This window comes from Rutidosis leptorrhynchoides, unplaced genomic scaffold, assembly GCF_046630445.1.
Source record: "Rutidosis leptorrhynchoides isolate AG116_Rl617_1_P2 unplaced genomic scaffold, CSIRO_AGI_Rlap_v1 contig413, whole genome shotgun sequence".
Classification (NCBI taxonomy): domain Eukaryota; kingdom Viridiplantae; phylum Streptophyta; class Magnoliopsida; order Asterales; family Asteraceae; genus Rutidosis; species Rutidosis leptorrhynchoides.
Genome location: NW_027266646.1, coordinates 1 through 70,472, shown reverse-complemented (window position 1 = coordinate 70,472; position 70,472 = coordinate 1). Strand labels below are relative to the sequence as shown.

Below are 70,472 nucleotides of genomic sequence, written 5' to 3'. Positions count from 1 at the left end.
CAATCGAGTCTAACTTTGAATTCACAATCAAAATGTATATAGTCAAACTTTGACCATTCAGTAATACGATCCGAAATTGGTTAGAATTGATTTTGAACCGCTCTAAAATATCTCTGTTGTACTGTACCTAATAATTCGAACCGAAATCCTTTCAGCTAAAAAAGGTTCACTAATTGTTGAAATGGGCCAGACCTTGACATTTTTTAAAACAATAGCTAATGGGCCCAGTAATCGTGTTTCAAGCCCATATCGTTCATCATGGGCCTCATCTGAGAGATACTCAGTAAGTCGGATGATACGAAAATGGATTAATTAACTTGTGAAAAAAAAAAAAAAAAAACTTGTGACATATATACAAACTCTTTGACGATGTTAAAATAGAAAGTTCAAATTAATTTTAGATAAATATTTTGCTCCTCAGCAAAATGCTATTTCTATCAATAAAAAATAGTCAAAAAGGAAAAATAAAAAAAAGTTGTACTATTTTATTTTTTTGTTTGAAATATATTTTTTAAGTACATACCCAAAATTAAAGACATAATTTTGTTATTTTTCCCTCGAGGATTCACTATTCCTATGTAAGGTATAATAATATACATTTATTTTTATGAATCTCAAAAATCAAAAGATATTAATATGAAAAAAATACATCAAACAAACATGATCTTATACAAATATTTTATCTCTCTCAAATGACTAAATATAATTTGTGGATATAGCAAAATGTTGGTCTCAAGAGAGGAGCGAAATATCTTTTTTAATTTTAAGGTTCATAAAATGTAATGAAAAATTGATATTATGAAACCTAAAATTGATTTGAACTCCATAAAAACTCTTTTCATTTTCTTTGAAGCACGCTTTTTTAAGACCAAATATTTATTCCCTTTGAATAATTTGGGTCACATAAATAGGAGTTTTTTCTTCTTCATGACTTGAAGAATTGTGACATTTTTCTAGTGCAACAACAATAATAAAAAGCAACAAATCCTTAAAACTCCTCATTTTGAGGTATGGGAGGATGAAATGTTACAAAATGTTATAATAATAATAATAATAATAATAATAATAATAATAATAATAATCTGGAATGTTCTTTTATAGTTCTTGTCATCACATCTTCAACTGTTGATGCTCTCGTTACAAAATGCTATAATCACTGGATAAGGTTGTGTTAATTGTGTAGCAGCGTATGAAATGTTACAAAATGTTATACATCACTCGAGTCGAAAGGATGAACATTTTTAATTTTGAGGCACACATCCAGTCCCGAACTCATTTTGAATTTAATCGATACATAGAAATCCAATTCAAGGAGAAGTATGCATGCCTAATTTCCTGCAATTTCGAGGAGCTCGCCAAGACAATGAAGCTCGAACCTCATCATCATGACCAGGAGGCAATACTGAAAATTTCTTCCAATCTTCAAGCACAAGTTTGAGATCGGCTATTTTGTTGTGTAGACCCAAACAACAATTCGCATGCATAGTACAAACATTCCTAAAATCAATTATATGCTCACAAAATCCTGCAAAATTCGCGGTGTCTAGGAAAACAATCTTGAGTCCTGTTGAGATTGTTGATCGGAAGGGAGATTGAGATTGAGAGAAACACTTTGTTGTATGATAACTTGAATTAATTTGTTATTGAAAAATCACTTCTATTTATATTACAAGTCCTATTCTAATAAGAATTAAATTATATATAAACAATCTAATCTATCACCATCCTTCTCCATACTTGGTATGGGTTAGCCATGCCTTAAGTTGGTAATTGAGAGGTCTAATCAAGACCATGCTTGAATTGAGAGAAGGAGAAGACAGTGGCTTGCAGTGCAAGCAACTGACTGACTGAGTGGGAGACAAGCTGGGCTTCCGATTTCCGAATGGGCCGTATGATCCTGCTGGCCCATTTCTTCTTCAACGCTGCTTGCGGCCCAGAGAGGAGACGGAGATGACGGAGGGAGACAGAAGGATGACGGAGAACGACGTGGAGAGAGCCGTTAGGCTTGCAACGGTCAAAAGCAATTCCCAATTATGAAAAAGCGACGAACCCTAATTTGCAATTGATCTTTCTTCTGCTCACAGCACTCAATTTCAACACCCCCCCGCAAGCTCGACTTGTCTGGAACTAAGAAGTCCGAGCTTGGAGAGAAATAAGTGAAATGTGGGTGCTCTCTGAGATTTGGTGAAGAAGTCCGCAAGCTGTTGCGACGAAGGAATGGAAAAAAGTCGAATCAACCCATCTTTCACTTGATTCCTTATAATGTGGCAATCAATTTCGATATGCTTGGTTCTTTCATGGAATACAGCATTCCGAGCAATGTGGATGGCGGATTGATTGTCACAGTATAATGAAACAGCTTGAGGATGATTGATTCGAAGATCCTTCAGAATGCAGCGAATCCAAATTAATTCACAGGCAACCATCGCTAGGGCTCGGTATTCAGCTTCGGCCGATGATCGAGAAACTGTTGACTGTTTCTTCGATTTCCAAGAAATAAGGCCATCACCAAGCAAGACGCAGAATCCGGTGACCGACTTTCTGGTCAGCGAGCATTTTGCCCAATCAGCATCGGAATAGGATTTCAGCTGCAGCGAATTATCAGATGCAAAATACAATCCTTGTCCTGGTGAGTTCTTCAAATATCTCAACACTCTATGTGCTGCTTGTAGATGACTTGTGGTTGGCTCATTTAAAAACTGAGATAGGAATTGAGTAGACTGAGAAATGTCCGGCCTTGTGTGAGTGAGGTAGAGAAGTTTCCCTATTAGTGTCCTATAGACAGATGCATCTTCCAATTTGGGAGATGTAGTGGGAAAGTCCATTGAATAGAGCATGGGAGTTCTCGCAGGTTTGCATCCCAAAAAACCTGATTCTGCGAGCATCTCTAGGACATATTTCCTTTGGCACATATGTATTCCTTGCTTAGATCTAGCAATTTCAAAACCTAGGAAATATTTGAGAGTTCCTAGATCCTTGATGCTGAATTTGTTATGCAGAAAAACTTTGATTTGTGCTATTTGATTCATGTCATTCCCTGCAATGATCAAATCATCCACATAGACTAGGATGGCTGTGAATGATGTATCAGATGCATAAGTGAATAAAGAGTGATCTGAGGGAGACTGTGTGTAACCAAAGACAATGAGTGCCTCTGTGAGTTTGAAATTCCACTGCCTGCTAGCTTGTTTAAGGCCATACAGTGATTTAGTGAGTCTGCATACCTTGTTTTGAGGAATGTTTGAACCCGGGGGAGGTTTCATGTAGACTTCCTCATCCAGGTCACCATGTAGGAAGGCATTATTGATGTCTAGCTGAGCTAGGTGCCAGTTCTTTGCTGCTGCAACACTAAGTAGAAGCCTGATTGTAGTAAATTTAGCAACTGGCGAGAATGTCTCTGAGTAGTCAATTCCTTCTCTCTGGGTGTATCCTTTTGCTACCAACCTTGCCTTATACCTTTCTATAGAGCCATCTGCTTTGTGTTTCAATTTGAACACCCATTTGCAGCCTATTGCTTTCTTTCCTTTAGGTAAGTCAGAGATCACCCAGGTCTGGTTGTCTGACAAAGCTCTCAATTCAGTCTGTATGGCTGTCTGCCAATTCTCATTTTCAATGGCTTGTTGGAAATTGTTTGGCTCATTTTGACAACAGATTTTCAGAGTGAATGCAAGGTGATTATGAGAAAGATTAGGAAATGAGTAATGATTTTTGATTGAGTGAGGGGTACCTGGAATGTGAATGCTGCCTGAACTCTTGAGGAATGATTCATGATCCTGCTGAGATAAGGCTAGGACTAGATTGCAGTGATAGTCTTCTAAATGCTTAGGAGTAAATCTAATCCTATTTGATTTCCTGACTGCAGGTTGGTTAACCATTTCAGGTTCTGTAATGCCAACTGATTCACCTAAGTCTAGATCAGTGGGACTCTCAACTGGCTCATTATGATCACCATCAGTACCTTCATCAGGATGATGATGATCCTCGGCCATTTCATCTAATGCAGGTAAATTTTTATTCCTTATTGAAAGCATTATGCATAGATCATCAAAATTGACATGAGGGCCATTGTAGGGGAAGATGTTTTCATGAAATATGACATGATGTCCTAGTTGAATGCTGTGATTGCTGAGATGTAACACTTTATATCCCTTTGTCCCTTGTTGGTATCCCAGCATGATGCATTTGGATGACCTAGGCATGAATTTAGTCTTGTTTCTGTCTAATGTGGATATGAAACATAATGATCCAAAAACCCTTAAATGAGATAGGTCAGAAATTCTGTTATACAGAACTTCATATGGAGTTTTATTCTTTAGAAGAGGTGTTGGTGTCCTATTTATTAAATGCACTGCATGAGTAATGGCATAGTTCCAGAATTTAAGAGGAAGTTTACTTTGGAAAAGTAAAGCTCTTCCTATATTCAGGATATGTTGGTGTTTTCTTTCAACTCTCCCATTCTGTTCAGGACATTCAACACAAGAAGTCTCATGCAAAACTCCATTAGAAGCATAAAATTCAGTATTATTGAATTCTTGACCATTGTCAGTTCTAATCACCTTTATTTTCCTTTCAAACTGAGTTTCTATCATTTTGTAGAACTGTGTTATCAGGTTTCTGGTTTCTGACTTATGTTTCATTAAGTAAATCCATGTATGCCTAGAATGATCATCAATCACAGTTAGAAAGTATCTGTGCCCATGTATTGATGGTGCAACAGGCCCCCATATGTCCATATGAATCAAATCAAAATTTTCTATGGCAATAGAATGGCTGGTTTTGAAAGGCAGCTTTCTTTGTTTAGACAAATGACAGATTTCACAAACATGATTTTCATTAAATTTGATGCTTTCATTGATGAGTTTAAAGCTTGATAATCTGGCACTAGACGGATGACCAAGTCTAAAATGCCATATATCAAAATCATTCCTAGGTAAATCTATTACATTAGCAGACAAGGCATTGTTTCTACTGAGATTCCTAGGACATTCAAAACTGTCTGCTAGATTCACAAAATAGAGTCCTTTCCTTTGTTCAGCTGTACCAATCATCCTCATAGTTTTCAAGTCCTGCATTAGACACTTAGATGAATAGACCATGAGCACACAGTTGGAATCAATAGTAAGTTTGTTTGCAGAAATGAGATTGAATGCAAATTCAGGGGTGTATAACACATTTAACAAGGTAATTGTGTTGGTTAGCTCTACTGTCCCTATGTGTGTGGCTGCTATGAAAACTTTGTTTGGCAACTGTATTCTATGGTTAGCAATAGGTCTTAGATTTTTGAAAAACAGCTTAGAGCAACAAATATGATCTGATGCACCAGTATCTAGTAACCATGGAAAAATTATGTTTTGAGAATGTTTTTCAGGATTACCATTGAAAATTTGTGAGGTGTTGGCCATGTTGCTGACAGAAGTCTGTGGTTGAGAGTTTGCCTTTGCCTGTCTCTTGAGTGATTCATATTCTTCCTGTGAAATTGACACTGTGGACACATCTTGCTGCTTTGTTTCAGTTTCCACTGCTGCTATGTTGGCAGATGCTCCTTTGGTGAATTTGAAGTTGGGAGGAAAACCAACTAATCTGTAGCACTTTGCAGCAATGTGGCCTATCTTTCCACAGTGGCTACAGATTGGTTTTCCATCAGGAGTTTTCTTATGAGCAGCATGTTGCTGAGTTTGCTTCTGAGGTTTTGTAGAGGAAGAAGCAGCCACAATTGGTTCATCAGTCTCTGGAGGTAAGACATTCTGACTTTCAAACTGAGCAATGGTTGCAAAAACTTTCTGTAGAGAAGGAATGGGGTCAAGCATCATGATAGTTGACCTGATCTGAGCATATGCAGAATTAAGTCCTTTTAGGAACCTGATGATTTTGTCACTCTCATAGTATTCAGCTATGATCTTGAGTGCCTTACATTCACATTTGATTGCACATTGACATTCAGGGATGGGCCTTAAGTCATCAAACTCATCCCATAGAGTTCTGATTTTGGTATAGTAGTCTGATATGTTGAGGTCACCTTGTTTGAGCAAATAGATCTCTTCTTGAATGTCAGAGATCCTTGAGAAATCAGTTTTGGAAAACCTGTCTTGCAGGTCTTTCCACATCTCAAGTGCAGTATTGAATCTAGAGATGGATGGACGGATTGAAAGAGAGACTGAGTTCATCAGCCAACAGGAGACAGTGATGTTGCATCTGTCCCAATCAGAGAAGGTTGGATCATCTTCTTGTGGTTTTTGAATCTTTCCATTCACAAATTTGAATTTTGCCTTAGACCTGAGAGCCATTACCATGGATCTCGACCAGCTGTGATAATTGTTGTTATTGAGAAGAGGAGAAACCAGAATTTGTGTTGGATTTTCATTAGGGTGAAGATAAAAATCTGATGAGGGTGACATTGATGAATTTTGGTTTGAAGAGGTGATATCAGACATGTTGTTGAAGTGAAGATTGTTTGGTTATGATTTCGATTTTGATTTGTGGATGAGGGTTGATTTGAGTTCAAGTTATGTAAGAACAAAGCTCTCTCAATTGGCTCTAGATACCATGTTGAGATTGTTGATCGGAAGGGAGATTGAGATTGAGAGAAACACTTTGTTGTATGATAACTTGAATTAATTTGTTATTGAAAAATCACTTCTATTTATATTACAAGTCCTATTCTAATAAGAATTAAATTATATATAAACAATCTAATCTATCACCATCCTTCTCCATACTTGGTATGGGTTAGCCATGCCTTAAGTTGGTAATTGAGAGGTCTAATCAAGACCATGCTTGAATTGAGAGAAGGAGAAGACAGTGGCTTGCAGTGCAAGCAACTGACTGACTGAGTGGGAGACAAGCTGGGCTTCCGATTTCCGAATGGGCCGTATGATCCTGCTGGCCCATTTCTTCTTCAACGCTGCTTGCGGCCCAGAGAGGAGACGGAGATGACGGAGGGAGACAGAAGGATGACGGAGAACGACGTGGAGAGAGCCGTTAGGCTTGCAACGGTCAAAAGCAATTCCCAATTATGAAAAAGCGACGAACCCTAAATTGCAATTGATCTTTCTTCTGCTCACAGCACTCAATTTCAACAAGTCCAATCTTAGAAATGAACAAACTTTTCTTGATCCTGTTAAGCACGTCTTGATCATGTTGTCCGGGATAGCTCAATCTAGATGCGTACCAATATTTGTAGAAATTAATAGTACGTTTATTCGATTTTACGAAAATAAATCCTCCGTTTGAATCGTTGTTTCTGTCCTGAGGGTTGCCGTGGTAACGATCGCAAGCTATTTGGAAATCTGCGTTGGGGAAGAATCGAGGGAATGGATCTTGAAGCCACATTGTCCGTGTCCTGGTAATTCATAAATAGCAAAGGAATTCATACAATTTTTCATGCAGACAAGTTTTAAATTTTCAAAAGAGTATGACTAATGATTTAGCTGGCACGTGCAAATAAACATGCCCCTAGAGATTCTCGAAAGATTATTGACAGTGTGTGTATAGATAGATAGATAAGAATTGGATGGAAAGAGGTTAAAATGATTTAACGTTGACTTAATTGGAAATCAGATTAAAATTTTTACTACATGGGGGGTTTGTTTTACGAAGATTTAATGTTTATTATAAATTTTAAGAACTAAACTCTCAATTATATATTTTAGGTGAGTTAATCTATGTTTATACCGAATATAGATTCAAAATATAATTAATTTAAAATCATATGGCTATTTCAATTAGTTATATATAACTAACTAAAATTAATATATCTTTTGAATTAGTTATATATAAATTTCAAAAAGAAAAAATAGTAATATATAAATTAATTTGAAAAAAAAAAAGTTATATAAAATTGAATAATAGTTCAAGGAAAGGAGAACTCACAGTTGAAACAAAATTGTAACCCAACTTCAAGACAATGGTCAAGAACTCGATTTTTTTCCACATCATCTCGAGGTAACTCGGAGTCATAAAGTAAGCTTCACCAGAAACATTATTACCGACATCGAGCTTGTAACAATTATGGTGCACATTCAAGCAACGATCATGAGCCTTTCGATCCAAAGATATAATCACCAAGTGATTTAGAAGCTTCATTGTTCCTTTCCCAATCTTAAAGCTCTCCAAGGATGGATCCAATAGCGAACCAGGTTCAACCCAGGCTTCATTCAAAATGGTTATAATTACAGTTTTATCCTCCATCGATGCATTCTTAAGAACACTCTCTAACTTGAGATCATAAACTCCCTATTAATGATGTATTAGATTAGTAATAATAGAAAGAAGGAAATTTGAAAATTCTTAATTTTTTGATTATTTTTAAATTAATAATCAAACTAAACCTAATGCACAAACACAAGGCAAGGTAGTATATCATTGCAAAGGGAATAGGAGTATTCTCCAACGAGACTACAAGTGAAAAAGTCCAATTCATAATGGACCCTCTTTTATATGCATTATAAACAAAAGTAAATAAGAAAATTAATTTATTTTATTCAATTCATGATCATGTGTGCCTTGTAACACTATGTAATTAAATCAATATACTAATATATTTAATTCTTTTTTTAAAAAAAAAACAGAGAACAAGTAGGTTAAAGAAAAAAGAAAGAAAGAAGAGTAATTGATTTAGTTACCATGGCGGAGCCTGGGAGAAACTGAAGAGGATAAGGAGAGTCATAGAGAGTCCAAACAGAAACAGAAACACCCAAAAACAGCATAATAATAATGACCCTAGATCTTCTAAATATAAGGTTTTGATGATCGCCAAGAAAATCAACTTCCGATCGAGTCATTGATGAAAGATCCTCTCACTCGAACCGGGTTAATTTGGGAATCGAGTTGGAGAGCTCTCTGCAACACCACCAACTCCAAGCCTAGAGAGTTATATGGCACTATCACTATGTCAGGCTCCAAGACTTTGTGAAAACTGGAACGAATGGTGTATATATTTCAATTTTAATAATAATAATAAGCACCATCTGTTTGTAAAATAAACAATTTCTATACAAGTTGACAAATAAACCTTCCCCAGCAATTACGAACAATCGTAATGTAGCTTGAATAAACTTATCTTTTTGATTCAACCTTCCCCAGCATCGTATGGATGCTTTTACATAATATTCAGACCAACTGAAATTGTGTTTTTATCCCGACTGTTTCATAATGACGGAAATTTATACATATTTTGTGTATGAAATTTATATTTCTACTTGTTTCAAAATATTAAAAGATTTATCTTTATATAATTAATTCATTTTAGCCTCTTAGGTGGCAACCTATCATAATTAACAACGGCTTGTTTGCTTCTAATATGCTCTCTCTCCCCCTATGATCAATTTTCTCATTTTCTCTTATTATTAAATTGATTTGTGCAAAAATAAGATAAAAAATCTAGTGCTTAAAATAAAAATTAGTAAAAAAAAGTACAGATTACCCTTTTTAATTCTGATGTGTAGAAATTACTTTTCCATACACATTATCATTTTTTTAATTCGATATAAGGTATATGCGGAATTACTTTTTTTTTTGAATATTCTATGCGGAATTACTATTAACTGTCATGATAACTACTTGACTAGCTAACTAATATAGGGAAAACAATATTAGTTTGCTAAAGTTTTTTTTTTTTTTTTTAAAAAAGAAAGAACTATACTGTAGTTAAGGACTAAAAGGTGCTAATTGAATGAGGGTCTATGCTTTTTTACTGTTATAGATTAAAAATAAATAAGTATGACGTAAACGTGAGGTCAATAATAATACACCAACTATAATCGAGACATGTCGACCTAATGGCTATCCGGATGGACTTTCATCCCAAAAATCGAAAGGTCAATTTTCAGTGGACAAAATTTTTTAGAATTGTATAAGTTGGGATGAGTCGGATGACTATCCTTTATGGAATCAACTTCCTAATACATCATCTAAACATCATCAAGGATTCACGCATATTGAGTCTAATTTTGATACGTAGATGTTTATGGCATTTAGATTTACAGATTAAATAAACTTTTTTGATATATAATATTATATTGATCTTGAGATTCATCATCAAGATATTAATATTTAGATATATATACATATATTGTTGGGAAAATCATAAATCTTTAGGAAAAGACAATATTCGGAAAAAGATATACAGTTGTTTTTTTAATCTCAAAGATTATATAATTAATCCTTAAAAACTTCACATAAATTATATCTTCTATATATTTCATCTTGAAGAGGAGAAATAAGAGATCCTCATTTTAGATACGATGAGCAGTGTTTTATCGATTTTTATGCTTTAAGCTTTAAGTATCATTTTTATCCTAGTTTGTGATGGGGGTACGTAGTACTTAAATTCGACCCTACCAAATCGAAGTTAAAATGGACGAGTCAAGATCGATTATATTTAACCATCCGACTACATTCCTTCATAGAACAATGGCAATTGCGTGGAATTCAAGTTCCAACCAAAAAAAAGTGGAATTCAAATGTTCGTTAAGATTGTGTTAATATTTGGATTCATACACATTCTGTGAAAAATCATGAGTGATTTTTTAATTTGAAAAAAATGTTGGCCTTTTCTTTTCAATCATTTTTTTCAATTCTTTTAGTAGGTTATAGGTAATCCCGTAGATGCATTTGTATAAACAATATTATGCAAGAAAATTTTAGTGTTAGGAAAAAAAAAATTTAATCAAATCAAATCAAATGAATAATTTGACTTTGTAGAATTAATTTCTTAATTACTTTGTTTGGTAACTGGCCTTATTAGGCTAAAATTAATGTTAAACAAAGGAAATGATAATAAAACACACGTGATGATAATAATAATTAAAAAAGGAATTGAAAAACCCTACGTGGACGACTTCGAAACCTTTATAACAAACTGTACCTCTGAAGTTTGTTTGACAAGGATCAAGAATATGATAAATGAATACTGGAGAGGAGTGTCTTTAGCTTGTAGAAGTTAGGCAAAGTATATTATTTGTGTATTAGTATGTTCTAGTATATCTCACGTAATTATTATCAAAAGAAAAGTATATCTCACGTAATTATTATCAAAAGAAAAGTAGATCTCACGTAATTATTCCCTTATTTTAGATATCTCTTGCAAACGTATGGTCTCTTAAGGTCTATATATATACATATAAATGTTAATCTGACTTTTTTTTGATTAAATGTCTAATCTGACTTTAGATGGAGTTCATCCAAACTTATTAGATGGGACTAGATTTGTCACGACCCAAATCCACGTCGTGACCGGCGGCGTAATCCATATATCCACGAGACTACGACCAGCCTCAAAAATGCAAAATTTCATCCAAGCATAACCAATAACAAGGTTTTATACAATAATTACATAACGACTTCCGACTTAAAACAAAAATCGGCATTAAAACATCTATGCCCACAACAATCCCACAAGCCAAAGATCGCAAGTCATTCTACTAAGTTCTACCAACACGGAGTTACACTAGATACAAAAGTTTAAATCGATCATTTTACAAACTAAATGATTAATGTACATGGAGGTATACCAAAAAGGAAGATCCTAAGCTCCTGGAGAAAGTGCTCGAGTAGACGAAGCTAGAGTATGAAACCTAGTCCTGCAAAATCTGAAAAGAAATATATATTTTGGGTGAGTGGGGGCCACTTAGTAAGTACCGAATATAACATACTAAGAAATATAACCATAGTCTAATACATTATAATCCTAAGTAATCTCCAAAACAGTTATAAAAACCGTTTTGAAACCATATGTGAAATCACAAATCGATTTATCATATAATCAAAAGAATATTGAATACTCCCAGAATATCAATTTCACAAAGTTTAGTTCGTCAAAACACGATCCCATGATAAGTTAATTAAATCACGATATAAATTCGATTTCAAATCCCAATAAAATCTCAACCGCTTATCATGGGTTAATCTTCATGGCACGTGCTCCCTAGAACATGTCTAGGTAGAAGTAACGACACGCCACCACGTCTTTTGGCTTAGGTGCGCAACCTTTGGCCTTACTGTGGGCCCGTCATCGTTACGAATCGGTCACTCTATCCTCAATGATAGCAAGTGACAGAACCCAAAATTAGATAGTCCTATACTCGGTATACGGCCGTATCCTACACATATGCCAATCCAATCAAGTCTCGAATTTCTCAAAGTAACCATTTTTAAGTCCAATCACGGTTCAAAAATCAATGTGAACTTAAATCAAGTTTCCAACATATCTTGATATTATACATATAGAATATCACAAATCATGGTGAATCAAATCAGATTTCCAAATATATGTCGACAATAACATAGAGAAATAACGCATTTCCTCAAATAACAATAAAAATCAAGTTTTCCAAATCAAACCATATAATATAGTATTACCATTAAGGAAACACTTAAGACAACGGTTTATTAGAAAACCGTTATATTACCTAGTATCATATATACGGTACTTACCTCCCCAAAATACACTATAATCTGGGACCACTCAAGTCTGGTCACCCGCTCGATCTCTGTCACCTAAAATGTTAATATTATTATAACAATCTCGATAATTAATATCGATCAATAATTCTATATGAAATGCCATGAATGCATGAAATGCGTCCTAATGTCGATTTTAATGCACACAAATCAATATATCAAGAATGTCATAATTAAGTTTCGAGTTGTCATAACACACTTTTAAAGCAATAGCAATTCAATTAACTTTCTTTTAACATAATCTAAGCCTTAAATCATCAAGATGCATACGTATTGGTTACCCATAGTTAGATCAATTTAATATCTACGAAATCTCTACATGAAACCTTTAATCCAAATTAATCAAACAATTAAACAAGAAAATCATGACATGATTCACCATATATAAAAATATTTATCTTACATGAATAATTAACTTAATTCTAAATAATAAAAAAAAAATAAAGATACTTATCAAATTTATAAATAAAATCAACTTAATTAGTTTAAACTTTTGTATTTCCTCTTCTTCTTTTCGATCTATCTTTCTTTTTCTTTCTTTTTCCGTTTCTTTCTTTCTCTTCTTTCTTTCTCTCGCTGTTCTCTCTCGTTGTCTCTGTCTATCTGATTTTTTTTTCTCTTTTTTTTTTAAATTCCTGATGGAACATATATATAATATATATATATATTATTATTTTAAAATAGAAGCTAGTAGTTTCCGGAAGATATTTTTATTTTCTTCTTTATTATTATTTCATCCTCATATTTTAATTATTTAATCAATCTTACTTTCAAGTTTGATAAATTTATAATTCAATCTTTATATCTATATAATTTTTATAATTCACGCAATATCACAATATAATTTTAATCATAATCGTGCGTCTTATTATATAACGAATGCATGTATGTATGATATTAATTAAAAATTTTATGGCTAACGAATTAATATTTGGGGTGTAACAAGATTTGCTTCGAATTTGATATTAATTCCTATACATTATGACAAAATGTTTAATATAAAGATGAATTAGCTAGTCTTATTTTTCAACTTTTATTATTTCATAAAAGGTTAGTATTATTAACCTAGTCTTAATATGACTTGCGAAAAAACATTCAAAACCTCAATGACAGCAACAGAAATAATAATTTTTCATTATAAGATGTTCGCGACGGCTATAGACCAATCGAGTCAACTTTGAATTCACAACTAAAATGTCTATAGTCAAACTTAGACCAATCTCCGAAATTGGTTAGAATTGATTTTGAGCCGTTCTAAAATATCTCTGTTGTTCTGTAGCTAATATCCTTTGAGCTAAAAAAGGTTCACTAATTTCTTAACTGTTGAAATGGGCCAGACCTTGACAACTTTTTTTTTTAATAACAATGGCTAATGGGCCCATTAAATTTACTGTGTCCAATAATAATTTCCTAATTCATTGTAAAAACATCACACATTTAAGTTTCCATTCCTGTTTTTGAAACTGATAGTCAAAAAAATTTAATTTAATTCTCTGGATTGTTTAAAGAGTACCCTAAAATAAAACGTGACCTGTCACCTTTTTTGCAAATTGAAATTCCTATATTGTTCCTTTTCCCTATTTTGATTTCACCAAAGAGCTACTATATAAATAAATTACATGCATCCCCACCCCACTACACATTCACGTACATACTCTCTTCAAGCAATGGCTAACTATTGGAATCCTTTTGGTGAAGAACAAAATTACCAACATGTACCTGCATCTCCAGGTTCCTCCACGGGATCAAATTACCCTGAACCCGGATTATAAGGTTTTGGTAATAGTCAAGAACAACGCCTTACTGTTCCCCCTCCAACGCGAGCCTCGACAAACCTACGTCTCAATTCTCAACCCGACACGTTCACCAAGACTCTAACGGCCGTCGACATCGACAAACACTCGTACGGCCTCATGCTCGATAGCGATTATTTCGAGAACCATGTTTATCCGACATGGAGTATTGCTGACCGAGCTAATATTTGCAATGGCGTTTCGATCGGCCTTTGGGATTCTGATACGGATAAGATTTAATTTCCACATTAATTATAATTTTTACAATCGAATTTTTATTTGATGAATTAATACATGTATATATATTTTAATTAATTACAGGATGCACGTATAGATCGGAAGTGATACGACTTAATAGGGACTCAAATTATTACTTGAGAAAGAATTGGTACAAGGAAGCCGTGAAGAAAAGGGGCTTGAGACAAGGGAGCACTATTGGATTATCTTAGGATAGGCAGAATGCTAGATTCACTTTTATACTTCTCGACCCATAATTTATCAAAAAATTATAAATTTAATATCCAATCCTAATATCTAAACATTAAAATAATTTTTTTTTTTAACAAATGTACTATTTCCGGATACAGTGTATACGGGACAAGCTAATTGCGTAATCTTAATTACGCGATTAGCTTGTCCCGTATACACTGTACCCGAGACAAGTTTTCATTCATTAAAGTCATTAATTAGGGGTTGAGCTAATTAATTAGCCGGTCCTGTATTCATTGTATACGAGACAATTTTTTTTTAATTAGTTTGTCCCAGAAACGTTGTTTCCGAAAGTAATTTTTGATGTTTATCCCATAAGATTCAGTCGTAAAAAATAGCGCATCCATAATTTACTTCAATTACTTAATTAACCTAAAGTCATGAGTAGCCAGTAATTTTTTTTATTATCTCTATTCCTTCTTTTCTTTTCTTTTTTTAAGGTTAAGAATAAGTGTTTCTGACACCAATCGATGAGACAATATTGCTTAAGATTGAATATTCATCCATGTTCCTGGTTTTCTTTCTACTAGGGTTAAAGATTCATTACAGGTTTATTGATAAATTTTATTACTAGTTTTTACCTCCTTTTATGACGTTAAAGGTGATCGAATACGCTTTAACGAACTAAAATCGAACCATATAAAATTCGGGTCAAATTGATAAGCAACTTATGAGTCATTGACTGGTTTCGATTTTAAATTTTTGTTGTAAATTTTAAGTTTTGGGACGTATAATATATATATGTACAGAATCCCGAGTCCAAAAATCATGTCTGCAGCAAGTGAATTTTGATATTGGAGATCCTCTCAATTTCATTTCGCAAATACTATACTCTCCTTCCGTCCCATTTGATATTGTGTTCTACTTCTATGTATGTTGTAGATCAATGTTGTATACATTAATTCTAGTCCGAAACTCATTTCGAATTCAATCGATACATAGAAAGCCAATTAACTATGAGAAGTATGCATGCCTAATTTCGTGCAATTTCGAGGAGCTCGCCAAGACAATGAAGCTTGAACCTCGTCATCACCAGGAGGCAATACTGAAAATTTTCTCCAATCTTCAAGAACAAGTTTGAGATCGACTATTTTGTTGTGTAGACCGAGACAACAATTCGCATGCATAGTACAGACATTCCTAAAATCATTGCTACGTTCGCAAAATCCTGCAAAATTCGCGGTGTCTAGGAAAACCATCTTGAGTCCAATCTCAGCAATGAACAAACTTCTCTTGATCCTGTTAAGCACGTCTTGGTCATGTTGTCCGGGATAGCTCGATCTAGAGGCATACCAATAATTGTAGAAACTTATTGTATGTTTATTCGATTTTACAAATGTAAATCCTCCGTTTGGATCGTTGTTTCTGTCGTGAGGGTTCCCGTGGTAATGGTCGCAAGCTATTTGGAAATCTGCGTTAGGGAAGAATCGAGGGAATGGATCTTGAAGCCACATTATGTCTGTGTCCTAATAAATTAACAAAGAGCATAATATATATTCCATACATATATCATATGTGAAACTTCCAAAAAAAAAAATTATCATGTCAAGAGAGTATTGCCTAATGATTTAGCATGGGCAAATAACACATGCCCATTGTGATTCTCGAAAGATTCGTGATAGTATATAGATAAGAATATTTGGATAGGAAGTGATTGACATCGACATAATTTGGAAATTAGATTGAAATTTTTCTACCTGGGAGTTTGTTTTACTAAGATTCGAAGTTTATAAATTTTAAGAACTTAAACCCTCAGTTAAATATTTTAGCCGAGTTAATTCATGTTAATATGGAATATAGATTCAAAATATAATTTTAAATCACATGGATTATTCAAGATATATAAAATTGAATAATACAAGAGTTCAAGGAAAAGAATGATCAGTACCGTAGCAACGAAATTGTAGCCCAATTTCAAGACAACGGTCAAGAACTCTATTCTCTTCCACATCATCTCGAGGTAGCTCGGAGTCATAAAGTAAGCTTCACCAGAAACATTATTACCGACATCGAGCTTGTAACAATTATGGTGCACATTCAAGCAACGATCATGAGCCTTTCGATCCAAAGACACAATCACCAAGTGATTTAGAAGCTTCATTGTTCCTTTCCCAATCTTAAAGCTCTCCAAGAATAGATCCAATAGCGAACCGGGTTCAGCCCAGGCTTCGTTCAGAGTGGTTATAATTACGGTTTTATCCGCCATCGATGTATTCTTAAGAACTCTCTCTAGCTCGTGATCATAATCTCCCTAATGATAATAGAGAAAATTAAATTCGAAAATTTGAAAATTCTTATTTTTGAATTAATCTTAAATTAGTAAATTCAAAACATAATGCACAAACACAAGGGAATGCAGAAAGTATATCATTGCATAGGGAATGGGGAATGGGAATATTCTCCAACGTGACTACAAGTGAGAAAGTCCAATTCATAATGGACCCTCTTTTATGCATAAACATAAATAATAAGAAAAATAATTTATTTTATTCAATTCATTATCATTGTGTCTTGTCACACTATATAATTAAATTAATACTAGTATATTTTAATATTAAAAAAAAAAAAACAGAGAACAAGTAGCTAAAAGAAAAGGAAAGAAAGAAGAGTAATTGATTTAGTTACCATGGTGGAGCCTGGGAGAAGCTGAAGAGGATAAGGAGAGTCATAGAGAGTCCAAACAGAAACAGAAACACCTAAAAATAGCAGAATAATAATGACCCTAGATCTTCTAAATATAGGTTTTTGATGATCGCCGAGAAAATCAACTTCCGATCGAGTCTTTGATGATCCTCTCACTTGAACCGGGTTTGGTAATCGAGTTGGAGTATTGGAGACGGCCTCACCGGAACACCAAAGTCAAACTCCAAGCCCAGAGAGTTATATGGCACTACTATCATGACTATGGCAGGCTCCAACACTTTATGAAAACTGCAAACAAATGAAATGGCCTATATTATGATTTTAATAAATATTATCTCCGTCTCAAAACAGATACAAATTTTTATATATAAATTATGTTAAAAAATTTACATCTATTTTAAGACGGAGAGAATAATAGACACCATTAAACAATTACAAGTTGACAAAAAAAACCTTCCCCACCAATTACTAACAATTTTTTTTATGTTAATTACTAACTATTCTAATGCGTGCCTTGGAAAATATTTTTTTTCCTTATAATTTTTTTTATTAAAATTAAATTAAGGTGATCGAGTTAAAATGCATATACTCTTACAATTTTTATTATGAATCTGTTCGTCCGTCATCGATCCAAAATTCCTATTGTAAGAAAATCCATCTGGGAAAAAATTTCCCTGGTCCTTTGGCTGTTGAGTTCCGGTCGATGGCTCTGTTGAGGTTCTAACGTATAAATTGTCTATTCGACGCGTCAGATTAACTAACGGCAATTATAAAAAAAAGTATTAACTAACGGCGTTGAGGAGTTTGACCCGATTAGACTACACTTATGTACCGAGGGACCATTTACGTCAAAAACATTCTTAAGGGGTGGAAGGGACAAAGATTTATATCCAAAAGGTACCTAAAGTATATTTTGCAGCTCGTTACAAATTTATGATTTATTATTAAACAAAACACATTTAGTTTAATTAATTAATTCAGCTAAACAAAATACATAAACAAGAAAACAGAGAATCATATCTATAAAATTCGATACGAATACTCGCCGGAGCTAAACCTGAATCCCATTAAAACTCGACGCCGTCAGCCTGGCGCCCGTTAAAGTCGGTGGCAAGTCGCGACGCAATTGCCGAATGATACATGACATCGTGGAAAGAAGCCGAGCCATGAGTCATCAGCCGGAGTTGTTTCGCTTTCTCCGCCGTGAAGCAGCCCGGACTGAACCGATTCCTCTTCAATTTCAGATCGATTTCCGGTCCAGCTCCTCTTTTGGCATCCTCGTCTCCAATGTAGTCAGGTTCGTTGGACCAACCGAAGATCGGCGACAACCAATTAACCGATCCGGCGTTCTTCGACTCCGATTTACGGTGATCGGAGCTCGCGCAAGCTCTGATCATTGTCGGTCTGAATGAGATTACGTTAGCTGCCATTTTTTGTTTTTCGTGAAGAAGACGGGAGACTTGGTGTTGGTTTATATATTGTAAACACTATTGTAGAAATGGATAAGATTGTACACGTGTCAGTCGCAGTATGAGAATTAGGTGGGGTACATTATGGCCTTTTAAAATGACTTTATTACCGGTTGTCCCGGTAATCTAGCTTGTCAATGTCATCGTCGTTGATACGCTTTTTTAAAGATAGTGATGATGACGTCTAAGGATGTGATTTGTCGTTAGCGGGGTTAATCAGTATTTATTTTATGACTAAAAGGCCCTCAATTGATTTAAAGGCTCTAATTTCTGGTCAGATAACCGTTTTCGGTTTGATAACGCGTATTGGTTTTCTTTCTTTTATGTTTCTATACGCGTATAATATTTATTTTGGGCATATACGAGCATAATTTTGGTCAGAAAATTATTTGTGGATCAGAAAATGTACGTGTTGTATATTTTTAAAAGTTAAATTTGAGCCAACTATGTTCAATTTTAAGTGCGGCTAAAAATAGGGATGAAGGGTCGCTCGTATATATTCGAATCGAATACAACTTGATTTCAACCCGGTTCAATTAGGCTTACGGTTTTTCGTTGTTCCCCACCAAAGAAAATTACAATGACAAATCTTTCTTTCCTGGATTATTGTTCACCAAAGTCAACTTGGTGTAGTGGTCGAACGTGCATGCGGCACTAAACCCTCTGCCCAAAGTTCCATCCATGGTGTGTTGACCCCAGAATAATGGTAAAGCACTAAGCCCGATCAACTAAAATCCCATAATCAAAAGCCCACCATAAAAAAATGTCCGGTTTGAAACTTCTGTTAAATGAATGTGATTGGGACGTGGCGTTTTCCAATTTGTTAAATACGCCACATATGCGAGAAATGATAACGGCGAGGGTATAAGGAACACAAAATATAACGATGTAGGTAGTTAAAACAAGTAATCCAAACCGTAGGGACGAAGTTATAGTTTTAGTACTCCGATAGTTAACTCAACCTCCACGAGTTCATCGAAAATCCTAGAAACCCTAGTTTGTATTTTACAAGAATGAAGTCTGGAGATTTTGTAAAGAGAAAGATAAAGAAGGAGGATGGAGAATTGGTTCATCGATCTTGTAAGAAAAGGAATAATGTTTCTGGTGTTAGAAAAAGAACAGAGTTTGGCGATTTGGGAACAGATCTTATACAAGACATTCTCTCTCGTATAATTCCCTTGAAAGCTAGGACAAGGTTGAAGCTTATGTCGAAACAATGGCGGAATTCGATTACAGAATTACGTGCTTTTACTTCGCAGACGACGTCGTACGGTTTAGTAATTGCTTCATCAGATGAAGAAGAAGAAGAAACAAATTTTATATGTTTCCATGATGATCTTGCGAAACAGGAGAGGATTCCATCAGAGTCTCTTTTAGATCATCTGAATTTTGTTGGCCTCACATTGATTGCTTCGAGCAATGGATTGCTTCTTTATGGTGAGAAACTTGATCCTTTTACTTATTCAGGATTCATGGTGTACAGCCATTTGACGAACCAATGTAGGTGGGCCCCTTTTGCGGTACATGTTCGGAAGCATCAATTTCTAGGGTTTGTCTATCATGAGGAGTTGAAAGGCTTTCAGATTCTATGGTCTCAATACACAAACACAACTCGTTTAGATACTATGATGATATCATTAAATAACAATACATTTAGTTACGGACTTGCATCATCTTCTTTCATAGATGAAACAATGGAAGAGGTTTTTCGATCATTTCCTAATCCTAATAATAACAATAAAGATCATAATACTTGCTTCGTTTCGGACGAATGGAAGATATATTTCCTAAGCAGAGGTTTTTTAATGGTTTATGACATAAAGAGGAAAAAGTTCCATACTTTGGCTAGGCTGCATATGAATAATGATGATGATGGTGTATTAGCTTTCTTGTGGGGCACGTCTCAGGGAAAGATTTGGAGCTGTTATTCCTTGAAAAGACAAGTTACTATATGTGTTCTTCAGGATGACCTCACTACCTGGAAAGTTACTGATTATTTCATACGAGCCGAAGATTGGGCTATAGCTATTGATGATAAAAGTATACTCCTTGCAGAGGAGTTTGAGCCAAAGCCTATCAGCTTCAATGAAGATTTGCAGACACTGTATTTTGAAACTTGTGGTTTAGTCTTTGGGTATAGCTTTGAATTCAAGAGGCTGACAATGGTGTACGCCAGGCAAGTTCAACTAAAACCAAAACGATGGCGCTATTATCCTTTTCTCTTCAAACCAGTTGAGCTGTATTGATTTATTTATGGACGGAGGGTGTAATATTTAAGGAGTCATCTTCTTTTTACTACTCCTTCCAGTCCCATAATTTCAAGTATCTCGTAATGAAAATTGTGAATCTTAAGAAAACAATTAATGATAGAAAAAATTATTTGTCTGTCCATAATTTAATATTCAAAAATCATAAATATTTATTTAAAAGAGTATATTAATTGAAATAAATGCAGGGATAATAGTAAAAAAAATAGTTCAAATATACACGAAATTCATAAAGAGACACTTGAAGTGGACAAAAACAAATTTCATTACGAGACACTCGAAAATAGACCGAAAAGAGTACCATTTATTTATTTTTTGCAATTAACTACTTTTAATAACTAAATTTGTTTTCTGTTTTCGCATTATTTCTTTCACTGGTTTCATATTTTGCGTACTCCTAAATTAGGAATTTAGTGGGACAATATGTATGTAGATTCTTTCCGAAGAAACTGTACGGAAAAGAAGGAACCTAAAGTGAAAAAAGGGTGGGTCTAAGTTCACAACTCATTCGTCTAAATATACTCTATTTAATGTTAAGTGTCATGTTTACCCTCCTTCCATTTCACTCTCACGTTTAAAAACGTACCCAAACAGCTAATTCAAACCCAGATATAAACTCATACAGTGTTATGAAAAGATGGATTCCGGATGAACGATTAGACAGTTATTACGAAACAAGAAATCGCGTTCACACTCAACACTTCTACTTCAAAAGATGAAAGCTATGGTGAACCCAAACCTGGAATCAAGAAATCGTGTCTAAACAAGATGTTTGTTGCATAAACCTATGTCAATAGGAAAAATATGAAAATTAATCGATGCTGGACGAAGATGACGCTTTGGGTATTAAAAGGAGAAGTAACTGCAATTTGCTCGGATAACGTGAGATTTAATAGGAGGGTAAACATGACCCTTAACATTAAATATAGTGTATTTAGACTAATGAAGAGTGGATTTAGACCCACCCGAAAAGCAGACAAAAAAGAAACTAACATGCTTGAAATCTAAGCAACAACTACAAATTCTCATTCTCCATGAAACTTGGGATGCAAGTCTCTTATGTTGCAATGTCGCTAATGAAAGTAAGATGATCGCCATCTCTAATCACTTCGATCTCGTCAATCTCAGCTCCGCACTGCTTAGAAATTTAACGTTGGATATGCTGGGAAGAAAAAGAGTGATGATGATTTGGAGTAGCGAGACTTAAATCGTTGTAAACTGAAAACCCTAGGCCATCATAATTATAGAATTCTCAATCGTACAGTTAATTCAATTGTTCAAACTTCGATTGTTGTAGTATGGTGTACTCTAATACATGCTACTTAATCATCGACTACTTTAACAACCACTACTTTAATAATGGGCAAAAATAATTAACTACAGAGCAAGTAAAGAAAGCAAACGACACGCGATATTTTTACGTGGTTTGAAGTCAGAATAACTCCTACATCCACGAGACCTTGTCCCAAAACTGTTTTACTATTCCCGAGGTTATACATATAGCCTGTACTTTCCCTTAGCCAGTCCTCAACTGACTACACCACCTACACTGCTTTCCCAACCTCTAGTAAAACAAACTATACTCTTTCGACCGATAGTAATAGGAATTTCCCTAGCTAGCCCGCAACTAACTACACCTACATCCAAAGCCTAAGTAGAGTCTATTATAACCAAATCCCGACTGTAGGATATTTTTTTAAAGAAGATTAACTCTCTGCTTATCGATGCTCTAGTAGTAGGTACTATTACCAATCCCCAGATTATAGTAGCGGTTTACACTTTTATATGAGTTTTTATAGAATAGAAAGATAAGTGTAGATTTGACAGCCCTATGAAACTCTAAGCAAGAAGATTTAAGAATATCTCGAATCAACTCTGAATATTAACTGCGTGAACAGTATTTTCGTGAATAGTAGATCGCTCGCGTGAACAGTGTTTGGGTGAACAGTGTTAAGAAGTTTTTCCAGCCAAGTACTTTTTTATATAGACACAGAGATAGAGTTTCACTCGTGATGGAGTTCTTCAATTGAATCAAATCTCTATCACAAAGATATCTCTACTTCCAAATTAGTTTCAAATACTTAAGAAGATATAATAGATATCTTACTTGTATTTGGATAGATTTAATCAGGGCAAAGTTGATAACAATTCGGGTAGGAGTAGACTTCTAGCAAACCGAATTGATCTTCTAATTGCTGTAATAAATCGAGTCAAGAATGACAAACCGAACGAACCGAATCGAACCACGACTGAACCGATTCTTGTCGTTACATAAACAAATCGAGAAATTATCAACTCCGAAAAAGATTGAAATCGTCAGAAAACAACCTCGACTTTGGACGACGATCACGGGCTCAGTTTGGATCGGAATTGAGTGAAACCCAAAAGAAAACTATACCTTAAGATGTATAGTTTATTTTGGTTGTTGAATCACTCCAATCAGAATTAAAATGAATGAATTATAGAGGATTTAATGAGAAGAGGTCAAACCGGAGAAATTAGTTTTCCGTCAGGAAAATAGCTTCCTTTGCAACAGCAATTCCGATCGATATATAAATCGGAAAATAATCAATTTTGTGCTCTAATTGAAGCTCGTCGACTCTTATTTCCATTGAGACAAACTTGAGAATTTTTTGATGAACGAAACTCTAACTATTGGTATTGCAATCTAACTGTCTAGGAAAGTAACGGAAAAACTAGAGTGACGGGAGGATTTGTAAATTTCAGCAATTTACGACCTCAGATTTCTTTTAATTTGTTCTCACAACTAGGAATTCCTTTCCCCACGTTTTAACTCTCAAAAATCTGAACTTCTTATTCCTAGAAAATTATAAATGTATTTCTCCTTTAAAGAAGCTAGACATTTTAATACAAATTGTAGGAGAGGTGAACAGAGGTAGTATTACCGGAAATTTCATTTCCGGTTTTACGAAGATTATGGTGTAATTAACTTAAATCATAGACCGGAAACGAAGATTACGGTGTAAGGACTAAGACCGGATTGTTGGATTCCGGTTAAAGAAATTTTTTTTTTAAAAAAAAACTTAAAACCGGATTCCGGTCAAAGAAAAATTAAAAAAATAAATAAAATAATTTAGCAATTAATTAGTGACTTGTATCGAGTAAACTCATCCAAACACAGTATAACACTAAGACCGGATTGTTGGATTCCGGTCTAAGAAAAATTTTAAAAAAAAAACTTAAATCGGAAACAATGTTTCCGGTCCAAGGTTAAAACGGAAACAATATATCCGGTCCAAACGTTAATTAATCTCCCTTAAAACAAAGTTAGTAATCCCGAAAATTTCGTTTCCGAGAAGCATCAAATATGTTCACCTGCGTCCACCACTGTTCACAAAAGTACAACACCCTTCTTATTCCAATCATTACAAACATATAAAGAGGAGGAGGTCAGATATTATGACTCATTTAAAACCTCCTTCTCAACCGTTATAAGTCTTAATGATTACACTTAAAACACTAAAACAGAAATGCAAGTAGTCTTTAAAACATCAAAGTAAGCCCAAAAGATCACAAGGTGGGCGGCTGAAAATATGTTGACATGACAAGAATTTATTCTGAATCAGTTGATGCTTAAACCGATCAGCCTCCAGGATAGAGTGATGGGTTGGTCCTTGATCTTTCTCATAGTCATTCCTAGGTCCTTCTCCTTTTTCCTTGGCCCTTTTTCATCCTTCATCTTCACACCAAACTTAGGAAAATTCTCGTGGAAACCAGGAAGCATTTTCTTCTTCTCAAAGTCACGTCCGAGAATGTCCTTTAGAGAGGATGGCCCTTCATCTCTTTGTTGCCTTTGGTTTTTATTTTCCGAGCTATTCTTGAACCAAGTAGTGGGGGCGTTAATTTGGTTCGGTTTGGTTCAATGTAGAAACCAATCTAAATTAAATTAATTATGGTTTGGTTTTGGAGTTTTAAAATTCAAGCTAATTCATATCGATAAAGCAGAGTGTTAATTCGGTTTGATTTTCACTAAATTTCTTAAGTTTCATATAATTCAAAATGGATTAATTTATATTTAAAAAATGATTTGTTATGAAGAAAATTTTATCCCAACATGAATGTGGATGTGATATTTGGTTTTGGGCTGGCTAGGAAGATGGGATAAATAATGCACTTGCAAGAGACGAGATGATGAATCACGATCTTTTTCAAAACGCTCAACAAGCCTGTAACTTGCTCAAAGCACTCAACATGCCCACAACTCACTCAAAACGCTCAATACGCTTGTAAAGCGTACAACTCACTAAAAGAGATTAACAAGACTAGAATTTACAATTATCGGTGGGTTTGAAAGCGGTTGCTTTTGGAACCAAAACTTCATTGAAAAGCAAGGTTTCTGATGTGCCACAACCTGGCATACTTGAAATCTAAGCAGCAACTACAAATTCTCATTTTCCGATCGGCAGTACTGAACGCTTTATACAATTTTTCGTTGTTCCCGGCCCACCAAAGAAAATCACAATGATAAATATTTCCGTCCTCGATTATTGTTCTCCAAAATCAACTTAGTGTAGCGGTCGAACGTGCATGCTGCACTAAACCCTCTGCCCAAGTTTGATGACTAACCTATATACATGCTTACAATTTAATGGACCTAGATATTTGATGATTCATGTCATGAATTCTCAAACAATTAGATGAAAGGAGTGGTCAGACAAATGTTGCAGTAATTGTCAATCCTTAGGAGTGTGCTGAGCCGTGGCCAAGAATATATTGCCGACGCTATTGTCCGAGAGAGCTTTCTATCCTTGTAGTTTTTCTTAGCAACTTGTTTTGGTAGTCTTTTGAATTCAAGTGTCGTTCGACAATTCTGTTTTTTTTGTTGGAATTAAAAGCCCACCATAAAAAAATGACCGGTTTGAAACTTCTGTTAAATGTATATGAGTGGGATGCGACGTGGCGTTTTCTAATTTGTTAAATACGCCACATATGCGAGAAATGATAACGGCGAGGGTATAAGGAACACAAAAAATAACGATAGAGGTAGTTAAAACACGTAAAGCAAACCATAGGGACGAAGTTAGAGTTTTACTCCGAAACCTAGTTAACTCAGCCTCCACGAGTTCATCGAAAATCCTATAAACCTAGTTTGTTTTTTACAAGAATGAAGTCTGGAGATTTTGTAAAGAGAAAGATGAAGATGGAGGATGGAGAATTGGTTCATCGAAAAAGAACAGAGTTTGGCGATTTGGGAACAGATCTTATACAAGACATTCTCTCTCGTATAATTCCCTTGAAAGCTAGGACAAGAGTGAAGCTTGTGTCGAAACAATGGCGGAATTCGATTACAGAATTACGTGCTTTTACTCTGCAGACGTCGTCGTACGGTTTAGTAATTGCTTCATCAGTAAAAGAAGAAGAAGAAACAAATTTAATATGTTTCCATGATGATGATCTTGTGAAACAGGGGAGTATTCCATCAGAGTCTCTTCTAGATCATCGGAATTTTGTTGGCCTCACATTGATTGCTTCGAGCAATGGATTGCTTCTATATGGTCAGAATCTTGATCCTTCAACTTATTCGAGATTCATGGTGTACAGCCCTTTGACGAACCAATGTATGTGGGCCCCTTATTCGGTACTTGTTCGGAAGGATCAATTTCTAGGGTTTATCTATCATGAGGAGTTGAAAGGCTTTCAGATTCTATGGTCTACTCACAAAACCACAACTCGTTTAGTTGCTACAATAATATCATTAAAAAACAATAGATTTAGTTATGTACTTTCATCAAATCTATCATTCTTTCTAGTCCTAATAATAACTATAAAGATCATAATATTTGCTTTGTTTCGGGCGAATGGAAGATGAATTTTCCGAGCAGAGGTTATTTAATGGTTTATGACATAAAGAAGGAAATGTTCAAGACTTTGGCAAGTCTGCATATGAATAATGTTATTGATGGTGTATTAGCTTTCGTGTGGGGCACGCCTCAAGGAAAGATTTGGAGCTGTTATTCCTTGAAAAGACAAGTTACTATATGTGTTCTTCAGGATAACCACACCACCTGGAAAATTACTGATTATTTCATTTGAGCCGAGGATTGGGCTATATATAGCTATTGATGATAAGAATATACTCCTTGCAGAGGAGTTTGAGCCAAAGCCTATCAGCTTCAATGAAGATTTGCAGACACTGTATTTTGAAACTTGTGGTTTAGTCTTTGGGTATAGCCTGTAATTCAAGAGGCTGACAATGGTGTACGCCGGCCAAGTTCAACTAAAACCAAAACAATGGCGCTATTATCCCTTTCTCTTCAAACCAGTTGAGTTATCTCGATTTGTCGAACCAAATCGAATCTTTTCACCTCAAAAATTAGACCAGCAATAGTTAAGGATGTCTTGTTCTTTTTGGTAATTACAAGTGGGCCTGTCCGTTGGACGGAAAATCCGTACCATTAAAAAATAATAATTTAGATATATCATAAAAAAATTATATAATAATTATTTATATTAAATATTATTAAATATATTCAAATATTATATCAAAAGAAAATTATTTTAATTTTAGAATTAATTTTGTTTTTCAAAAATAATAAACATAGCAAAAAGAAAAAGTCACATATCAATATTTGATTTCATTATAAAATTTATAATTACATCTAATCAATTTAGTTGTTCTTATTGTTTAAAAAAAATAAGATATACCCATTTTAGTTAGGAATAGAAAAAAAATTATAACGGATTTTTATTACGAATAATACTTTAATAAAAAAATTTGAAAAAATAATATATATTTTAATTTGATTAGAAATAATTTTTTAAATAATATGTCCGTTTGAATAGAAAAAAGAATATGTGCCCGTTTTAATTAGGAATAGGAAAAAATATAAGATTTTAATTAGGAAAATTTGTTAAATAAGAAAATTAAAAAAATATAGTATATTATAATTTTATTGGGAATATGTTTCTATTGTGTTTTTATTTCCTAATAAGAATAAAAAAAGATATATCATTGACTTAAAATTATAACTTGAAACCCAACTAAACTTAACATTCTAAAATACACGTGTCAAATTACTATTTATTAATAAAACGTCATGTTGTCGAATGTTGATTTGACAATAAAATTTGCTTTTATATTATAATTAAATTTGCAATTGAAACATATGTAAAATTAAAAGTCTCGCTATTGTATATAAGATTTTTGCAATTTCCGCCGCCGACAGATATCTCCCATGCCACGTTTTGTGAGCAACACCTATGCTCGAGAAAGAATCATGATATAGCGCCGAATAAGCCACACCCTATCCTCAGGGGATGTCGAATCCCCGCTGCCTCCTTGAATCATCTCCTTGAATCATACACCGTTTCACTACAGTTAATGCTTTGCATCAATACAAAACAAAATATATACTATTCGATAACGCAGTTCTGATTTGGTAATATAATAATTTCATCTGCCTTGCATCCATTGCCAAAACTTCAATGTATCGAAACACGTTATTTTTCGCCAAATACAAATCGGAAATGACACATTGTGCTTGTTTATATGAGAACAACTTTCAAAATATAACCGACAACTTTTATTGCATTTTATACAATGGTGCGGCCGATATTTCTTATGGTTAGAACTATCGGTTGCCACAATTGACTTTGGGCCAAGCCCATGGTATGAGACTTATGTGCCCTAACATACATTTGCGCCGACTAACTATCGGAGAAACAATGGCATAAATGCCATTTACTTCATTCGGGAGCCCTAAAGTAGCTTGCATTGTATAAGTATTTATCATGAATCGAGTAAAACACGGCGGCGACATTTTCAATATTTGTGTCTTCAGATTGACTTATTTCTAATTTCTAGTGCTACGACTCTTGACCCTTATGATCGATCTTTTTTCCGTACTGATTGTGAAGAAGCGATTGCTAACTTATCGGAACATATATGAATGATTATTTTTTCGATGAGATCCACATCGGATTGGCGATTTATCAGAATGAATTTGTAAGTATTTTTCTTTTTTATTATGGCTTTATTTGACAAAAAAAAAAAATCTCTGTATCCATGAGTGCTCAAGTGTAATTGTTTTTTTTTTTGAATATAAAACAGGTACATTTCTACTAGATCGATCAGCTAGCTATTCAATGATCATATCAATTTTTGATAGGAAATTCAAATAATGGCGGTGCTTTTATAAAAATTGAAGCATTACAATTTTGCTTGCTTGGCCGTAGGTATTCTTTTACTGATATGGTTCTTGTAGATATGTGAGCTGGGGTCTTTTTCTTCTCAATTTCTTTTTAGGGCTTTCGTTCATTTCACTCGATTTAGATTTTAAGTATTAAATTTCGTTTGCAACCAAAACTTGGTTTTGTTATATATCTTCTTCTCCTCTTGTAGCAGCATGTGAATACTTAATTAACTTCAAACACTTTAAAAAGTTTTTGCGAAACAATTGGCCGCTGTTTCAACAAAACAAGCACAGTTCGATTTAGTCAAATTTGATTACAATTGAATTTCAATTTTGAATACAATATTCAGCTTGATATAGTATAAGAAGGGATTTATTTCAACTTCATTTCATTGGTGATGTTACAATAAGGTAGCTAGGATTTGATCTCTTGGTGTAAAATCTCAGTTACTATGCCAAGATCAGCATAAGAACCCAATTTAAAGCCAGGCATATGATCACTTCTCAATTGTTATACTTAAAATTGTGACTATTTATTTTTTTCAGAGCATGCAATATATGTAAATCACAAATTTTGATTAATGCTTATTTGATATAAATATATAGTTTCAAGTGGTTAATTAATCATGATTCATGTGTGACATAGCCAACCAAGTGATGGTTTATGCATCTCTTTCTTCTTCAAGAGGTTGAAGTTTTGAGTCCCTTTGGCCTTAGGGAACGACAAAAGAAAAAAAAACATGTGCGACAAATAAAGACTAGCTCTTTGATTAGTAGCCTAGTCGTCACCACAGCTAGAACCCTGATCCTCTCGAGTACGAGGGTCGTTGGCACCCTCCACCTAAAATTATGAACTTTTGAGTTTTGAATCAGATCTAAATTTGTACCAAGTCGTATTGTTAATTTGCTCAACATGGTTTTGATTCTATTCAACATTTTTCAGTACGTTAGATAATTCTCAAAAAAGACAGGGAGCCTTGACCTTCTTTTTATGAGATAAGGACCTTCGGACGTATTTTTACGTAATGCAGGGATCTGAAACTTAAATATCTTTATTGTGGCCGGGTAGCGTACCCTAGAAGTAGTTTAGAATCTACGCGCCAAAATGTTGCCGTTTCTCTCCACTATATAAAAGCCACTAGTGTAAGGACCGCGACAAGTTGCGAGCTTGTGACAGTATTAGGCCCAGTTGTATAGTTTAAAGAAATATTGTTAGGCAAAGTTTTATGCCTTCTAATCAAATTCTGGTCGTTTGTTTCATGTTTGATACTAATATTTACAATCCGTCTCTGGAGAAATTATAGCAGAAGTGAAAAGTCTATACTCTATATTACGTTTGATAGTTTGTTTCAGTGATCGTGATATATTTTGAAAGTGACTATTTTAAAGCTTATGACTTGTTTCTCTAAAGAGACGATCAACCGATTCATACGCATATGTTTTGTGTCCTAAAAAGGATTGAGCTTTAGCTAAGGAGTTCTTCTGTATTTTGATGTTAATTTTACTTCTTCTAATAGGTAAAGTGTTTTTCCCTTCAATATACCTTCAGTTAAGTAGTTTCTACGCATTTTGATGATGCCACCGCTGTCTTGGATGACAATGCTTGCTCGTCAAATGTATCAGGCGCAATTAACCCTGAATAATGAATTAGAGGAGCTAAAGCAACAATTGAGGAATGCAAGACAAGAAAAGAGATCACTTCGTAATGGTTGTTTAGCATTTGTAAAAGAATTAAATGAAGAGTTGGGAGAATCCAGAGCTGAAATAGAGGGATTGAAAAGAAGGTCGAATGAGTGCCTGACTCGTGAACTAAAATTGTCTTTTAGAAATGTCCATGCTACTAATTCAATTGTAGTCACCTTCTTTTTAATATGTAATCCCTTCAGTGTAATTTAATATCCAGGGCTGCAATTTTGTTGCTAGATGTAACTAAAACTATGTGGTATTTAGCTAGCTTGAGTATCTATAGATTAGTCAATCTGACTCAATGCTTTCATCTATTGTTGCATTCAAAATCAAAAGCTGGTGTGGACAATTTATAAGGTACAATAATAACAGTGAATTGTATGTCTTTTTTTTTTTTTTAAATGAAAAAACTTTGTTTTTTACTTGTTGTAAACCAATATATCTTTGTTTTTTGTATGAGACATGTATTATGTATATCTGTATTTCTTGACTACAATACTAAAGACGATGAAAGAGCAGAACACTTTAGTGCCCACAACTGAAAAATTACATAAAGCAATATGTAGATAAAAGCATGTTAAGCACATTAACCAAATGGCCAAATCCTGACCTTAAAAAATTATGAGAAATAGCATTATTTTTCAGCAAAGAATTGATTGTTAATCTCTAACTATAATCAGTCTGTATGATGGATACATCTTTGTAATATTGAAGAAAGTTGAAAGAGCGGAATACTATAGTAGACGACGACAACAACATTAACAAGGCTCAATTCCACCGTGTGAAGTCGGCTATATGAATCCTCAACTTTTAAGCACAAGGGCTATGTGTAACTCACATGCCGTGTTCCGAAGCATATATAATACATGTAATATGCTATATATATAGACAAATCATCTAATGAAACATAAAGACATATATAACTAGCACTAACGTATAACTAAAATATATACCCTACAAATAAACCTAGCAATAAACCTATCATCCCTAACTAAACTATACTATCTATAAAGCATCTGCTACATGAATATTACGCCTCCACTCCCCTCTCTCCTCTACTAAGTCTTTTGAAATATCTAATAACTCTAAATCCTTCCTAATTACCCTCTCCCACGTGAGTCTAGGTCTCCCCCTCCCTCTCCTCTCTGTTCCTATATCTATGTCCTCACACTTCCTAACCGGAGCATCTATAGGTCTACGTCTCACATGCCCGAACCACTTAAGTCTACCATGTCTTATCTTCTCATCTATAGGTGCAACTTTAAGGTTGCTCCTAACAGTCTCGTTTCGGACTTTATCTTTTAATGTAAGTTCACTCGACCATCTCAACATCCGCATCTCTACAACCTTAACCTTGTGCTCTTGTTGTTTCTTTATCGGCCAACATTCACTCCCATATAGAATAGCAGGTCTCAATGTTGTTCTATAGAACTTCCCTTTGAGCCGACTTGAGATATGTCTATCACACAAGATACCGGTTGCTTTTCTCCATTTTGCCCATCCCGCTTGTATGCGATGAGTGACATCCTTGTCAATCTCTCCATCTTGTTGTAGGATAGATCCTAGATATCGAAATCTATCGCATCTAGGTACATCTTCTCCTCCCAACTGAATGGTACTAGACTGACCCCTTCCTTGTCCACTGAAATCGCAATGCATATACTCCGTCTTACTACGACTTAATCTGAAACCTTTTGACTCCAAGGTCTCCCTCCATAACTCTAACTTTGCATTTACTCCTTCTCTACTCTTATCAATCAAGACGACGTCATCTGCAAACAACATGCACCATGGTATATCGTCATGGATGTGTCGAGTCAATATATCCATCACTAACGTGAAAAGATATGGGCTCAAAGCTGAGCCTTGATGCACACCTATGGTGATTGGGAAATCTAACGTGTCTCCTCCATTTGTCCTCACGCTAGTCCGTACTCCCTCATACATATCTTGAATGAGGGTGATATACTGACTAGAGACACCGTGTTTGGCCAAAGCCCACCAAAGAATGTTTCGAGGGACTCTATCATATGCCTTTTCAAGATCTATAAAAATCATGTACAAATCTTTTTTGTTTGTCCTATACTTCTCCATCAGGCTCCTCACAAGAAAGATTGCCTCCATAATCGATCTTATGGGCATAAATCCAAACTGGTTCTTGGATATTGTAGTGGTAGACCTCACTCTACGCTCAATAACCCGCTCCCATAACTTCATAGTGTGGCTAATGAGTTTGATGCCTCGGTAGTTTGCGCAATCTTGAATATCTCCCTTATTCTTGAAGATTGGAACTAACGTGCTTCTCCTCCAAGCATCTGGCATCTTACACGAGACCATTATCTTGTTAAACAGTCTTGTCAACCACACAACAGCTATATCCCCAAGACACTTCCACACCTCAATAGGGATATCATCCGGTCCGCATGCTTTTCCATTCTTCATCTTCCTCAACGCTTCTTTTACTTCATCAAAGCGAACCCTTCTTAGATAGCATATCCTCCCATCTACCTCTAGAGGAGGGTCCTCAATATGCTCTTCTTGGGCACCATTGAAGAGTTTATCAAAGTAATTCTTCCATCTTAACTTGATATCCACATCGGACACCGAAACTTTGTTCTCTTCATCCTTTATGCATCTTATCCCATTAATATCTTTGCTAGTCCTCTCTCTTCGTCGGGCTATTTTGTACATATCCATTTCTCCTTCTTTAGTATCTAACTTCTCGTACAAATCGTCAAAGAACTTGTTCTTCGCTTCTTTGACCGCCCTTTTTGCCTCCTTACTTGCCAATTTATATCTCTCATAAGCATTGGCATCTTGAGATTTAGACAAGCTCCTAAAACCTTATTTTTTCTTTAATTTTCTCCTTTTGTAGCCTCATCCCACCACCAAGATCCTCTTGGTGCGACTCCTTTGCCTTTGGAGACTCCTAACATTGAGGAAGCAACTCTTTTAACACACCTTTCCATCGCCTCCCACGTAGAGTTCACATCCTCATCTAGTCTCCAAACGTCTTCACCCATCATGGACTTCTTGAAGTCTTCTAGTTTGGTTCCTTTGAGACTCCACCAACGGATTTTGGGTTTATCATCCCTCCCCTTCTCTTGCTTCCATTGTCTTACCTTTGTGTCTAGCACTAACAACCTATGTTGCGTCGTAAGTGCCTCACCCGGTAATACCTTGCAATTCTTACATTCCTGACGGTCTCTCCTCTGTGTCAGGAAGAAGTCTATTTGAATTAGATTTCTACCATTTTTAAATGTCACCAAATGGGAATCCCTCTTTTGAAAACAAGTATTTGGTATCACCAAGTCATATGCCGAAGCGAAGTCGAGGATGGACTCTCCCTCCTTATTTCTACTCCCATAACCGTATCCTCCATGAGCATCATCGTACCCGTCACGATCTTTGCCCACATGTCCATTAAGATCTCCTCTGATGATGACTTTCTCACCATTTGGGATGCTTTGCATTATTGCATCCATACTATCTCAAAAGTCCTGTTTGATGCTATCACTCAACTCTACTTGAGGAGCATAAGCGCTGATAACATGCAACACATCTTTTCCCATCATGAGCTTGATGCAAATTACACGATCTCCATATCTTTGGACCTCGATAACATCATCTAGGATGGATTTGTAGACTACTATTCCGACTCCATTCTTGTTCTTATCTTTTCCAGAATACCATAGCTTGTGGCCGCTCTTGCCTAACATCCTACTCTTTTGACCTGTCCACTTCGTTTCTTGAAGACATAGGATGTGCACCTTTCTTCTCTCCATCGCCTCCGCTATCTCCAATGACTTTCCCGTAAGAGTACCTACATTCCAGCTACCTAATCTTAGTTTTCTATATCTCACTCTAACCTCCCTTACTTTCTCATGACCCTCCCTCCTATGCTTTCTATGCCCACCTATATTTCTACCCTCTATCTCAGTATGCGATGGAACTAACTTCTTTACCTACACCCATTCCGCAATGTGTGGGAACCCTTGCTCATTTAACACCATATTCGAGCATCGACATGGCACGTCGCTCGGTGAGGACGACGACCCCAACCCTTGCTCATTTATCGATGTACCCGAGATCCGATACAGCGCGTCGCTTCTAAGGTTACGCCCCAAGGAATATATTGTAGGATTCATATCATGGAGATTTGGCTATTTTTACGCTGGCCGCCAACCTACCGCAATTCTCCTCCTTTTTCATCACGGGCTTGGGACCGTGCAATGGCGGAGTTCGAAATACTATAGTAGACAAAAATTGAAAAAAATACAGAATGTATTATGTAGACAAAAAGCATTACAATCACATTAGCAACTAAATGGCTAAATTCTGACATTCAAAGTTTATGAGAAAGACCACCATTTTTTAGCAAATTCTAACTATAACCACCATGTTGATTTCTTTTAAACAATCTGCAGGCTGCACAATCTACCCTATGTTAAGGTCGCTTCAACACAGTCTCCCTGCCAATAATTATTTTTTTTTGTAAGCAAAAACTGCATAATGTAAAATAAAATACACTTCAAAATTCAAATGCCATAAAAGAATAGAGAAGACCCGTTCATCAACCAAACATCAAGGTTTAAAATATCTTTCATCCTCGAAAATTTTGCATCCCAACCATGGATAATCCTAACTCTTATCCTCCATTTTTCATTCGTGACAAGTTTTGCAAAAGGAATAATTGACTTTTAATAATTTCCCTACATTCACCATAAACAACAAAATGTTACTGAGATGATATGGGACCTTAGAAGAAACAAACCTCCCATATGATATGATTGTCTATGCAGACAAGGAAAGCCAAATAAAAATCATGAATTTGAGATGGGAAAATATATATTCTGACATTGGAATATATGTGCTTACAAAAAAATAATTTTTTTTTACCAGTCTCAAGGCGCGATCATGATTTTTATCAACAGTATGTTGCAAAGCATAAATATATGTTCATACAATTAGGATATTGAAAAGCAGAAATTTCCAGATCTAATGAGGAAACGAACAACAACATATAATGAAACGTCAAACATCTGCAATAAATCAAACGAAAATTAAACGTAACACTTACATTGTCTATCAAAAAAATGCTGGAATCCTCACTCTTCCCTGTGAAAGAAAACACCACAACAACTTATACAACGAACAACAGAGACAAAACAAAGATACTCTCTAAAGACAAGTAAAAAAATTCACTGATATATGAATCTGTAGTTGCACCGTTCAAGCGATGAGAAGAAAAGGCCATTCAATTTGAAATAAAAAGTAACAAAATTAAATCGCATAGAATGACATACAACCGAAAAAATCATCAAATCTTTCATAATTTTTCAATATCACAGTAAAAAAAAAAGATTCCCACAATCCCGACCACCTCCTTATTCAAATAAAAAAAATCCATTCATGATGGGGCTCAATTAATTAGGCCATGGCTAGACTCAGATTTAGCAATAAAAATAATGATATATGATTACAATAGCTGAATAAATAATGAAGCAATCACTCAATCTAACTTACAATAGCTATGTGGTGTTAACTGTGAATTGAAGCATTGATCCTCCAGTTTGAGTTCATCCAATGAAAGCAACCTGCACAGAAAAATTAAAACAAATGGTACAACATGATGAGAAATATAAGAAAGATCAAGTGAACCTTTGAACACACACAAAAAAGTAACACATAGCATAATATTTTCGAGAACTTGTTGCAGATGCTCATCATGAGTTTCATCCACAACGACCAACGTTGCGGAGGTATACATACACAACCTCACTTACTCATTAGCACAACGTTAACTGATCATTAAACCTTCACCACCAACAGTTTAAATCATCTAGAGATGTCAACACATTTTAACATCAACGCAAGATCATATAAAAGTGACAAATGCAAATAAAAAAACTAAAGCTACCATTTGAAAGCACATCGATATGATAAAGATATTAGAAGCATTGGACAAACGTTCGTATTAGTGCCTGATTTACATATGACTATTCAAATTACTTGGCTCTCAATCTGACGTTTAATTCAGTTGTGATATCAGGAACAAAAAAGTTATTTAAATCAATTAACAAAATGGATTTTGAATCAATTAACAAAACTCATAACATGAAATTAAAGTTTATGAATCAATACCCAACACATGAAACACCGATGACGAAATCATCGTCCTGATCATAACAATATTAGTTTTTCTTGAAGCTTTATACTCTCTATTAGATTGATTGTAAAACGGATTATATGAATCAATTAACAAAACTCACAACATGAAATTAATAAAGTTTATGAATCAATGCCCAAAATATGAAACACCGATGACAAAATCGTCATCATACTCCAAAGATATCAGTGTTGAATTCGAAATAGGTCTTGCAGAGAAGAGGTTCGCTTGCTTTCTCCAGTATGAAACGCGCTCAGGTCGGAGCTTGCTTTGCTGAGACGCGATTTTGGTTAGATCTCTGCAGAGAAAAAAATAAGCGAGAGAGTGAAATTGAACGATTCGATCTAATGTTTGGTGAAGAAAGATGAATGGAAGAGAGCTAAACGTATTTAAATTTTGTTAGAGGATAGAGAACAATGAACATTCATAATTTCAATGGTTTTGCAAAAAATGAACAGTACTAAATGCAATCAACTATAGGGTTTTATACTATTTGATGTGCGTGATTTATTACAATACTATAACTGTTATTCCCTAATGTAGATTCTGTCTGAAGAAAACGTACGAAAAAGAAAGCACCTAAAGTGAAAAAAGAAACAAAAAGAACCTGCATTACTTGCAATCTAAGCAACAACTACAAATTGTCATTTTCCGTCAAAGAAAAGAAACTCTCTGAAAGTGAAATAGCATTAAGCGCCAGACTAGAATTTACAATCATCGGTGGGTTTGAAAGTGGTTGCTTTTGGGAACCAAAACTTCATTGAAAAGCAAGGTTTCTGATGTGCCACAACCTGGTATACTTGAAATCTAAGCGACAACTACAAATTCTCATTTTCCGTGAAACTTGGGATGCAAGCCTCTTGATTTGCAATATCGCTAGTGAAAATTAGATGATCACCATCTCTAATCACTTCAATCTCGTCAATCTCAGCTCCATCACTGCTTAGAACTTTAACGTTGGATATGCCAAATTTCCTAGCACAAATGTCTAGTAGCTCCTGGAATGTTCCAGGAAGTAAAATGAGCTTCCCTGAACCTTCTCCTTTTTCTGGACAACTAACTTTCACTCTAGCAGGATTATTCTGACGACTACCACTACTATTATCTGATGTCACCCTTAGCGAATCACTATTCGAGAAAAATAATCCCCCACCCTCACGAGGAGAATCCCCGGATTTCGCTGCAGCCGACGACATCATTCCAAATAGTGAATTATGGAAATGATTTGTCCTTCGTCTTGGCTTTTGTTGGCATTTATTATATGATCCATCTGGTAATATAGCTGGCTCACTAGTAAACCGGCCAAGAAAATAAGTACTACGCTGCCTTTTGAGGATTTTAGGCGGTGACAAGGTCTTCGCTGCTTGAAAAATGACCTTTATGTCCTCATGACCCTGTTGTTCAGCTAAATCTCTTGGGGTCCAACCGTGAATATCTGGTTTGTCCATGTCGGCTCCTTTATTTAACAGGAATTTGACTATGTCGATATTGTCTTCACTAACGGCGATGTGTAACGCTGTCGTTCCGTTTGTTCTAGGACAGTTGACGTCTCCTCCGGAACGAGCAATTTCCTTGAGGAGGTTTAAGTTGTTCTGCTCTGCTGCCATGCAAGAGAAGTTACCTACATCTCCAGCATTTATGCTTGCACTATTGTCCATCAATAATTTAACGACATGATCATGGCCATGTAGCATTGCCTCCCATACCGGTACACTCCCATCCGAGTCTGCATTCAGTACGAATTATTATTACTAGTATAAAATTAAAGAACTACCCTGTAAATAGTTATTTTAATTTGTTTTATTATTATTATATGATACCTCTGCTGTTAGGATCAGCCCCAAAATCCAGTAGAAGAAGCACACAATTCTCGTTTCCTTTGGATGCTGCTATATGCTGATTATTTACCAACATGAATTATACCAAAGGGTTATGTAATTATAACAAAACTTGAAAGTTTGGGGACGAGTTTCATTAATAATTACCAGAGATGTTCGTCCGTTGTTGTCTGCTTCATTCGGGTCAAGGCCTCGTTTTAACAATTTATTCAATAACACGTCGTCTCCTCGGATAGTGGCAAAGCACAGACTAAGAGGTAAATCCATTTTACCACGAGCCAACATGTTTTCCATCTCCAACAAAATTCCCTCCATGATTGGATCATTCGAGTCTTTCAAATGCTGCATTCTCAATATGAAATATTTAAAAAAACTTCTAAGATAAGTAATCAAATTGAATGATTTTATCACCTGAATGAGATTATTCATGATTATGGTCCCATCTCCAACATTGGCCTGAACAATGTTCATGAACGCGGTTCGGTTCAGTCGGAGTAGCTGACACAATCGCTTGGTTCGGACTGTAAACACTTGTGGCCTATAGAAAAGAACGCCAACTTCTCCACAGACATCTCCAGTTGTTGCCTCGCCAACCACCTAAATTAGAGTTTATATACTTTTAGCTGACTTTTCCTTTTACTCAGAAAGCTATATATTTATCATTATTTAACCAGTAAAACTTGCCTGCTCGACTCCATTTTTCAGAAAAAGAAATTCCTGTCAAGAATAATGAATTAGTAGGTGTCACTTAAATGAAAAGCTAAGTTATAGAATACTACCTCCGGAAATACTTGCCACTTTTCCTATGTAATTTTCCTATATAATTTACATTGGAAAAGTGACAAGTATTTCCGGAGGAAGTAATAAACAACAGAATGTTAAATTGGAATTGGAATATTACAGCAATTCCAGTGACGAGTATGTAGAAATCTGTTGGGGCTTCATTCTGCAAAATCACATCTTCTTTAGGAGGAAAATACTCAGCTTTCATTTCCGAGACCTGTAAAATTATTTTTCATAAACAAATTGTAAAGTTCAAACCTTATGAACAAAATACAAAATTCATAGAAAATTGATAGATTTTGTTAGTATTAGTAGATTTACCAGCTGAAAAAGCAAATCATTAGAAACGCCTTTAAACAGGTAAACTCTGTCAACAAGAGAATAGAAAAGATAGTGAGAAATGCCAGAACGGATAGCCTTAGGAAGAGCGTCAAGAGTTTCTTGTTGTTGTAGCCCTTCCGAATCTGTCCTAAATTTCAAAGACAAATGTGCTAGCATCTGATCTTGCAGCCGATGAGGTAATTGATTCCTCTGAGCAAAGCTTGACGCAGCTTGTATCGTATCCCTCTAATTCAAAAAGTAAAATGAGACTCTAAACAATTACTAATAAGCATTAAAAACATGATGAATTCTACTCACTACTTACAAATTGTCTGGTTCTACTTGTGCCATGGACAATCAAATTGGTCATGTTACCAATTAAATAAGCAGTCAATCCGAGATTAAATAGCATGTAGAATATATCAAAGATCATCTCCTTTGAATTCACCGGGTGTAAATCTCCATAACCGACTGTCGTCAGGGTTGTAATAGACCAATACATAGAAGTCACATAACGAATCCAAACACTTCTCTGAATGAAGTAATCTCCGAGTGATGCTCCGATCCAAGTTTTCTCAGGGTCGTGATGAGTTTCAGCTATAAGATAGTAAAAACATCCAGCAAGGTGTACGGCGAAAATCGTAACCTGCCAAATTCTTATATCAAGATGAGGTGATGCATAACCAAACATGGACCCAAAATACTTTTTAAGTGTCGTAGTTTGAAATTACTAAAATTCAAACTACGACACGTAACAGAGAGAGTAAATACTTACGCATAAAAGTTTGGTGCATCGAACCCAAAAGTAGTTAAAGTGCCTATCTTTCTCCAGTCTTGAGAAAAGAGCGCTAACTCTTCGTAGACGCCAAAGGCGAAGCATGTTGAATAAGCCATAAAATTGGAATGGCTTTGGGGCAAGCTTTTGAGCAACTTCGGATGGGATTGTGGATATGACATCAAGCACCAACCAGGTTCTAGTATACTTCCAAGCAATCTTTTTTCGTTCGTCAACAAGTAAATATGTGGTTTTGTCAAGATAAGCTACAAAGAAAGTGAGGATAATGTCTATGGCAAAAAATCCATTAACAACGTTATCGGTAATGGCAAGTTCTTTCACTGGCTTCTGTAGGAATCCAAACTCGAATGGTGAAACCCAAGCAGTATATGCCACTAAAACAATAAGAAACGTTTGCCATATCCTGCAAGGATGACATTGTTAACAATGAATAAATTAAGATTTGTCTACTTTGGACCACAACAAGTAATCAAAAAGTTAACTTTTTAAAAATCCAAATCCCTTTTGCATGTACCGAAATAGGAGCGTCTAAGCGTACATGTCACATCATGTCCACCAAAGAATTTCTCCCGAAATGGACAATTATGGATTTTTTTTTTTCCAATTTCCATCGAAGACAGAAAAATTCAACTACAAACTAACCCAAAAAAGGGAAATTGACAAATAGAAACCTGTATTTACGATCATGGGGTGATATAATGTATTTCCGAAGCTTGTTTCTACGATTGCTTCGAGCACCGAGTGACGGCAAGATTGAAGTTGTTAGACTGAAATGGCTTCCATCTCTCGAAATCTGTTCGGCAATTCTCTGTTCTCCACACATATGCATGTTGAATGTTAAACCACCTCCACCACCCCTATTTCGATGGCTAGCCGCCATTGTTAAAGCTAAACCCTTCCTTCTTCTTCTAATCAATACTAGTAGTATTAGTATTGTTGTGATTTGGAGTTTTTACAACTCATGAGTACTAAAATGATGGCGGTGGTTTTACTAGTCCTATTATAAAGGCTTTAGTTAGTTCAGTTAATTACATATATATTTTTGTATTAAATTAGGTAGACATAATATGTGGTGTTTTGCATTTGATGGAGAGAAATAAGGAGATCGAGTTCACAGAACTCGATCTTGCTTTGCTAATCACCATGAGCATACAATTAACTACAATTAACTAGATTAAAGAGGAAAATCGAGTTTTTTGATTTCGTTTTTCATCATTAGGGCATCATTACATCATCATAATTTGTGGGAAAGACCATAGTCGGGAACACAAAACTCGACTTTGACCATAGTCGGGAACACAAAACTCGATTTTCCAAAACCGAAAATAGAGAACTCGACTTTGACCATAGTCGGAGACAGAAAACTCGACTTTGCTTTTTTCCAACATAACCCGACAGGTGTCGACACCGGGCATGTCACCATGGATTTCCTTTGGATAAATTCTCCAAAATCGAGTACAAGGAACTGATTATGCTCCATGTGATAACCCCCGATCACCACTTGTCCACACCGGGTTACATGCAAGATTTCATTTGGATAAAGTTTTGTATTCTTACCCATCTCATCGATTATATTAACCGGCTACAACACAATTCTCTCTTTCACTTACACAATTCTCTCAAAAATTTCTCCATAAAATTTTTCCGTCCCAAACCTATCTCCCTATGAAAGCTTTTTCCGGCTAAATCAAAACCGGTAGTAATAATCTGCGAAAACTCTCTTCTATACTCACAAAATTTTCTCCGTCTCAAAATTCACCGAAATACAATTTTCTTCGATTTTTCGTTCATCCTGTTCCACGATAATTAAGGTATGATTTCTTTTCTTCTATATTTTTTTTTATGATTCGTAAATAAACGTTACATGTTATTATATTTAAAGTAGAAAATGAAATAAATTTAATTTTTATTATTTATTTATTGAATTTTTGTTTCGATATTTCTGTATTATATTTCTATTAATATAAATTTTATATATGGTTGTATATTGGATTGGAGCAGTAGTTTGATTAAATTATTTTATGAATGTAATATTGATTGTTAGGAGTATTTAATTAATTGATACATTATATATTATTTATGAAAATTTATTTTGTTAAATTCTAAATCTGTAACGAAAGGATTTATTATATTTTTTAAATGGCTAAAAATAAAATTCAAACGAATTACGTAGTTTACTTTTCTAAAATAAAATAGTATTTTTTCCGTTCCGCGATATGTTTTTTAAGTTATTGGTATAAAAAATAAGATGAAAGAGATAGTTTAACATATTTTGATTATAATTATACTACTTTCATCTCAAAATAGATATAAAACTTTTCATATAATTTATATGTAAAAAAATTATATCTATTTAGGGACGGAAGTAGTACATGAGAGTCATCTATTTTAATAAAAAAATTAAAAGTCTAAAAAAATATGTATTGTGAGACGGAGAGAGTAGTAAGTAATTTACTATTTAAACAACGTGCGTGAATTTGTTTTCTGGATAATTTACTAATATTTATTCACGTTTAGATTATGGAGGCGTCTACATCAAGTGAACCCCAGAGAACTTCGTGGGTGTTGCAGGGACCTGAACTGAACGATCTTCTGTGGATGTAGCCGCACCACCGATCTGATCATATTTTTCGCAACGAATCGATGTACGACAAGGAGTTGTCTGTCAGAAGGACCGATAGGTTTATCTGAGATTTACTGGGGAACGTGGATTACTGTCCAGACAGCGTCCGGGAACAAATCGACAGGCTTGAGTTCGGGTTGTTCTCCAGGATCGGTAAAGTGCAATATGACCATCATTTAATTACGGCATTGGTTGAGCGCTGGCGGCCGGAGAAGCACACATTCCACTTCTCCATGGGAGAGGCCACCATTACGTTACAGGACGTGGATGTCCTGTTAGGTCTACGTGTGGATGGTGATCCGGTCACAGGACCAGATGGGATACCCCAGGATCCATCAGAATTCTGTCAGAGGTTGTTCGGCTTCATTCCGAAGATAAAGAAGTCGAAAGTTTCCCTTATTAGCCTACATGACCATATTAACACATTTAACCAGTCTATCCCGGCTACACAGTTTCAGGCATTACAGAGGGTCCGATGCTTCGTCGCCTATTTGCTCGCCGGCTCCTTGTTCTGTGATAAGAGAAGCACACATGTAGATATGTTCTTATTAACTAATATTGAGGATGTACATGTATGTGGCAGCGCCCTTCTCGCCCAAACGTACCGCGAGTTGTCTACTGCTACACAATTTGAGGCTAGAGATATTGATGCATGTGGGCTCCTCATCCATACATGGGCTTGGGAGAGGATCGCTAGGGTGAGGCCGGAATTTCGTCGTGGTCATGTAGCGCCAATTGTTGGTCTTCCATTGGCCGCGAGGTAAGCTTACGCCGATTTATCATTTCAATTCCTTATTCTTATCATGTTATTGCCTCCCAATATTGTAATATAATGTATTGACATTTAATTTGTTGATGCAGGTGGAGTAGGTATCTAAAAAAAACACAGGTGGCTAACCACAGCCTTGTGGCAATCAGGGATCAACTGTCTTGGTTGGGCCCTGACGATGTAAGCTGCAATCATTTAATCCTTATATTTGTCACTTTAATTATTTGTAGTTCGTAAATTACTGTAATCCTTAACTTCCAATTTTAAATTTTTAATATTTCAGTTCGATTGGACGCTCTACGACGAAAGGTATAACACACTTCCAGACAGGTGTCGTGCAGGACATGATATCTGGGGGTCTGTGACCTATCTCCATTACTATCATATCGTCGAGCCACACCAAGCAAATATGGTAATGCGGCAGTTCGGATTGGTGCAATCTATTCCCTCAGACCCTCTTCTTGATCGAGAAACTCAACGTCGTCTACAAGCATTGAGGAGGTCATGGAAGAGTAGGAATTGGGCTGAAAAGCACGCCGCATACCTTGACCACTGGAACATGCAGGCACAGTACGTCGTCCACGGTATGCCTGTTGGGTTGGTCACGGTGGACAACGACTATTTCGATTGGTACAACAGGCGGACCGTCCACTTTGTCGAAGACCCCGGTCGTAGGCATCGTACGACCGGTTACCTTGGTCACACTTCTGTTGCACGGTCCATGGTACGTATATTTTAATTACATCAATACATTAATTCTTTTGAAGTAAATTCAATCCTGAATAAATCTTACTTGGTTTTTTATAATTGTTTGCAGTTGGGTACGCTTAGCAGAATATTTAGAAGGGGCGGCCACCAGAATGATGTATATTCCAACTGGACCGCGGAACAGATAACGGATACTTGTCTTGCTACGGGTACACAGATCTCTGATCCGACAATTGGATCGAGTGAAGGATACACACAGATGAACCCGTCGCAAGGACACGACTTGCCTCATGCTAGGGAGCGCGCGGCCCGCCGTAGAGGGCATTGAGCCGCAGATGACGCTCCTCCGCATGCCGAAACACCTCCTCCTCCACCACCAGAGGTGGTTCCGCAGATGATGCATAGCCAATCCGCAATTGATACGTCCCAGGGGTTCGTCCCAGGATTGTCATATGATTTTTTTGCATCAAGTTCACACGCATCAGTGACTCCTCCGCAATTTCCGGTATATTCCAACTATCCTGCATCCCAAGAATTGGCTGCACTCCTAGATGATCTACAGTGTCTTTCACGTCCAATTGAGCGCGATTTTCTCGAAACTGGGCGTCGCCATTCCATGAGTAGTGAGTATCCGACTACAAAACTTTTTCCCCAGTTTCAATCACCGGTACTCGATGATACGAACCGTGTTGGTTTCGGAGCTCATACGAGTTCACCTACCGAATTAGGTTTTGGATTTTATGCAGGATCGTCTACATATGTCCCATCAACGCACGAGGGTCAACGTGACGAGAATCCGAACATGGCAATTCCTGGACAGCGTTACCCAGTGCGTGAAAATAGAGGGAATCCCCCTAGGTTACCCGGGAATTGTAGTGATCCTAGACACATGAGAGGGGGACATGGACATCATTAGTTAATTTTAAAAATCGATCATATGTATTTATGAAATATGGTTTTCAATGTGTCTTGTTGATTTTTAATAATAGCATAACATCTTTATTCATGAATCATACACATTCTCAAACTGCATTGTTAAAACAAACATCAAGCAAAACAAACATTGTATAAACAGAAGTCCGATCATTCGTCGTCGTCATGATCATCATCGGAAGATGGGTTTCCATGCAGTCCGTATAGGTCGTAAACCATGTTTATCGACACTCTGTCCGATGGGGGCGACTTATCTTACATCCAGTGATGATATGATCTAAGCTGCCGCACCGACTGCACGACGGTGGTCTGCGTCCTTTCCTATTGGCGTAGTCCATTGCTCCTTTTCGTCTTAAAAATCTCTTCCGACCAGGACCGGAATGATGAACCATCCGACTATCATCAGGTAAAAGCTGCCATCCTAGATTTCGGGGCCACAGGTCATCGTCCACGGGATTTAGATCACCGCTGAACTGCTGCTTCCATCCCTCCGTTATGTAGTACGGAGCAACTAAATCCATGGGGTCATACTCAATTACGGCCGCAACGACCATTGCATGCGAACAAGGGATCCGGTATGTCTCCCATTTACCGCATGTGCATTTGCACTCTCCAAATCGAACCGTATGTTTGTTTCCCCCGTACCCAGGACCACGTATTGCAGTTCTCACGGAGTATTTAAATTCATCTGATCTGAATTTTTTCACCGTGTGTTTTCTGGCTCGCAACCTGTACCTCTCGTACGTCTCCATATGTATCGGTGCAAGGACTTTGCCCCAGTATTGACTTTTTGTCCGCTCGTCGTCGAAAATTTTAACAACTTTTTCGTGCGTTGCCTGAACGAAGGCCCTAATCGGCAGCAGACGGTCACAACACAACACATTGTTGTAACTCTCTGTATTGTTTGATGTAGTTATGCCCCACCGGTAGAATCCGTCTCCGAACAATGTCCATTTCTCGATCGGCAGTTTATGAAGCCAAGTACAAGCGGCTTCACTTATATTTTGCAAAGCTTCCCATGCAGCACGGTACTTACGCTGTTGAATCTTTGTACCGATGTTCCAACTTTGAGTTTTCACTCCTTTTGTTTTTTTTATCTTGGACAACAGATTTGCTCGAACGTGCAATATACAGTACCTGTGAAAAATTGGTAAATTAAAAATTATCAATTCAAATTGATATGGCAACCTAGTCATTCTAGGATTTTATCATTACCTGTGAACTCCCCAACCTGGAAACTTTTCATCGAGCTTGTCGATTGCAGCCAGGACGCCCTTACGACGATCTGATATGATACATGTGACCCTACGCCTCAAAACAATTTTCTTAAGGTTTTTGAGGAACCAGTACCAACTGTGCGTAGATTTTTCTTCTATGATGGCATATGCGACGGGCACAATCTTTCCGTTTGCTGTCTGGACCATCGCAACAATACCCTTTCCCTTGAATGCACCACGAAGATGCATAGCATCGACAGTAACTACCGGGGGACTGTGGTTAAATGTCGCTCTTGTGGCTCCGAAAGACCAGTACACATACCTGAATAAATGTACAGAAGTAAATATGTTGTGTAAATTTCTTAGCAAATGGAAAAATGTAAAAGTACGATTATTTACCTAAAAATCTTTTTCGTCATAGGTACACGTCCGTCCACCTTATGGAACTTCCACCGAACATTCGTCCCATAATTAGAATCTTCAAGCGCTTTCATGTAACTGGGTAACTCCCTAAAATTTGACTCCCAATCTCCGTACACCATTTTCATCGCTACTCTCTTACCGTCCCATGCTTTTTTCTTTCCTATTTGAACGTCGTATTCTTTTTGGACGTCCCGCTGAATATTCTTTATCTCGTAATTTGGACTATCTCGTATCGCGTCCGCTATGACGTGGGCTACAAGACTTTGTGACACATTCATGTCGTTGCCTCTGGTATTTACTCCGTGGCAATTGTGTTCAGGACACCATACAACCACTTTCCAAAAATTAGTTTCGTCGTTCAACGAAACTCGGATCCTCCAGTTGCAATCAATACCGTGACGTCGCTCTATGGAATAGTCAGGCTTGCACGTAAGGCATTCTGCAACCCATGTTTTCTTGGTACTCTCCTTAACGTAATACCCTCTTCCCCTTTGGGCAGACCACCTCGCTATCGCATCATTAATCTCTTTCTTGCCCTTACTAAAATTTGTTCCGACCATTATCGAATTTGGGTCGCCTGAGTACTTAGCTGGTGGAGGTGTCATGCGGCGATTTGATACGATGTCAGGTCCTTCCATGTTGCTATACACGTGATAAGTAGGTCGTACGTGTGTTACGACAGGCTGGATGTCATCCTCGTCTTCAGAATATTCCTCGTCGTCAGAAGTCTCGTATTCCTCACAATCTTCTTTCGACTCAATCATAGGGAGTCCTGACAATTCTTTCTCGTCACTCTGTACTCCATTGTCGTCCTTGTCATCGCAAATGTCTACCTGAGACCTACTTGATTGTACGTCGTTATGGTATCCGGATTTTTCTGCGGAAGTTTGATTTGGAGCGACGGAGATGAAGATTTCACGACTAATTGTCGGAATTCGATATATCCACGATAGTGAATCGTCATCATGAATCACTATAGGAGCTTGCCTTTCACCGTTGTCGTCCGTGTATACAAATTGGAGATACAACTGCATCGACTCTTCCAGACGAATACCGACACTATTATACATTAATTCTAAAAATTCATCATAACTCATCATACGATCAATTAAACATTGTGAATCGGCCATACCGTGGCACACTAATTTATTACCGACCAACTGTAAAGAATTCTTCCAATACAAATTCAAATAGAAAAAAGACATTTCGTAGACGAATTATTGGATGAAAAGACGCTTAAAAAAAATTAATTGATAGAAATATGTTAAACAAAAAATGAAATGAGAGAAATGCGTTTAAAATAAATAAATTGATCGAGTTATTTTCGCTGAAGTGTTTTTATATACATACCATCAACTAAAATTCAACATCAACATCAACAAACAAACATTCAACTAATCAGGTGTATATCTAATTTTTTATTAAAATCTGCGAGTCATGCTCGAGTTCAGCTAACTCGATCATGCTTTTGTCTGCATATTCGGGTTCTTTGTATTCGATTGTGGCGGAATGTTGGTTGCAAAATCGAGTTCTATGAACTCGATTTTGATGTCTGTTTTATTTTTTTTGCAAATTTTGGTTGCAAAATCGAGTTCTATGATGTGGCAAATTTTCTTGCATAATCGAGTTCTATGAACTTGATTTTGATGATGTTGGTTTTGTTTTTTTACAAAGTCAAAGACAAAGAACTCGATTTTGATTAACCATAATCGAGTTTTCTGAACACGATTATCTTAATCACCAATTAACCAAAATCGAGTTCTCTGAGCTCGATCTCTGTACTTCTGTTCACCGTCCCGTTTCAACCTACAGGACTGTAGCGTGCTCTTAGTTAGTTTGTTTAGTGATGACATACATAACAACTATCTATCTGATACGTGGCTTAGTACATGAGTACAACTCCCATGGCATTACCTGTTTTCCTTTTTTCAGAAAAGTAAACACATACATTAGTCGGAGTTCTGTTTAAACAGTGTGATTAATTCTTTATATATGATTCGCATGACGCGTTGTACATCGTCAACCAAAGAATATCTATTTTTTATTTAATTAATTGTCGACAAAAATCGGATGCTGTTTAATATATTGTGATTGTGTTCGATTTTTATTGATTGGGTTTGATTTTGTCTAGAAACTCAAAACTTATTCATCAGATCTATAGTTGTTCAAAATGTACTAATTATCCCATATGAGGAAAAACTGTATAAATATAATATTTTTTATTCAAGGGTCTCAACCCAAACAATTTGTTGATGGAAGGTCAATCCGTCGACCTCGTAGATGACGCCCAAGCAATATAAATTTTTATCTAAAAAAATTTGGTCCAAGGCTCATGTACGGGCCAAAATTTTAGTTCAATTCAATAATAAATACATTGTGTCTTTTAACTAAATCGATCTCTTCTTAAAGGAGACAAATGGTTTGTGTTCTTTCCTATTTTAGCCATTGACTTTTTTTCCCTTTCCTTTTGAGATACCATGAACTCTGAAACACCTTGCAAATGGTGCCTAGCTAGCTGAATCATGCATACTTATTTATGGCTATAATCTTCAACAGTAGAATTAAAGTTTTCTTATGTATTTATTTACTGAATATGTATATAAATTAATGTAAAGAAAGTATTTTTCCTTTCATCTTTAATCAATATCATAAATTCTAAAACACAGCTATGTCAAAAATGACATTAAATACTAGTATTACTTATATTAAATGAAAAAAAAAAATACTCTTTAAGAGTATTTTGTCATTTAATCTCTCTAATGTGATCGCTTTTTAGTGTGTTAATATTAAACTCTGTTTGAATGTTTGATGTTCATGTTACAAAAGACAATAAAATACAGAGTTGGTTAAGGAGATTAACTAACTACAAGTACAATTTTCGTGCCTCTCTCGAATTGAAACAACAATAATTCCGTACATAACAATTCTCTTGTATTTAACCCAGAGAACATGCAATTTATTCTTTGCAAATAAGAAAAAAACAAAAAGAGGAATTTTAAGACTTTTATGTTTACTAAGAAATTAAATTCAAATCGCAAATAGGGTCCGAATTTGAGAAAATAAAAATCGATCGGATCCGTCGGAGTTGGACTACGGAGTATATTATTGTGGCCTAGAGATTGATAATGAATGCTCACACTTTTCTTAATCGGTTTGTCCTTGTTGTAGTCATCAACGACGACTCGGTCCATTAATACCGGTCATATTATACTCCTATCCTATATGTTATTTATTCCTACAACTTTCTTTACACTCTTATGTGTTAAGGAATTCCTACAACTTAAAAGTTCATTAGTACTCCCACGATCCCTAATTATTTATCAATTGTTTATAAAAAATGCACGTGACATATAATTATGGTGGGGATAGTAACTATAAGGAGTATAATTTAGTACATTTGGCAACTCGGTGCGAATGTATTAAATATATTTTTTTTGGAGCAAGAATGTATTAAATATAGATATGGACTTTTACACATTACACTACATCGATCGACATCGATCGATCAACCTAGTGCGTGGAAACTAATACTATCATATACTACCTATAAAGAGACATGATTATCGATGCTTGAAACAAAATGAAATCTGAATATTTTTTATTTCTGTTCAATTTGTTAACTAAATGTCAGTGAGTACTAGGGGAGTCGATATATAATCAATTCATAATTCTTGTCCTATAATATAGTACTCACTTGAATTTTGGCAAATGTTCATAAAATCAATCAGTTTCTCATTCAAACCTGTTTATGGAAGAAGAAGAAAAAGAAAACTCATCAATCTCTATTTCTGTATTCAAACCTGTTTTAATCTACATATATATAATGAATAGTGTTGAAATTTAGGAGCGGAAGAACAAATTTGAGTGAAGCTAAATTTGATTCAACACAATTTGATTACGATACAGAGAATTGTAATACTGAAAAATTGAACTCATTCTATTAACACAACCAAATACATCATTATATAGAAGGATTGTGTAGGATGGTGGTGAAAGAGACACATCCGGCAAGCATGGTGGTGATGGTGGTGGCGTGGAAGTCAGGAAGAACAGAGAAAGCGGCATGGTGGTGGCTTTGGCGTGACTGAATCGGCAAAATCAGAGGATAGCATGATGATGAATTGACCCGAATGGGCTATAAGTTGTAGAAGAACAAACTTGGGCCAATTAAGCAAAGAAGCCCAACAAGCCCAAATTTTAACACCCGCCCTCAAGCTGGCACGTAGATAAATCGGAGAGCCGAGCTTGGATATGAAGAAGTCGAGGAACGAAACTGACAAAGCTTGTGAAAGGGCTTCAAACAAAACACTTGGACACTTGCTTCAATCATTGTAGTAGCGGAAATTGCATCAGGAAGCTGAACAACAGGGGTGTCATTCTTCGATGATCACATTATCCTATTTTATTGAACCTTCCATTCGATGCCTAACACACTACTATCAAATAATTACCTAACACATGAGGCGGCAAGATGCAATCCAGTGAAGCCGATAGACACCTATTATCGATAACTTTGCATACATTTCAAACCCAATCGACCAGGAATTCCAAAAGACAATCGGCAACATACATTCTCAAGTAGAAACAACCAGCAAGTAAGATTGAGGCTGTAGGTATAAACTGTATCATGCTCCAAACAGCCAAAAAACAACCATATGCACCATAGCAAACACTCTCCATATCCCAAACATACAAGGTAACAAGGCATAACATAGTGAACAATTGATGAATCAATCCAGGCAGGACAAAATATGACCAATGCAAAATATAATGATACTCTATTTCTGTTTTTGAAAAAAAAAATAGAAGTAAGATACCAACTCTCTTCACAATTCGGAAGGCTTTTCTTCGCTGGATCCAATTGACTCCCTTGATAACTTGTAAAGAATAACTTGACCATCAGAACTGGCAGAGAAAACTCCATTATGACTTGGAGAAGCTGCCAAAGCATTCACGTCACCTTTGTGGGAAGAGTGTGCTTGCAAAAGAGTACCATGCTGGCTGTCCCAAAATTGAACACTACCAGTACTGTCGGCACTGACAAGAGTCCCACATATGAGGGACATTTTGGCGACACATACGAAAGATAGTTTGCAGGAACGTGGTAACCAGACACAGGTGTAAGGATACTTGCTAGGATCTCTCCTCCTTGTGTTCTCACCAGGGTGTACAAATGGACACTCAGTCCAGGCGTGGACGTCGACGGAAGCTTCGGATTCTTTCCAGCTTGAGTAAATAGCTACTGGTATATACCATGGAGCAATAATGGACACATCATCTGGAGAACCTCCGCAGTTTGGAAAGCACCTTTCCCTTATACAACCTGATTCTTCGCATTGTTGCACACAGGCCCTGTAGCCGAATTGAGCATCACCAGCGCTAGCATCCAAACCTCCAACAAGAAATGAAATCACTACTATTACTAGACGCAGATCTACCATATTCAATTCTCTAGTTCGGAATCAGAGTAGGAAATTTCAACATTCCTGAATCCTGATTGCTTGGAAGCGAAATTGAAAAATGGAGCTCCACAAATCAGTAATCACAGAGTCGAAAGAGAGTAATGAGCGAAAGAGCGATTACTTGATAAATTAGAAAGAAAAAAAGCAGAGATTGATTAGAGAAACGGAATAACATAATGAAATCGAAGACTGGTAGGCTTATATGTTGACGTCAAAAGCCATGGCTATTGAACACAGATCGGAAAGAACACTAGTTGAAACCAAGATCAAAAGGAATGAACCTAAAGCTCAAGATACCATGTTGAAATTTAGGAGCGGAAGAACAAATTTGAGTGAAGCTAAATTTGATTCAACACAATTTGATTACAATACAGAGAATTGTAATACTGAAAAATTGAACTCATTCTATTAACACAACCAAATACATCATTATATAGAAGGATTGTGTAGGATGGTGGTGAAAGAGACACATCCGGCAAGCATGGTGGTGATGGTGGTGGCGTGGAAGTCAGGAAGAACAGAGAAAGCGGCATGGTGGTGGCTTTGGCGTGACTGAATCGGCAAAATCAGAGGATAGCATGATGATGAATTGACCCGAATGGGCTATAAGTTGTAGAAGAACAAACTTGGGCCAATTAAGCAAAGAAGCCCAACAAGCCCAAATTTTAACAAATAGCACGGAATTAGTTAACAAACCTAAAACATAGTAATTCATGGAATAATTCTCAACTAAAAAACTGAGATTTGTTTCTTATTGAAAGGTCTAGGATTGACTGCTCCTAAGAAATCTTCCAAGTCCTGAGTTTTTTTTGTATAGTGAGGTTTCAGTACCATCCCCAACTGCAAATCGGTGTTAGCTAGATCTTCAGGAACAAACTACAATTTTATCTTTTTATAACATGCAAAGTATTGATTGTTATTCCCCATCCAGGTTAGTGTGTAATCATATCCATTGGAATTAGTGCTATTAGATCGGCGGACGAGAGCGAGGAGGCCCGCATCTGCCGTTTCTTCTTTTGAAACTGCAGAGAGTTTGGCCGGGCCACTACAGTTTAAAAGGTAGTACAATTATTGCGCAAGGAGCGACCATTATGAGGTTTCTTATCGGAAACCAAAATCACAAGTTCATAAGTTGAAAGTGTGAGATACCGATGGGGGTTTACCAATTGTTACGCTGTCAATTGTGAAGGCAGAGGAGGTGGCTTGGCGATTTTATGGAATGAGGAAGATATTCTGGTACGAATTCTGTCAAAATCTGCTCGTCATATTGATTGTGTTGTCAATGAAGCTTGGAGGTGCATCGACTTCTATAAGAACCCGAAAAAAGAGAGGCGGGTTGAGTCATGGAATTTTGCCATGGATAATTGGGGGAGATTTCAATGAGTTGATGACTTTGGAAGAAAAGAAGGGAGAGGTCGACGACAGGATGGAAATTTTCCGTAAGGTGATTGGTTTTTGTCAGTTGCATGATTTGGGGTTCTTGGGACCAGAATTCACGTGGTCGAACAAGAACTTTGACGGCATGCGAATTTATGAGCGGTTGGATCGTTCGATGGTATTGGGATGCTTGTCCTTCTTCGCAAAGGTATGTTGTCCTGTAATCTCAATGGTGAAACTAATATTTCTGCCAGCATGCTAGACTGAATTTAGTTTCCCCAATGCAGCCTGGAATACCCTCTTTTTATTCCACGAGTGCAGAACATTCATGGACCGATTGAAGCTCTACCAATTTCGGGGTTGCTTCCATGGAATCTGATGAGAGAAGGCCATCTCTAGATTCCTCTAGAAGTGGCCGATTCAGTTGTTCTTCTGCTTCTCCTCATTCTATTGAAACACACAAGGAGCTTAAGAATGGGATTTCTCTCCTCAAGAAAAGCGTGGCTTGTATAAATGCTTACTGTTATTATTCTCTTTGTTTTGACGTCCCATCTAAATGTTATTTCTCCATGTAATCATTGTATTTCTTTTATGAGTTTTGCACATAGATCAAAAACATGAAACGTCGTTAATACTTAGAAGAGAAAATAATGACTGCTTCTTTTACACGGCACCCACTAAATCATGGTCGTGTCATTATTGTTGTTAAATTTATTTTACCTCATTGACTAATGAAAGATTTCAAACACAGAATAAACTAGATTTGAAAATAGAAATTACTAATGACATATCATAATAAAAACAATACAACTATAAAAGTACAGAACTCAATAATCCTTACTGGCCTATACTATGGGGCATACAAACATAAAATAAAGAAAAAAATAACTCAACAATCTCAGAACTGACGGTTGAATACCTCAACGAGCTCCACCGGTACATGACCAACAACCGTAGAGAATAAGAGTCCGAACCAGCATAACCTACCCCTCATCGAGTCCCCACGGAGGTAAACCTCGATAGAGCAGCCGGACGTCCTAATATGCATGGCATCGATCATTCTGATATTGGAACCCACGAAACGTCTAGCAGCTAGGAAGTAACCAGCGAAGAATGCAACGACCTCCGAATAGCAGAAGATCAGCTCAAAATTCATCGTGGTTATTGTTAAAATTTGGTTTGGGCCTCGGCCCACTCACTTCACATCATCAGCCCATCTCCTACATCAATCTCTGCCATCCACCATGCTTCTTCTTCTCTGTCTGATTGAAACCACTACACCATGCTCTACAGATGCACCACCATACCTCCTCTGTTTGTTTTTGGTCTGCTCACGCCATTGGGAATGGGTTCCCAATGGTGACTCTTCCACAAAATCACCACTCTTTGACCTACTTTAGTTTTTTTTGCTGTAGTTAGATTTTCAATAACTTGTATAAGTATCTATCTCCTTTGATTTGTAATTTGAGTTGTGTTGAATGAAATTAAGCCTTGCTCAAATTTGTTCTTCCGCTCCTAAATTTTAACATGGTACCAGAGCTTTAGGTTCAATTTTTGATCCTAATTTATTTTTCAAATCATTTTCATCTTCTTCGTCTCACACATCTGAAATTCATGGCTTTCGATGTTAATCTCTAACTGAGAAAGCCTCGATTTCTTTAGATTTCACTTTCATTTTTCGTTTTCGTAGCTCAGCTCTCTCAATCTCATTTTTGCTTCAAAAACAGCAAACCTTCTCTTCGTTCTCCGTCGAGCTCTCTCTGTGTAACAGAGAGCTCCGACGCTCAACTTGTTGGAATCCAAGCTCTCAGTTCAGTCAGAAATGGCTACACACCGACAAGGAGTTTCAATGTTCGTAACCATCATTTCAATCGCTTTGATTTGGTCAGTTAAGGGTTCAAGTCACCAGTACGATGGGGTCAGCTTCATTAACAAAGGTAACGCCTTTTGTCTTCCATGGCGGCAGTGAAGGATTATACGCTTCCATTCCCACTCAAAACGAGTCCTCTACTTCTGAAATTTCTTTCATACGATTTGAAAAGATTATATTTCGGAGGCCGAAGGAAGCTAAGGGATCAGGATTAGTTCAAGCCATTGTTTTCGAAGTTGAAGACCGTGAGGAAATTTGTGGTTCTGCTTACGGCGGTCAAAGGGTTGTTTGCTGTACTCTGGATCTCGCAAAATTAGGTGTCTGTATTCAAGGAGAAATCATTCACCGCCCATCAACCAAGAACCCTGAGTGGCCTCAAGTCTTTGGTGTTTCGTTTGGTGAAGATGATATTGCAGCAACATTACCAACAAAAACTGTAACGGTCTCAGGAACTGGGATGTATAATTTGTATTTCATCCATTGTGACTCAAATCTTAAGGGACTTGTCATAGATGGAAAAACTATATGGAAGAATCCTACTGGGTACTTACCTGGGAGGATGGCTCCGCTGATGCAATTCTATGGGTTTATGTCCCTTGCCTTTGTGATTCTAGGACTCTTCTGATTTTCCCAATATGCAAGATTCTGGAGAGAAGTCCTCAAATTGCAGAACTGCATAACTCTAGTTATTGCATTGAGCATGTTTGAAATGGCATTATGGTATTTTGATTATGCTGAATTACATCTTCTAGTGTTCAAAGCAACAATTTCGAAGGTCTAGAACCAAAGAATTCATGGAGGAGTTGGCTGCCGGTGCTGCTGTCAGCATGATTGGACAATTCGGTGTTGGTTTCTACTCAGCTAGCTCCAATTTCAATGAGTTCGGCCAGGTTTATTCTCTTCAATTTTGAGATTGTTGTTACTGATTCTGTTTGGTTAGATCATCTTGTTATTAGCCTAGCCGAATTGCATAGCTTGTTTATTGTGGAGATTTGGTTGTTGTTGGCTTATTGGAGGAATGGTGATTTTAGTAGCATTGTTAGCCGGCTTAGAAGTTTAGGCTATCATTTACTCCTGTCGTTGATGATTCTGCTATTTTCGAGTTGGAGTTATTGCTGCATTCCTGTGTTTGGAAGATTCAGTATTGCCTGATTCGGATTGTTGATGTTTCACAACTGTTTGGGAGATGTTCTTGCCTATTCTTGTATTATGGTGGTTTAGTGTTCACATCGTCTCTACGTTATTGATCAGTATATGCCACAACAGGCTGCTTGTTCAGTCTGTTGTACCAAGAGATGTGTAGTAAGCTTTGTTTAGTGGTTTAGCAGTTCTTCAGTCCATGTTTTCAGTTTCTTGCCAATTGGGGTTGAAGTGTATGTAAAAGTCATTGATAATTGGTGACTATAGACTGCACAGGATTGCATCTTGCCGCCTATGTTAGGTAATCATTTGATAGTAGTATGTTAGGCATCGAATGGATAGTTAGTAAAACAGGATAATGTGATCATCAGAGAATGACACCCCTGTTGTTCAACTTAATGATGCAATATCCGCTGCTACAATGATTGAAGCAAGTGCCCATGTGTTTTGTTTGAAGCACCGTCACGGACTTTTCCAACGTTCTCCATCGGCTTCTTCATGTCCAAGCTCGACACCTATGACTTCTCTCGTTGTCGGCTTGAGGGGGTGTTAAAATTTGGTTTGGGCCTCAGCCCACTCACTTCACATCATCAACCCATCTCCTACATCAATCTCTGCCATCCACCATGCTTCTTCTTCTCTATCTGATTGAAACCACTACACCATGCTCTACAGCTGCACCACCATACCTCCTCTATTTTTTTTTTGTCTGCTCACGCCATTGGGAATGGGTTCCCAATGGTGACTCTTCCACAAAATCATCACTCTTTGACCTACTTTAGTTTTTTTTGCTGTAGTTAGATTTTCAATAACTTGTATAAGTATCTATCTCCTTTGATTTGTAATTTGAGTTGTGTTGAATAAAATTAAGCCTTGCTCAAATTTGTTCTTTCGCTCCTAAATTTTAACAGTTATGGCAGCCCAACACGGCCATCCACATATCGGGAGCGAACATGTACTCTTATACCATAATAATATGCATGACTCAACTCCAAAAAGTATCCGTAAGAGGGAGGTTTGCATGATCCCTCATAAGGAGACCCAATTTTGGTAACCGTCATGATATGAAACTTTAATCGTATGAATGAATAAGATTTTTAAATTTTCTACAACTCTCGTATTATTCTGAAAGTAGTGATGTTGAGAAATTTAAAGATATATTAGATGATAAACTAGACTTCTTCATGGACTACTTTAGAAATAGAATGAGGTGTTTGAGCTGATGATCATGAACATTTCTCAACACGTCTCCACATATACAAATCAGGCTGTAATACCATGTTAAGGATTTGAATGAATTTGTGATAAATGTCACGAGGCTAACTCAACCTCGAAAGATAACTTAAGGAGGGAGTACAATTGATAGATTGATTCATGGAAATACTACTGACCAATGACTTCATTCATTCTCATTCCTTCGCGTCTTGTTCATCGCCTCTTGTTTATCTGAATCTCTGTCAGGAACATCAGTTATGTACACTCTCTCATCCCACACTTTGCTTCGGCTCTTGTCCAGCCCAATAAAGATGATAAAACTATTTTGGAAGTTGTCATAGGGATGAAGAATAACGAGATATCCAACTTCTTCAAGGAAATTCAGTGTAGTCGGCTTTTGTAAGAAATAGTTTTGTAAGGAAATTCGGCGTAGTCGGTTGTAAATTACCTCGACTGACAAGTAAAAAAATTTGACAAACTTGGTTGGAAAAGCCTTTTGGATCTCAAATGGATTCATATGATATGAACAGTAAATAATCTCAAATTTCATCAAAAGACATAGTAGAATTTACAACAGGAAAGCAAGTTGAAATTTATAGAATTCTGAAGATATTCGGACAGACGCCAAGTTGAAGAAGAAAAGAAAATGCCGAGCGAAGAAATTGTTCTCTGAGTGTGTTTTTCAATGTTTGATGTTTATAATCCTCTTGATTTCGAATATGTTTGGGAACCCCCTGATATTTACCAGATCAAATCAATATGGTCCCTCATCCTTAATATCTTGCTAGGTAAAATCCAGGCACAACGGTTAGCCAATCAAAAGATAGAACGTGGCGAGTAGCATATGAAGGTGGATAACAATATTATATACACTTAGGATGCGTTTGTTACGCAAGAACATGACAAGTAATTCTATCCCAGTCCAGTGTTTGGCGTAATTTGCGACGGAACATATCAGTGTTCATTAGGACAAGTATATAAAAGGAAATTTGATTTTCTTGTCCCATGTGAAAGGGTGGGATACATTGGGACAAGTTGGGACAGAAAGACTTTAAAAACAATAATGATTAGCGTGCCCTTCAACTTCATAGAAATTACATACTACAATCTAATCAATCAAAAAACTCATCGACACGTCATCTCTTCTTGCATAGACGCATCTTCACACCAACTACCGCTATAGCCCGCATCTCCGGTGACCCCAACTTATCAGTCAACGATCGCCGCAAGATCGCCATCGTCGTGAGTGGATCGGATAGCCATCGTCGTGAGTGGATGGGAGCGTCATCGTCGAAGCGTTGTGACCCATGCAAATCATCTCTGACAACCGTCTTCTGTCGCGCCGACTCGGCTTTCTTGGGCCCAAATTGCGATTCCATGGGCGCCTGTGGATGTGTGAGATCTGCGATCAAGCCCCAGCTTCCATCATCTGCAAGGCCAATGCGGCGACGATCTGTGTCAGTTGCGACGACGACATCCACTCCGCTGATCCGCTCGTCGATCGCCATGAGCGAGTTCCGGTCGAGCCGTGAGGCTGAGGAATTGTGGAGTTTAAAACATTGCTTAAGGTCGTTGATCCCAATTTTTGAAAAATCAACATATGAACCCTACAAATTGGGAATTGATTCCCAAATCGTCTGTTTGCTTAAGACCAAAAACAAGTTTCATACCTGTACTTCATTTTGTTGTACAAATAGATCCTTATAATTAATTTTTTGTTAACTGACAAATAGAGTTGATGAAATGGTGTAAATTATAACTTCAATTAATATGTAAGGATAGAATAGATATTATACTCATGTACGGTCCTGTCCTATTCAAAGATTGCCAAAAGCAACATCAGTCTTGTCCAGTTCAATCATGTCCTATGTTGTCCTATCTAATCCCGTCTCATCGTAACAAACGCATCTTTAAGTCCCAAGTTTTGTTAAGAAATTTTGAAATGCTCCCTAAATTATTATACGTTACACCATTACCATCTTCCCTACGGTTTAGTACAATTTATAGACTTTTGAAATATTTCTTCATTTGGAAACCTTTCTTTTGATACAGCAAAAAGATTTTGAGAGTACCTTGGTTTTTTATTTCGGTCCGGTACAAAGCATGTCTCAGGCTTGAATACAGGGTATTGAACCGTCCGGGTTGATTTTCAAATTAGGAGTATCGATATCGAACGGGTTTTCAAGATCAAATTTGGTCGATGTTGAATTCAAAAACTTAGTACGAAGTTTTAGCTAGGATTTTCGATTTTCTTTGCTCACTATCTTGATAGTTTATGCGTTTTAGCTTGTATGAAATTTTCCCTAGTGCTCATTGTGTTTTAACTAGTACAGTAATAAATAATATTGTAGTAAAGTTACTAGTTACATTAATCAGTAATGTGATCAATTCTGGGGTCTAATCCTCTTACATCCTAAAATTGCAAGTCTTAAGATTGACAAAATTCTTAAAAGCCACGCCTATTTCCATCAATTTTGTTGCCCTTATAGTGCACCGCCTTTCCTAACATTTTTTATTTTTTATGATAACCTTTCCTAACGTATAGGGTTTTAGATAATTAGATAAAACAAATGTATATCCTTGTAAGATTGCATTTCATTCTTTTGATGGTCAAACTAATTGTGTATGATCGTTAAATCATAGGTTCGAATTTCGGTATATATAGTATAGAGATTACAGCCTAGTATAGTGAAATATAACTTTAGAAAGAGACATGATTACTAATGGTTGAAACAAATGAAATCTGAATCTTTTTAATATTATGTTTAATTTGTTAACTAAATGTCAGTGAGTACTAGGGGAGTCCATATATTAATCAACCCATAATTCTTGGCCTAAAGTGCCTACTTCATTTGAAATTTTTGCAAATGTTCATAAATATTATCATTTTCTTATGTTATTTTTTTAATCGGGTTGTATTATAATAATTCTATTATTATTACAGTATTATTTTTAATTCAGGGAGACACTTCCGCTTTGCATTTTGATCAGAATTGGACCGGATAAGGCCAACGTCTTTTATTGATCATACGAAGAAAATGGACCAGAGATGTGCAAGAAAAGAGGTGTAAAATCAATTTCATAATAACTTCTGATGGTCTTCGGCCCACTAGTTATGTCATATTTTGTTCTACACAGTTGGTAATTAACAACCTTCTAGATAACTTGGGAGACAAGCCGATCAGAATTTTAAGGATGGCATCTAGATGGTTTGATGAGACTTTTCAAGTCTACATGACGCTTCATCCTGACTATATGTCACCATCGTTGAGACAGACAAGCCAATCAAAATTTCAATTGATTGCAGCCTCCATTAAGGACCTATATATCATTATTTCTTAATATATTAATTTGAACCTTCAACTTCTCGTTCAAAAAGAAAGTCGATGTCTCAACCATTAAATTACTGTCTTAATTTGTTATTTCAAGATATTACTAATTTTAAAAGGGCTGTTTCGTTACATAATTCAAACTTCTTATTGGTCGTCATGTTTGAAGTTATGACCCAAGAAACATTTGCTTGCTTGAACACCTCGAAGTTTTGTCTATGTATAAATACCAGTATGAGTTCTGTAATCTCCTCACCTCAAAATCCATAAGCCGAATACATCTATATCTCACACTCCTTGATCAAATTCTTAACCTCTGTTATTTTCTAAGAAAATCATGGGTGTCTTCACATACGAAAATGAGACCACCACTCCTATCGCTCCCACTAGAATGTTCAATGCCTTGGCCGTTGAAACCGATAAACTTTCAATTAAGGTTGCACCTCATATCATCAAAAGTACCGAGATCATTGAAGGTGATGGAGGAGTTGGAACCATTAAGAAGATTACTTTCCAAGAAGGTAAATTCATTAATTAGTTAGTTACACTCGCAACAACAAATAATGTAAGATTTTGCCATGAAACTTAAACCAACTAATTGACCCTCGGAAAAAATCTCTCAAATTCACGATGTAATGTAAAGTTTAGCCTAATCTTAAATTCCAGGAAATTGTATTAAGAAATTCTTTTGATGAAATTGAGAGGGGCGAACACTAGATTATACTAGACTTTAGGGAATTAACGTCAAAAGAAATTGATAATATAAATTAGGAATTGATCTATTATATTTTTCATTGATGATATGGCAGGTCCGAAAGAAGGCTATATGAAACATAAAATAGATTCTATCAACAAAGATAACATGACATACAACTATAGTATAATTGGAGGAGATTTTATGACTGACAAGGTCGAGAAAATATCTCATGAGAACAAGATTGTAGCTTCTCCCGATGGAGGTTCTATCTTGAAGGTGAAGACCAGTATCTATATTGTTGATGGTGCTGATGTATCTGAAGACGCGATGAAGGGCGGTCAAGCAAAGGGTGCAGCCATGTTTAAGGCAATTGAAGCTTATCTCTTGGCTAATCCTAATGAATGCAACTAAACTATCACTTCATTATCTATCTATATATCGTGTATGAGTTGAATGATTGTTTACGATAAATGAGTGGCATAGTCTTTTATGTAATAAGTGTTTGTGGTTTGTAAGCACATCGAGAAAAAAGATACAAATTATTATGAAATTTTCAATACTACTAAAAATCTATATCTCATTAATTTTAAAAGAGAAAGGAGAATAAAATAAAAATTAATACCTTCAAAAGGTAGGTAGGTGTAAGTTTGTTTTCCTTTCGAAAAGGAATGTGGGTTATGTAGATTGTTAAATAGTTTGTCAAAAATTAACATTGAATCTTCATAGTATTAGAAGTTAAATCCAAAATTTTACATTATCTTCTGAGAAATACTACTACTTAAGTTAATGTTTGATATACAACACTCCTTGCTAACCATTGGATTGGGATTGTTGTTCTCGCAACATTTTCGGTGTGCGGTGGGTGCTTCCTCACCTATTTGGGTCGGATGTTAGGGGTAATGTGTTTTGCGTAGTTCATCATAGTTTATGTTATTTGTTTTGCTCGGCGCCCTATTAATTCTCTGTGTAATGAAAGATTCGACCTGCTCCTCACGTGACGATAATTGTGTCCTTGGTGTAGGTTTTAAGTGGCTTTCGATCATTACTTATTTAGTTAGAGATTATGGGTTGTTTAGCAAAGTCTTTCTTTTTAGTCTTTTATCTTTTAATTTTTTATTGCTAGTTTTTACATATATATTTTGGGTACTTAGCAGTGTGTCCCTGTAATTTTCATGTTGGCTATGAGTTTGTTCAGCTCTCAATTTTGCTTTGCTGTTGGGAGTTGTTGCTCTTTCGATTTCCATTATGGAATTCAAGTTTTGTTTGGCCGAATTTTGGGATTTACTCGCAATTCTGGACGCTTTTGTTCCGAGCTAAAGTTCAACCTTGGGAAAGTCTTGAAAAGTTGATCTGATCGAGCCGCTTAAGCAGATTTGTGCGCGTCTTTGGTTGCGTTGCCTCTATGGCTTTCACGCCATAGATTTCTTATTCTCGAGTAAGGAAGAGTTGTTGTTACGGATCTTTAGACATCGAGTGTTGGCTTTTGATTAATAAACCGATCGATTTTCTTGAGGTGTATACTTTATGTATCGTTATTGAATTAGTGGTTAAGTTTTTCATATTCTTAGCGATTTCCTCAAATTGTAATCGCTACTACTTGTATTGTTTCACTATCAGTTAATGAAATACAAGTTATCCCCTTCAAAAGAAAAAAAAGTTAATGTTTGATGTTGACATAACAATAAACATAATAAAAAGTACTTACACGTACAATTTATGTGCCTTTCTCGAATTGAAATGACATAAAGAAGTACCACTATGCTCCTAGAACAAGAAAATGATATGATCATAAAGTTTTTTGCCACTGATTTTTTACAAAGTGAACAAAGACTATGAAATGACAATTTTATCCTAATATCCAAAAACCAGGCCTATGTTTTTGACCCCCTCATATTCATTTCAGGATTGACTAACTAATTTGTCTCCATGCTATCTCTTCAATTCTAGGATTAAACTCCGTTTCTCTATTTGGGCTTCAAATTAAGTTAGGATAGATTTGGGACTTAGACGCCGACCGGTTTGTTTTCATTAGATTTTCAAACCAACTTGAGTTGGCAAAGCAATTTCAACTATCTTTTTTTAGACGAAGAAGCTTACAACTAAACTCCATGTCTATTTTGCATGAATTCACGTGCATCTCTCAATCCAAGACTTTATTGGATATGTATATACACAAAGACAATGTAAATTATTTCAAAGAAAAAGAAAATAACCTGGCATAGATACATTATACATACAGTTATGATGACATATCCTATTGATGTCCTCATTTCCAAAACCACCCATTCACGACGCAAAGAATAGTCGAGCAAATGGTGACATACATTATCTATATCCTGCATAATATCTACAACAGTGTTCAATATTTTTCGTGGAAAATTGATAAATCCCACATGAACAACTTTGGTAACCTTAGTTAACATGGAATCATAGACAACATCCCTCATGGTCTGGTCAAACATATAGTCTGAAAACTTTGCATGTAATTGCTGCGGAGAATCCTGGTCCGTAGAAGTGTAGGCGACTCCTTCTAGAAAAATTGACGACAAGTTGAGACCTTAAATCATCTTTGAGATCATGTTGTTGAATACTGAGTCCCAAATTTGCAGAAAACAGATTGTTTGAGCAACCACGGCTCTAACTCTTTGCAAGAATAATTCTTCTTCTTCAAATAGTTCGTTTAAGCGTCTTCTAATATGAGGACAAGTATTGTTGGTAACAGTGAACGGTATTTGAAATGGAGGCATTTTAAACAATCAATACTCTACAAGTAATGACAAAAGAGAAATAACAATCAATACCTTGTAATGGCTCATTATGCAATATAAATTGTAATTTAACAAACAAAACACATATCAAGAGCAGTTCTTTAAATGGAAGGTAATATTAGATATGTGGGTATATCTTACATCGACCATTCATCAAAGTGTGTTAATTGGTTTATATATCAATTAAGAACCCACTATCCTTGAGTTTAAGTTTTTGGATTAGGCTCGTGGACCTTCGAGATGGTATCAGAGCCCATTGACTAACGTCAAAAACCAAATGGGCTTGTATGCGCTTCGCTAATCGTCATTCCATGCGATACCAAAGTGTGAATTGGTTTATATATACCAATCAAAAACAAACTATCTGTAAGAATTCATGAATTCTCATAGTTGCTCCATTGAAGGTAGATCACCACCAAGTTCATGATGGGGAAGAGGGGGAAGACTATCGATTTCATGGTGGGGAAGAGGAAGAGGAAGAAGAAGAATAATAAATTCATGGTAGGGAAGAGGAGGAAGAAGAGCAATTTCATGGTAGCGATGAGGAGTTGAAAGAAGAGCATATTCATGATGGAGATGAGATGGATGAAGTAGACGTAGAAGTTGCGGAAGAAGATGTGGTGATATGCACGTTTTGATGGCAATTGTTTGATCGCAAGATGTGTGCATAACAATGAACAACAAGAGTGTGATGAAAATAATGAGTGCTTCCAATGTGAGAATTTGGCACAGTTCTTCCTCGTCTTCCTCTAAGCGCTAGACCAACAACTTCAAAATTTTGGATTTGATTTTTATACGATCAATAAAATTCACGATACACAATCACAAGTAGGTAGATCATGAAACCTCAAAATACCAGCACACAAAAATGATGTCACATTGCATGGACAATTTTATTATATATGTCGGTGATAGTAACATTTGTTTTGCATAATTAATCATCAACTTATTTCTATTTTCAGATTTACACCATAACTCCGTGACACGTTTAAGAGAAGAAACAAAATCTTACGGGGATCGGTTCTAAAGAAGATAAATTGATAAGATCCTTCATTCCTTGGTTTCCTATTTCTCTTTATTTTAAATTTAACCATCAAGGCAAGACGATGGTGGAAACATCATGTATCAAGGATCATATACATGAGTTAGGGTAGTTTCACTCGATTAAAAATATATCATGTTATCAATTGAAGTAATTAGTGAATACTATCACATAATTGTGTTTCTTCATTTGTCACTTTAAAACCCAAATTTCTTGTCAAGTTAAGGCTTGAATACCCCTCAAAATCTCAAGATGGAGAGGGCAATCTTACAAGACCTTTCTAAGCAAGAAATCTAAAGTATGCTTCATTCCTAATATCTTTCAAACCGATGAAACTTTGGTCGAAGAAGTTTGTACAAAAAAAGAAATCAAAAACAATAGAAAGGATGCTATTCGAATTGGCTACAGGATAAAACAAATGGAAACCTAAAAGTCCAAAGGTTATGACACCTAAAGGTTGTTAATGATATGTATTTTGTGCAAATTATATTGTGACATGTTTTTAAAGGCAAAAATAAGGAGTTTGAAGTTCTTTATCATCAAATTAAGGGGGGATGTTGAAATATAATTTGATGATTAAAATATAATAGATTGAAGCTTAGAGAGTGGGTAGAAAATGTGAAGAAAAGTATGGTGTTTGAGCGTAGAAATAGTTAAAGTACATTACTATTGTATTAGAGTGTATGAATAGCCATAGTTAAATCAAGCACATGTTTAAGGTATGGGTGAAGATGAAGTGGATTGTGTGTAGCAGTAGACACATATGGCTATAAAAGAAAGCCACTCTCATTGTATTTTCACTACCGAATTTTATCAAAAATATAGTCTCAAAGTTCTTTTGCTTTCTTTTATTTTATTTCATGTTTAATATATTTTCTCATTACTTCAATGTCTACTACACTACCACAATTTCTCACTCTTTTGTAAAGAGTTCATGGTTTTCCTACATTATTGTAGATGAAAACTATGGACCAAATCAACTCATAAGAGTTCAAGTGCTATCTTTTGTGAAATTCATCATACTTTATATTCTTCACATTCCACCCAAATTTCTTGCCAAATAAAGGCTTAAATCCCCCTCAAAATCTCAAGAACGTCGAAAAAAAAGACATAGCATGGGAGAAGAACATCCTTGTAATAGAGTATTCAATTGTAGATTGATCGAATAAAAGCCATTTCGATTACAATTAATAAGATTAAAATCTCATTTAATGACCAGTAGAAAATAGAAGCCAAACCATTCGAGCATCCAATAAACGATAGAGAATTCGATTTTGAATTTATGTGAAAAAGAACCACAAACATGCATCAGATTACTAATTAAAAAACACAAAACTCAAATAACAGTGTAAAACAAAAACCCACAACCTTTGCTCAGCAGTCCAATACAATATAGAGTATGTTTTCAAGTAGACTTACATGTTTCGATCGAACTTGATGAGATTGCCAAGGAAGAAGAAGATCAAACTAGCTAGAGAGTTATTGTCCTTAAAATTTTCTTACTTTGGCTCTCTTTTAAAAATAAAAATAAAAATGGCGCTCAATTTTGTGAAAATGTCACATGAATTCCCGTATATATTTTTATCAATTATTATTGGTCACACCTACATTTGTGAACAATTAAGTTGACGATTATTTATGTTAATAATTAGAACGTTGGAAAACTCTCATCAAATTAGTTAACATTTATTATTGTCAAACTAATGTTGACGACTAAATGTGTCTATTAAAAGGCGTGTCATGATTTCCCTCCTATTTGTTGCCGCTTCTAATCGTTTACTAATGTTTGACACTCTAAACCGCCATATATTTAGGGTTGTGAATTATTTTTTTGACGAGTGCCTCAAATGCCAACAAAAAAAAAGGTTTACGATCAATACTTTTTTTGTAGTGTTTCCGGTAATATGGAAAACAACTAGTAGCTGGTATTTACATTTCTTTTATGCTTTATATAGAGCCATTGGCAGCTCATAGAAAATTAACCAATGAAAAAATGACACTTGTTGAGGCTTGATTAGTTGAATAATCTAGGGTTGGGATATTAACATTTGTCCTATTTCAAACTCCATTTTCTTAACAAGTTGCTACCTCAAAAAAAATCGTTAACAAAATCATATCTCTATCGAAAATTTGCTAACAAAATCATCATTTTTGTCAAAAAATGTATATGTGGCAGCCATGTCATCTCCAAACAAGCAACACGTCATTGCTGACTCAGCAAAAATGACACGTCAGCATCATCTGTTACATCCCAAATATTAATTCGTTAGACATAGAATTTTAATTTAATGTCATGCATACATTCATTCATCATATAATAAGACGCGCTATTAGAATTATAATGTTATTATGACATTTCGTAATCTTATATTAAAAATTAAATAGATACAAGAATTGAATTATAATTTATCAAACTTAAAAGTATATATAATTGATTAGTTAAAATATGAGGATGTAATTGGAATTAGGAGAAACTAAAGTTCTATAAACTTCCACCATTCTGTGGAAGCTACAGATTTTTTTGTTAAAAATATTTAAAATATATATATATGTTTGAAAAGTCAAAAAAAAAAAGAAAAGGAAAAAAATCAGAGAGATAGAGACGGAGGAAAGAAAAGAAAGAAAGAAAAGGAAGGAAGAAAGAAAGAAAAGAAAAGAAAGAAAGGAAAACGGTAGAGAGAAAGAAGAGAAGTAAGGCTTAGAAGAGATCATAGAGTTAAGTGGGGATTAATAAATTCTGGGTTTTATTGTATTAAGGTATGAATTCAATCTATGTTTTTGTTTTTAATTAACTAATTGAGTTAATTGGTTGGATTATGTATGTAATAAGTGAATTAGAAAATTGTTTGAGTATGTTCAGATTCGTTCTATGTTTTCTTTGTAAATTTCGACATGGAGTTTTCAATTTTTTTGTATGTGTATTTTATATGTTCAGAAAGCTGTGTGTGTCTAGTTTAATTTAGTTCAAACGGTTTGTGAATCGGATCTCTAGAGCCTGAGTTATGAATTTTTGAATGATGGAAGGTCAGGCTGACTGGATAACATATTTGCTGATGCTCAGTCTTACGTGATATTTTTGGCTCTGTTAAACTCATCCATATGATATGTATTATATATGTATGGAAAGCTATGTATGTCTATTTTATTATGCTTCAAACGGTTTGTCAATTGGAGTTCTGTAACTTGACTTATGAAAGTTTAAAAATTGGTATATCATGCTGTGTAAGAGCTGCGAATTTCGTGACTTTGAAAATTCATGGTAAATTCAATTAATGGAATTAGACCATGAAGAATAAACCTTTAGAAAGATAAATAAGTCTACTTTCAGTATCTAAAATTGGTTTATGGATTGGCTATGGTTATGAATAAATGGAGATTTTCTTGGTGAATGTACTCACCCTGAATTTTTCAGGATGTATGACTTGTTGTGAAGGCTTGTCGTAATGTGTTGTTAAATGAAATTGTGTGCGTTCAACATGATACTTAGGATGCATATCACACACTCATGATATCGCATATAGATGTAAAGAAATTGGTACATCGTTTTGAGAATTAGAAATTAACGAATCATTCGTCATCGAGTAGGTGATGTCAATTGAATGGTTGATCGTGATTAATCCTCTGCGTTTGGAATTGTGTCGTCGAAGAGGTAAGTACCCGATACACGATATACTAATATAACGGTTTTCTAATAAACCGTATATCTTTGGTTGCTATATATATATATATATGCTTGAAAGATTTTTGAGAGACTTGGTTATAGAGAATCAATTATTGCGTAATGATTTAATTGTCGGAATAATATATTGTGGCTGGCTTGATGAAATGTGATTATTGAATTGAATTTTGGAGTTTTGTTGATTAATTGGTTTTGAAGCCATTTTACCCATCATTTTCATATTAATTAATAAATTAAAAACGACTCTTAATTGGATTGAGAAATGATCGAGAATTAATTCATGGAAATAAATTCGAGTTCTATTGGTGTAAATGATTTTCATATAAATTCTTGAAAATCAATTTGATTATGATT

General features: G+C 35.8%; 6 protein-coding genes and 1 pseudogene across 6 annotated transcripts; 3 read left to right on the top strand and 4 right to left on the bottom strand.

Moving 5' to 3' along the window:
* Nucleotides 1-1,307: 1,307 nt before the first annotated feature.
* Nucleotides 1,308-8,780, bottom strand: LOC139883533 (uncharacterized protein At4g15970-like). The gene is made up of 5 exons (XM_071867697.1): nt 8,622-8,780; nt 7,875-8,232; nt 7,078-7,346; nt 5,778-5,780; nt 1,308-1,556 (listed from the first exon to the last, which is right to left on the bottom strand). The coding sequence occupies exons 1-5, from the start codon at nt 8,778-8,780 to the stop codon at nt 1,308-1,310; spliced, it is 1,038 nt and encodes a 345-aa protein (XP_071723798.1).
* A 6,911-nt stretch (nt 8,781-15,691) lies between these two features.
* On the bottom strand, nt 15,692-18,814 carry LOC139883532 (uncharacterized protein At4g15970-like). Its single transcript, XM_071867696.1, has 4 exons — nt 18,466-18,814; nt 17,367-17,437; nt 16,630-16,992; nt 15,692-16,207 (listed from the first exon to the last, which is right to left on the bottom strand). The coding sequence occupies exons 1-4, from the start codon at nt 18,812-18,814 to the stop codon at nt 15,692-15,694; spliced, it is 1,299 nt and encodes a 432-aa protein (XP_071723797.1).
* A 15,636-nt stretch (nt 18,815-34,450) lies between these two features.
* LOC139883531 (potassium channel AKT1-like) lies at nt 34,451-41,689 on the bottom strand. Its single transcript, XM_071867695.1, has 14 exons — nt 41,538-41,689; nt 40,846-41,269; nt 40,396-40,716; nt 40,071-40,316; nt 39,868-39,966; nt 39,651-39,683; nt 39,378-39,563; nt 39,114-39,308; nt 38,949-39,024; nt 37,951-38,854; nt 37,304-37,426; nt 36,486-36,556; nt 35,133-35,209; nt 34,451-34,924 (listed from the first exon to the last, which is right to left on the bottom strand). The coding sequence occupies exons 1-14, from the start codon at nt 41,687-41,689 to the stop codon at nt 34,451-34,453; spliced, it is 3,381 nt and encodes a 1,126-aa protein (XP_071723796.1).
* Nucleotides 41,690-43,722: 2,033 nt separating this feature from the next.
* Nucleotides 43,723-45,294, top strand: LOC139883530 (serine/threonine-protein phosphatase 7 long form homolog). The gene is made up of 4 exons (XM_071867693.1): nt 43,723-44,249; nt 44,351-44,438; nt 44,542-44,982; nt 45,076-45,294. Exons 1-4 carry the CDS (start codon nt 43,723-43,725, stop codon nt 45,292-45,294), a joined length of 1,275 nt encoding a protein of 424 aa, XP_071723794.1.
* Nucleotides 45,295-45,988: 694 nt separating this feature from the next.
* On the bottom strand, nt 45,989-48,609 carry LOC139883529 (uncharacterized). Its single transcript, XM_071867692.1, has 4 exons — nt 47,516-48,609; nt 47,115-47,438; nt 46,159-47,036; nt 45,989-45,993 (listed from the first exon to the last, which is right to left on the bottom strand). Exons 1-4 carry the CDS (start codon nt 48,607-48,609, stop codon nt 45,989-45,991), a joined length of 2,301 nt encoding a protein of 766 aa, XP_071723793.1.
* Nucleotides 48,610-56,200: 7,591 nt separating this feature from the next.
* LOC139883528 (uncharacterized) lies at nt 56,201-57,029 on the top strand (annotated as a pseudogene).
* Nucleotides 57,030-62,269: 5,240 nt separating this feature from the next.
* On the top strand, nt 62,270-63,040 carry LOC139883534 (major strawberry allergen Fra a 1.05-like). The gene is made up of 2 exons (XM_071867698.1): nt 62,270-62,453; nt 62,742-63,040. The coding sequence occupies exons 1-2, from the start codon at nt 62,270-62,272 to the stop codon at nt 63,038-63,040; spliced, it is 483 nt and encodes a 160-aa protein (XP_071723799.1).
* The last annotated feature ends 7,432 nt before the right edge of the window (nt 63,041-70,472 follow it).

Coding starts and splice junctions, on each gene's coding strand:
- LOC139883533 (XM_071867697.1), bottom strand. CDS start 8,780: ATGACTCGATCGGAAGTTGATTTTCTTGGCGATCATCAAAACCTTATA. Junction 8,233..8,621: donor TTCTCCCAGGCTCCGCCATG/GTAACTAAATCA, acceptor CATCATTAATAG/GGAGTTTATGATCTCAAGTT. Junction 7,347..7,874: donor GTTGGGTTACAATTTTGTTT/CAACTGTGAGTT, acceptor GCTATTTATGAA/TTACCAGGACACGGACAATG.
- LOC139883532 (XM_071867696.1), bottom strand. CDS start 18,814: ATGGCAGCTAACGTAATCTCATTCAGACCGACAATGATCAGAGCTTGC. Junction 17,438..18,465: donor TAACGGGCGCCAGGCTGACG/GCGTCGAGTTTT, acceptor TGCTATTTTTAG/GTGTTTCTGTTTCTGTTTGG. Junction 16,993..17,366: donor TTCTCCCAGGCTCCACCATG/GTAACTAAATCA, acceptor TATTATCATTAG/GGAGATTATGATCACGAGCT.
- LOC139883531 (XM_071867695.1), bottom strand. CDS start 41,689: ATGTGTGGAGAACAGAGAATTGCCGAACAGATTTCGAGAGATGGAAGC. Junction 40,317..40,395: donor CAAGTAGAACCAGACAATTT/GTAAGTAGTGAG, acceptor TTTTTGAATTAG/AGGGATACGATACAAGCTGC. Junction 39,025..39,113: donor ACAACGGACGAACATCTCTG/GTAATTATTAAT, acceptor GTAAATAATCAG/CATATAGCAGCATCCAAAGG.
- LOC139883530 (XM_071867693.1), top strand. CDS start 43,723: ATGGGAGAGGCCACCATTACGTTACAGGACGTGGATGTCCTGTTAGGT. Junction 44,439..44,541: donor CTTGGTTGGGCCCTGACGAT/GTAAGCTGCAAT, acceptor TTAATATTTCAG/TTCGATTGGACGCTCTACGA. Junction 44,983..45,075: donor CTTCTGTTGCACGGTCCATG/GTACGTATATTT, acceptor AATTGTTTGCAG/TTGGGTACGCTTAGCAGAAT.
- LOC139883529 (XM_071867692.1), bottom strand. CDS start 48,609: ATGTATAATAGTGTCGGTATTCGTCTGGAAGAGTCGATGCAGTTGTAT. Junction 47,439..47,515: donor ATGACGAAAAAGATTTTTAG/GTAAATAATCGT, acceptor ACATTTATTCAG/GTATGTGTACTGGTCTTTCG. Junction 47,037..47,114: donor CCAGGTTGGGGAGTTCACAG/GTAATGATAAAA, acceptor AATTTTTCACAG/GTACTGTATATTGCACGTTC.
- LOC139883534 (XM_071867698.1), top strand. CDS start 62,270: ATGGGTGTCTTCACATACGAAAATGAGACCACCACTCCTATCGCTCCC. Junction 62,454..62,741: donor GAAGATTACTTTCCAAGAAG/GTAAATTCATTA, acceptor ATGATATGGCAG/GTCCGAAAGAAGGCTATATG.